Below are 72,089 nucleotides of genomic sequence, written 5' to 3' on the forward strand. Positions count from 1 at the left end.
ATGGCCAAAACCAACTCCTAAGTGGCAGAATTGCAGAAGAAAGCGTGGATCGAATTTTAACCATCCAAACGTAGGACGGACGGTAGGGAGAAAGTTCTGTGGGCTACACCGAAATCAGTCCAAAACTGACCATTCCCGACTGGTTTTTCGCCACGCTTCCAATGAGCGGAGTGGATTTCTCTGTTAACTTCAATAATAGGCCCCACTAATCAATCAGCGCAAACACAGTAAAGAGTTACACACAGATCATCGCTGCGTAAGAAAACTTACGCATGAAGTTTTCTTCAACCGACCCTCACAACTACAAAAGGAAGAGAGAGTGAGGGAGAGAGGCATTCAATTCCAGGAGGAAGATTGAAGATTGGAACGTGTAGACAGTGAGAAGAGAGGAGAAGTTTTTTTTTTCTTTACTTTACTTTCTTTGCTGTGTTTTTTTCTCTTTCTCTTGTTTATTTGTTTATTTTAGCCCATTCATGTGTGGCTAAACCGCTTAGCTAGGGTTAAGAGGTGAAGCCTGTAGCGAGATGGGAGACTACTATTTCAAGCTTTTAACTTAACTGTGACTGAAATTACAATGGGTCTGCAATGGCTTTGAATATTTCCTTTTTCCCTTTTGATGTTATGACGTCAGGAAGCCCTGTTGTTCACCATCGTCTCCTGGGCATGGTAGGATGATGGTACCCTTCCTAACCTTCATAACATATTGATTGGTTGGTGATTAGTTTAATTCTGTTGTTAACTTTGTTTCCTGGGCATGGTTTGGTGATGGAATCCATTCTAATTCATATACCTTTCATCTCTTTAAAATTATATCAGAAGAAGTTCAGTTTAATTTTCATAATGTTTGAAGCAGGCATAAGATCTCCCTGATCTCTACAAGTGGATCCTCTGAATCCCTAGTTTCCTTCCTCTGAATTCCTTAAAGTTTTAAATAATTATTCCACAATTATTCCTTAAATTCTATTTGGTTTAGATCACATCTTAGTCTAGTTCTAGTTCTACTAGGTTTCAGATAACGTACAGGTATCAGTCCCTGTGGATTCGACCTCGGTCTTACCGAGTTTATTACTACATCACAACCCTATACTTGGGGAGTGAACATTCATCACCCCAAGTTAGGCCCAAGGCGTAAACATCATCCCCATGTGAATCTAATTAAGGTAGACGACATAATTGAGATGACCACTTGCTCGAAAAGCTTGAGTGTGTCCATGCATCCCATAGGGCCACCCCACTCGATCCCGGTGTGAAAATACCCCTGCATTAATCACCCCTGATGAAGAGTCTCGAACATAAGACCTCACGTTTTGATAGTAGTTTGATTTAGGACAATTAACCACTTGCTCTAAAAGCTCGAACTAATACAGTATGGAGAATTAATCCCCTTATCATATAGCACAGGCCCCAAATCCATGGGTTAGGTCCTTAGTCGAACACTCCTCATGGGCCCCAAATTCATGGGTTTCACCCCCTTGTGGGGCCCAAATCTATGGGTTCCACCTCATGTGAGCCACTCGCCTTACATGGGCCCCAAATCTATGGGTTCCACGGGATGCCCACCTCGAGTGTGCCCCTCAATCCCACAGACTAGCCCACTCGAGCCCAACATGAAAATGCCCCCGCATTAATCACCCCCAGAGCTTTGATACTAATTGACGCAGGTATGGACGTGATGAGGCTGATCACCGTCTTCCTCAAGAGGATAATTACTCTGAGTTTGCTCAGCTTCTCTGGATTCCTCACAGAGATTCCTTGAATCCACGAGAAAAATAAGAAAATAGAAATAAATTCTAAAAATTTAAAATAAATTGATCGATAATTGTCTAATGTGTGTGTCCCTATTACAAATTCGTAATTACCAAAAATAGCAAAATTCTAACTCTAATAAAAATTCCAATTCTACTAAAACTCTTCTAAAGCCTAATTTATAAAAATAAAAATTCCAAGTAAACTTCTGCTAGAGGAGTCCTATCATAATTAAAAGTTATTTCTAAAAAAAGAAGAAAATCTAAGACTCAAAATAAGGAAATATTAAAAAAATCTGAGTTATTAAAAATGGCAATTTTTTCTTAAATTTTCATTTTAAGCTAAAAGCGTGTGCTTTCTGGTGAAATGAACAGAAGTGATCCACTTTGTAGGTCAGTTCACCTCGGATGGCCCATTTAGGTTGTGAGTGTCGTAACGATACCCGAATTAAAAGTTATGATCAATTTACAGTCCACCTTCTTTCGGTCCAACCATGCTACCTTCTTTTTGTCCAACCATGCTAGGAATGTATCAGTGCCACATCCTACACCACAAGTAGTGTGGTGCCGTCTGGCTAGAGAGATATTTTCATCTCCTGACATGTGGGCCCTACAAGTTTAATGATGGATGTTTGGATTACTTCTTTAATTGTTGCAAGTTTTTGTGGACTAGTTTTTATGTACTTGGTAATTGGATGTTTCTAACTATCTGATCGACTATCCTCAGTTCTGCATTAGGAAAAAAAGGAACAAGATTACCCGTTTATGTTGAAGAGAGGCTGCAATTATATTGTTAGGATTGTTTGATCATCGAGGCTTTTGGGCTATGGCCCATCCCTAAGAGGGCATATGAGATGAAGAAAACTTGTCTATGGTGATAACTCGAATTGTGTCCCATCACTAAACCTATGGAACAAAAACCAAACTAGATTGCCCCCATCAAGTGACCAGTTGCAATCACAATCACCATACATATATCTACGGTGGAGATTGGAGTGAACACAATTTGAGGTGCCCTATTCCTTTTCTATTGAAACATGAGCATTCAAAAGTATCCAGCATTTTCAAAGAAGTGGCTTACCCTATTGATGATAGGAAAGTGACAGCATTGGCAGCTTCTTGGAGCTTTCCGGGTGCTTTCTTTATCCTCTTCCTATGACTACTTTTTCTCTCACTTGATGGAAAATAGCATATAAGCAATATTTTCCCTTTCACATTGTCATCATTTTCAGTTGTTGGGCATTTTCACATAAACAGACCATTTGGTCAATTTATACACGTGTGTTTAAAGTATTAAGATTTATGACATGCACTTATCACAAATCCTAAATGAAATGTTGTAACTTGTAAGGTTAGGACTGTGTTAGTCACCAAAAAATGTATAAGCAATTATTGTGCGATGCCGATAAAATTAAGGAGTTAGAGGTGTGGTGCCATACAGCCAGCAAGATATATTCATCTCCCAGCTGTTGTGGATTTGGAACGGTTGATGGTTGCCTGAATTACTTTTTAAGAGAATTGAGAGAGAGATGTCCGCCGTTTATTTTTACAAGGCTGCCACTATGATAATTACATGAAATCCACTCCAACTATTAGATGCCATGCCAAAATTAGGAATGGAGCCCAAAAATTAATCCCATCCATGATTTAGGTGAGCCTCACCAAAGGAAATAGTTCGGAGATTAAGCATTTGCTCTATTATCTATTTCCAATGTGTGGTCCACCTGAAGCAAATGGGACCAATTTTTGAGACCTGGGCCTAATATGGGGTGATGCACTTGTTAGTTGAAGTGGATTTCATATAAACATCACATTGGGTTGTACCTAAATCACCATTCTTTGCTTGCAGATTTCCTTTAAACATGAAAACCATTTTAGAAAGGTATCAGAAGAAAATTTTTATATCATGTAGGTAGGTTTTTTTTTGTTTTTTTTTTTAACGACAGGAATGTAGATATTCAGAGCATTTTCGTTCAGCCTTCCGTGTGTAAATGACAGCAAGTCAAGTCAACAATGTGCCCTCCCTTGTAGTACTTAAAGAAATTCACCAGCAGCTTCCTTTAGACCCTGTTTGAATCTGTGGAAATTTCTTTTTTATAGAGAAAATGGTGTTTCCGGGAAAATGCCATTTCTGAGAAAGCAAATGAAAAGCTGTTTCCCTTCATTGATTTTTATTTCATTGCCCAAGCTATTGTTTGAAAGGAAAAGAATACGAAAAAGAAAAGAAATTCCATAACGCGTTGTCAGGGGAACACCTTGTCAGCTTTCATTTTCATCTTTCAACTGTGGTGGGCCCTGCAGGGTTATGGCTGTCTGAATCCGGCGTGGATTAGGTGTAATGGGAATACGGTGTTTCCCTGACCTTACGGGGCTGGGCATGATCAATATGTACTGTATCCACGCTGTTCAGCCATCTTTCTATTTCATTTCATGACTTCATCCCCAAACTTAAGTAGATCCAATCTCAGTTGGACCACACTACTTAAAACTGTAGTGAATGACCATTAAAAACTTATTGTGGGCCATTAAATCTTTAGATAATGCTGATCGTACTTGTTTTCCCTTTCTCCAGTTCTGTTAGACCTTATCAACAGGTTGGATGGAAAACAAACACTACATTGGGCCCTAGGTAGTTTTTAATGGTTGGCATTTAATAAACACTGTTTCTTGTGGTGTTGCCAAACTGAAATTTTGACTTGCTTAATTTTTGAGATCATTTACTAAAATGATCTAAAAATCTGATGGACGGCATTGATATATAATACATACATCAAGGTGGGCCCCAAGGTTAGCACAACACCCACTAACGTGTTACCAGGCAACACCTGATCCGCTGGCGTCCAGATCACTTCAAATTGATGGCACTCCGGGTCACTTTAATTTATTGTACGGTGAGCAATCTTTGTTGGGTGGGAGATATATATATATATATATATATATATATATACGCGCGCGCGGGGAAATGCTCACCTGCGAACGGACTACTTGCGAACTATTTTGAAAACTCATCATACGTGGTGAGTGTCGAAAATCTGAACGGTCCACGTGAAGCAGAACCTCATGAAACCCCTGATACCAATTTTTACTTCGAACCAAAACTTTGATTGGCCATGAAAAATGAAAACATCTTTTTCCCTTGATTTACATTTGCCTTTTCTATGGCCCATCAGAATCTTAGATCAGGGTGAAAATTCGTCACCTTAGATTTCATGGGATTTCGCATCTTATGGACCGTTCGGATTAAACGCCCATGATGTGTGTGCAAAGGTGTACGCTGGTCCGGCAAGTTGTGTCCCATCACCAAACCCGTGGCTCAAAAACCTAACAAGATGTCCCATCATTGCAATCAATATCATCGCCATGCGTGTCCATAGTGTAGATGGATAAACACAATTCGATGTGTCTTTGAGGTCAGTCAATACATCATTAAAGTAGGTGACCCACCGTTAAAGCAACAGCACTGCTTGCTCTTGGCATTCTTCAAGTGCTTTCATTATGCTTAGGGCATGTTTGGGCGGTAGGATTAGAAGGGATCAGGTGGGATAGGATTCAAAAAACATAATTATTACCCATGGCTGGGATAAAATTAATGTCATGCTTTGTTGATCATATGGTGGTACATTGAAAGGATATACCTACCATCATTTGAAATTAAAGTATAACACACATGTGTTATATCTAAACCGTTCATTTGTTTTGTAACCTCATTTTATGGCATGGCTTAAAAATGAGGTAGATCCAAAACTTATGTGGATACAAAGAAAGTTTTAACGGTAAGTATTCAATCCCCGTTGCTTTCTATGGTGGGGTCCACTTGAGCTTTATATTTACTTGATTTTTTGGCCCATGCTCTAAAATAATCTCGATAATTGGGTGGACGGTGTGGATATAGCCCACACATCATGGTAGGACTTATACAACTTGCTAACATTGACTGAAGTTGACACAAGACCCAATGCAATTCCATTTAATGTAATTCCAAGCTTTTCCATTCCTCCCAAGCATGGAGTGGAATTGGCACATAACCAGATGAATCCCATCCCACCTAATCCCTTCTAATCCCACCGCCCAAACAGGCCCTTAACTTTTTAGTCTTTTTTTCTCCCGCTGTATAGAAAATATCATATAAACCACCATTTCATAATTTTTACATTCCACATTTTCATCACTTTCCGTCCTTTCCTTTGGTCATTATTACCTGTGTGGAGAGAAAGATAGTAGAGAGAATTCTTTCTCCATTTTCATCTTCTTCCCTCTTCCTCTTCTCCATTATCATTCACAGGTGTGTTGAGGTCCACTTGTGTGAATGGTTTTTTTTTTGCACTCTCTACTCCTAATACATTATTTGACAGGGCTGTCTTGGCTTCTTTCAAGTGAAATAGTTCGGTGAGATATATGTTAATTAAGAGGATCAGATCGGCATCAAACTCTTTGCCATAAAAATCTATTTTTGCGATTGTGATCGTGCCAAGGTAAGATCTTAACCATCTATCTTTAGATTATTGTGAGAAATCTGTTCTTATCTCCATTCCTGAAAATTTGATACTTAAAAATACTAAGTTTTTGCTACCAACACTGATTCACTCCACTAAGTAAATGAGATGTCTTATAAATCATGCCTATCCAACCATCAAGTGGGCCACCATGAATATCTGGAGGCTTATGTTGTGGCCCACTTAGCCTAATATTTTAGGTGTCCAATTTTTTTGGTGGAGCAATATCTGGACGATTTAGATGTCATACATGGACCGTGATGGTCCGATTCTTGTCTAGTGGCCTCTTACATAATAGAGGGCATTAGGGTCACTTGGTACACATTCCTCTTATCCCTATAATGGTGAAAATGATTGTGACCGTTCACTAGTCTTTATTCATTCTTAAATTATTTTAATTAATGTCAATAGTAAATCCAAGCACGGTCTTAGCAAATTGATGTAGGACGGGTCGCAAACACTTTCATGGTAAAGATGAACCGTTGCCCATGTTGGATTTGTGAGATTCCATTAGATCAACGGTCAAAAGTCACTTTTATTTTCATTTTTACTATAAATAGTAACTTTTATTTGGAGCAGAATTGTTGATCTTTTGAGTTGTAAGAGGCATGCCCAACATGAAAATAGCTTAGAAAAGTTAGGGGAATAACATGGTTTGTCCAAATTGGACACTTACTATTTTTGGCTGAAAGCCGTGAAGTCGAGTAGAAATCATGACCATTTATAAATAGCAAGTTTACTATTTGTAAAAAGCCAAGTTTTTAGGGTGTTTGAGTCTGAGTTTAAAACTAAGTCTAAGGTTTGAGCTTATTATTTAATGGATCATAATTTCTTTTTTTTTTTATCAATCAATTTATTTGGAATTTATTAGAAACTATTTCTACTTTTATCCCTCGTGGATTTGAGGAAACTTTATGAGAAGTCTACAGAGCTCTGTGGTTTCAAAGTAGATATCCCTTGAGGAAGATGATGATCGACCTCATCACGTCCCTCCCTGCGTCACAAGTAGAAGTATTGATATGGCTACACTTGATTCTTTTAAAAGAGCTTTGTTATGCCACATACGAGCATATACTGTCATGGCACGAAATCTAATCTGCCCATTAGAAGAGAGAAATGGAGATGCAAATTGAAGTACTGACTATCTTAATGGCAATTGATGGCTAGCCACCTTTTACTCAATTCATTCATGGATAGAGCATGGTCAAATGATCAAGTCCACCCATCAGCTCGCCCAAAAAAAAAACCTCACGGGAGAATCTAACTACCTGACATTCTCTTGTATTCTCCATTTAATGTGGACTTTAAGTTGATTTTTATGAGTACCAGGATGTTACTTAGAAGGATAGGATCATCCAATTGATGTCATATTTATACAGTTGCCTATCAACCATAGGCTTTGTGAGATTGACATATCAGAGAATCCACCCATGAGACACGTTAGCCTTGTCAAACAATAGATAAACATAAAGGTAGGGTCCTAACGCAAGGGAGGACATGATGAGGTTGATCACTGTCTTCCTTAATCGATAAATACCTTGAATCCACGAGAGAAAAGCTTGAATCCACAATAATAATAAAAATAGAATTTTTAAGAAGTTTTAATTGATAAATAATTTAAAAAAAAAAAGAGTTTAACACCTCTCAATAACCCTAAACAAACCCTAAAAATCGTAATCAATGAGTCCTAATCGAATAAGAAAATAATTTTAGAAAAATATGCAAATTTTTGTCGCCCATCAACCTGTCGAGTCAACATATTGAAACAACCAAAAAGTGTCTATAGATTTAAACAAAAAATTATGTGGTTTTTGACCTATCAATCAAATTTATCGACCTATCAAACTGGATTTCGACCTGTTGACAACATCTATCAACTTATCTAAATTGGCAAATATCAGCTAGCAAGCAATTTGAAACAATATTTCAACCTTTCTAAATTGGTAGAAATCAGCTAACAAGCAATATGAAATTTCACTTGAAATTTCAACATGTCGACCACAAAGGTTGACCGGTCTAATTATGTTCAATTTTTGTTGATATCGGCTTGGGCTTCTTCCCATCCATTTGAGTTAGGAGCGTCTTTGATCCTCATCCTACATTAGGTCCATAAAAGAAGTGAGCCAATAGCACTTTTAAAATCTAGGGATTTTTCTATTGGTCATTGTCTTTTGTGCTACAAAATAGAACCTCCTATTTTTAAACTATATTTTATAGAACAATCTACTGTTTTCACTGTTAATCTACATCATTAACATTTAGGGCCTGTTTGTTAGCGCTGAATTTTTGCACTTAAGGCGGAATTGGGAAAATGTTCGGTTTTTAGTGGTGTTTGTTAATGCGTTGTTCTAGGTAGTTTTTTACTGAATTCTTTCAGTGATAGGAGTCTTGCTTAATGGTGAATGCAGTGAATTTTTTATTAAATTTTTTGTTTCCAAAATTACCCATTTTCAATTTACTATGACAATTTTTTATTTTTTAAATTGTTTGCGCAATACAAAATTAACTTTTAACTTGTGAAACTTCTTTATGACCCACCATGATGTATGTGTTTCATTCTTTCCATTCATCCATTTTTAAAGATCATTTTAGGGCTTGATACCAAAAATGAGAGGAATATAAATCTCAGGTGGACCATACCACAGGAAAACAATAGTGATTAGATATCCACCATTAAAATTCTCCTAGGGCCCAATGTACTGTTTATTTGGCATCGAATCTGTTGATTAGGTCATATAGACTTAGATGAGTGGAAAAAACAAAGATCAGCTTGATACAAAACTTTTATGGCCTCCAAAAAGTTTTTAATGGTTGACGTTCATTCAGCACTGTTTTCCTGTAACGCTATCCACTTGAGATTGGAATATAACTCATTTTTGGTCTCATAACATAAAATGATCTAGAAATATAGATGAACGGCATGGATGAAACACATAAATCATTGTGGGGCCCACATAGCACCGACCATCAGCCCTTGGCTGGTGGTAGGGAGTAGACACTCTATTTCCGCGGGACGCGGATATCCTGCGAGAACCTTCCGAATGAAGTTCCGGAAGCGGATTGGCTGGTGGAGCTCAGATCAGCTATGTAGCTGCTATATTGAAGTCATCAAGTTTTGTAGGTCTGATCACGAGGTATGCGTTGTATCTAAACCGTTCATACATTTGATGAGTTCGTCTTAATGCTTGAGACTAAAAATAAGAAAGATCTAACTATCAAGTGGACCACACTAAAAGAAGCAGTGAGGGATTGAATTTCTACCATTGAAATCTTTTTTGGGTCATTGAAGTTTTGGTTCAATACGAAATTTTTTTTACTCTTCATTCAGGTCTTCGTGGCCCTGTGAACAGATTAGATGGAAAATAAACGTTATGGTGGGCCCTACGAATTGTTTAATAGTGAAAATCATTATCTCCCCCTGCTATTTTTGGTGTGGTCCAAATGATCTTTGGATATGATTTGTTTTTTGGTGTGGTCCAAATGATATCTAAAAATAGGTGAACGGTGTAGATATAATAAATACATCACTGTGGGGTCCATGTAACTTTGATCTCCTTTGAACCGTTCGTACAACTCGGAGCTCGAGGAGCGTCAGTGCTCATCTACAAGCGACACGTACCTACAGCAGCTATATAGCCCGGTGTGAAATCGGATTGCGTACTGAGTAATTAAGTAGGCAGTTATCGTACTTAGTAAACTTAGCTGGGCCCACCGTGAATGTGTGTGTTTAATCCACGCCGTCCATCCAATTTTTCAGCTCATTTAAGGGGTTGAATTCAAAATTTAAGAAGATCCGAAACTCAAGTGTATCATACCACAGGAAACAGTGGTAATAATGATTTTCTCCTCCGTTGAAACCTTTCTGGCCCCACAGTGATGTTTACCTGCCATCCAACATGTTCATAAGATCTTACATACATGGATGAAAGGAAAACACAAATATAAGCATAAAAAACCTTCTGTGGCCAACAATAATTTTTCAATGGTAGACGCTCAATTCACACAGTTTCCTTTAGTGTGGTCAATTCAAGCTTTGGATATGATTCATCTTTTGGCTACAGAACTAAAATTATCAGGTGAAATGGATGGACGGAGGGAATTCAATACATAAATCATGGTGGACCTCACAGAGCTTACTCAGTATGCTAAGCGTACTGAGTTACTCGGTACGGCAATCCGCTTCCGGCTGGTGTGTGGTACTGGGACATCAGCCAATCCGCTTCCGGAAGTTCCTGTATTGGGAACTTACGAGGGGCCGACTGTGATGTTTGTGAGAAATACTTCCCGTCCTTTCGTTTTTTGAGTTCATTTTAGGACACATATCTAGGAAGCGGATTGCGTACTGAGTAAACTCAGTGGAATTCACCATGATCTATGTATTTTATCCACTCCGTCCATCTATTTTATTAGATAACTTTATAACATGGGTCCAAAATTGAAGGATATCCAAATCTCAAATGCACCACACCACATGAAACTGTGTGAATTGAACTTATACCGTTGCATAATTCTTGAGTGTCACAGAATTTTTGTATTTATCTTATATTTGTTTTTTTCCCTTCATCCATGTCTTTGTGATATTATTAACAGCTTGGATGACAAATAGACATCACTGTAGGGCCTAGGAAGGTTGCAACGGTGGAAATCATTATTCCCACTGTTCCTGTGGTATGATCCACTTGAGAGTTGGATATGCTTTAAGTTTGGGCTCAATGCCTTAAATGAGCTGAAAAAACGTACGGACGGTGTGGATAAACCACTAATTTTCAAGGTGGGCCCAACAGAGTTCAGTCAGTACGATGAGAGCATACGGAGTAACTCAGTACGCAATCCGATTCCACGTGGCTAAAAATGAACCGTTTCCAAAGCTCAAATGAGCCGTACTAAAGGAAAATGTGGTTGGGGAAATTACTACCGTTGAAACTTTCCTGGGTTCAAGAGTGATGTTTAGACGCCATCCATACCGTTAATAACGCCATTCCTAGTGGGATGAACTAAAAACAAAAACATTAGCATGAATCAAAACTTCTGTGGCCCCACGAATATTTCAACTGTGGATGTTTAATTGTCACATTTACGGCTCACTTGAGATTTGGATACGATTAATTTTTGGCAACAAGTCTTAAAATGAACTCACAAAATGAATGAATGATGAAGATTTTTCACAAATATCACAGTGAGCCCCACCTGGTTCCCAGCGTAGGAACTTCATGCGAAAGGCTTTTGAAGGAAATCTACCAACGGGTTGCGTAGCGAGACTCATTGCTGAAGTTACCTCACCAAGTTATGTGGGGCCCATCATGATGGATGTTTTGTATCCACGCTGTTCATCCATTTTTAAATATAATTTTTAGACAAAGATTCAAAAAATGAGTCAAATCCAAAGCTCTAGTGGACCTCACCACAGAAAACAGTGGGGAGAGTGATGCCCACCATTAAAAACATAAATAGGCCACGAAAGTTTTTGATCAAGCTGCGATTTGTTTTTTTCCCTTCTTTCATGTCTGTGTTAACTTGTGAACAGGTTGGATTTCAAATAAAAATCACAATGACCCTTAGGAAGGTTTCAACGGTAGGCATCAATCTCGCCACTGTTTTTTGTGGTGGGTCAACTACATATTTGGATCTGCCTCATTCTTTAACTCATGCTCTAAAATTAAATCTCCAAATAAATGGATAGTGTAGATAAAGCACATACATCATAGTGGGCTCATGGAACTTGATGACGTCACTTTACTAGCGAATCTCCCTAAACCTGACACCCAGATCCATAACTCAACTGGTAGACTGAGTGGAGATACCTCGTTTCAACACTTGAGGTCTTGGTATCGATCCCCAGCGGGGGTGGCTAACATGGAGTGTGTGTACTGACACGTGTGTGTACTAACAACCTAACCCCTCAAAAAAAAAAAAAAAAGAATCTCCCTAAACCTGTCAATAGCTAATCCGGGTCGGATGCGGATTGGTTGGTGTACCTCACACCAGATATATAGCCGCTGTATTGATGTCAGCAAGTTCTGTAGGTCCCATCATGAGGTATGTGTTATATCCAAACCATTAATCCATTAGGCGAGCTCCTATTAAACTTTGAGGCGAAAAATAAGCTGCGAAAAACAACGTTTGGTTGAATGTCTACCATTGAAACCCTTTTCTGGGTCATAGAAGTTTTGGACCAATATGATTTTTTTTTTTCCCTCTTCATACATGTATTTGTGACCTTATGAACATATTGAATGAAAAATAAACTTAAATAGCCCACGGAAGTTTTGGATCAACATGTTTTCACTTCATCCAATTGGGAATGACCTTATAAATGTACATCATATAAATACAAGGTGGGCCTTATTTGAAGGTTTTGTTGTTAGTAGTGTTCAATCCTATACAACACATCGTGGCAATCTTCTCGCTAAGAGGAATCGAGGACCTTATAATGATATTTTAGTTTTTTATTAAGTATTTTGGTTTATTTGAATTAAATATAATGATTTTATTGTCATTTAATAAAAAATAATTTCTTTATAATGTAAAACATTTCCAATCGAGAGATAGGGGTAAATGTAGACTTCAACCATAATTATCAAACAAGTATTTTTACTTAGATTTCATATTCAGGCTTCATATTCCAGATTCGCTCTTTAGACTTCAGATTTAACAAACGGGGCCTCTTTAGTGACTCTATACCTGACACTTGTGAGCTAGGTGAGGCCCACTATTTGTAAGAAATCCACACTATCCATCAATTTCACGATTAGTGTGTGATCCCAAAAATGATGGAAATCCAAAACTCAAGTTGGCCACATGGCAGGCAATAGTTAGAAGGAAAATCTCTACCATTGAAACCTTCCAATGGTCTATTGTGATGTTTATATGCCATCCAAAATGGTCATAAGGTCATTCCCATGGGGATGAACGGAAAACACAGAAATACTATCCTGATCCAAAACTTCTACGGCCCCATAGTGGGGCCCGCAAATGATTGAACAGTCGGTGTTTGCGCTGCTTCCTGCGGTGTGGCATACTTCAGTTTTGGATCTACCTTATTTTCTGGCCCACCCCCTAAAATGACCTGGCAGAATGGGGTGGAATTGTCAGAAACATCATGGTGGGCCAGAGTATTTCAAGGGGTGCCATTCAATCGAAACTCATTATTAATGTCTGCATCCATGCATGAATGTTAATTGGATTACTCGATAGCACTGTGCCACGAATCTATGGGGCCATATGATGTATGTGTTTTATCCATACAGTCCATCTGTTTTACCAGCTCATTTTAGGGCTTGAGCCTAAAAATAAGGCTGATCCAAAGCTCAAGTCCACCACACTAATGAAAACAATGGGGATAATCATGCCTACCGTTGAAACCTACCTAGGGTTATTATGATGTTTTTGAGAAATCCACCCCCATTCATTTGTTTTTGCCAGTTCATAATAAAGGGTGGCCCAAAAATAAGGCAAAACCAAAACTCAGTAGGCCACACAAGATGAAATAAGGAACCTTTCGGGATCCATTGTGATATTTATATGACCATCTAAATTGCCCGAAGCATTGATGAAGGTAGGGCTCACCATGATGCATTTTTAGAAATTCAACCCAGCTATCCATTTTTTAACAACTCATGTGATGTAGAGTGGGTCGCAAACACTTTCATAGCCAAGATGGACTAGAACTAAAGAAGGCTCGATCGGAGGTGGAAGTGATCAGGACCGTCTTAACCTTCCTAAGCTGGAGTTCACTTTTTAAAGGATTGTAATTCCCATCAATCAATTTATTTTGAATAATTAGAAACTATTTCTATTTTCTTCTATCATGGATTCGAGGAATCTTTGTGAGAAGTCCAAAGAAACTCCATGGATTCAGAGTAGTTATCCTTGAGGAAGATGGTGATCGACCTCATCACATCGAGCTCTAGCGACGAGGATAACGATGACGGCTTTACTCGACGATCGATCCATGGAAGCGATCGATTAGATCGTGTCGAGAGAGACTATTGGGGAAGTGCCGAACTTCCTAGTTTTAATGACTTATTACGTATACAAGATTTCCTCGACTGGTTAGCCGAAGTAGAATGATATTTTGATTACATGGACGTGTCGGAACATAAAAAGGTAAAATTATTAGCATTCAAATTAAAATCCAGTGCTTCTTCATGGTGAGAGTAATTACAACTCTCACGTGCTCAACAGAATAAGGCGTCCATCCAATCATGGCCACAGATGAGACGCTTTCTTCAATCACGATTCCTCCTCAGTTATTACAAGCAGGTATTATTCCAATAATACCAAAATTGTGGACAAGGGAATCAAACCATCACAGATGCACCTGGTTAAGACCATAGATGAAGTGGTTCAGTTGGTAAGTAGGGTAGAAATGCAACTTGTAAGAATCCCTAGCGGCCTTATCCTTCGAATTGGTCCCACATGATGGGCCTCACGTAGGATTTAGTATTGGCTAAAGGAAAGAAACTAGTAGGAGGACGTCTTAAACCTCCTATAACCATAAACTGAGACATGGGAGTGGTTCATTTAGGCCTTAATGTGCGGCATCCACAACAACAGGTCCAAGTATGATTCTAAATCCTTATAGCCAGCTAAGGCCGAACAATTGTTACTGGTGTGGCCAACCGAGCCACTTATCAAACACTTGCCCTCAACGCCCTGCGGCCCACTTGGCCATTAACGAAGTGGCACTAAAGGTGATGCAGCGAAAGAAGGCCTTGGATTTAGTGAAGATGAACAAGTCGTTAAGGAAGGAGCTAGTGACGAAGAATGGTTGGTAGAGGATCATAGAGAATCCTTGATCATGAGGTGATTATTGTACACTCTAAGGATGGAGGTACACCCATAGTGGCACAATATATTTAGTACGCAGTGTATCATCAATGACAAGATTTGTGCTATAATCATCGAAAGTGACAGTAGAACATTATCTCGAAGGTAATGGTGGACAAGTTGCCACTCCATACAATAAAGCATCCTTCCTCATGCTCGATTGACTGAATAAAGAAGGTGAACAAGACCAAGGTAATCGAACAATGTACTGTCTCATTTTCAATTGGTCGGAATTATAAGGATTAAGTACTTTGTAACATGGTCAACATGGAAGCATGTCATATGTTATTCAGTCGACCATGACAATTGGACCGTGATGCGACCTACTGAGGACGAGACAACATTTACGTCTTCGTCAAGGATAGTCGAAAGATGATCCTTGCCCGCATGACACGAGAGAACCACCCTAAAGTTTCTAAAGTGGAGGGGAGCTCCCTTTTAACCATTCAAGATTTCATGTAGGAATACAAGGAAACCGACGAGGTATACGCCATGGTGGTAAAAGGAGAGGGATTGGAGCCCTTAGACATTCCTCCAAGTTTAAGACCGTTACTAAATGAATTCAAAGAAATTTGGCTCGAAGATTTACCTGATGGATTGCTCCCAATACGAGACATCCAACATCACATGGACCCTCATCCCTAGGGTTAGCTTGCCCAACCACCCTCACTTTCGGATGAGTTCGAAAGAGTCTGAGATACTTTAAGGGAAGGAGGAGGAATTGATCCTTAAGGGTCTTCTGAGAGGGAGTATGAGCCCATGTTTCATGCCAGCTTTGTTAACGCTTAAGAAAGATGAGAGTTGGCGCATGTGTGTCGATAGTCAGACGATTAACAAGATTACCATCAAATATCGGTTCTCAATATCACGGTTGGATTACATGCTCGATATGTTAGAAAGTGTCAATGTGTTTTCTAAACTAGATCTGATGAGTAGGTACCATCAGATTCATATTCGGCCCGGTGATGACTGGAAAACGACATTCAATACCAAGGAAGGGTTGTATGAGTGGTTGGTCATGCCCTTCAGTTTATCAAACATACCGAGCACTTTTATACGTTTGATAAATCAAGTGCTAAAGTCATTTATTGGTTGGTTTATGGTAGTATATTTTAATGATATCCTGATATATAGCCAGGGTGAGATGGAGGACATAGAACATCTCAGATAGGTGGTATAGGTCCTAACAATCAATAAGTTGTACCTCAACTTAAAGAAGTACATTTTTTTAATGGACAGTCTATTATTCTTAGGATTTGCTGTGACGTCCACGTGCATCCATATGGATGATAAAAAGGCGCAAGCCATTAGGAAATGACTGATCCTGATGAACATTCATGAAGTGAGGAGTTTCCACGGGTTGGCGACTTTCTATCGTCTATTCATGTGAAACTTCAGTACTATAGTTACACCCATTACAAATTGCATGAAAAAAACCTATTTCAGTGGACTAATAAGGCTAACAAGATCTTTGCTGAAATCAAGCATCGATTGTCCACAACACTAGTCTTGGTTCTTCCTAGTTTCGACAAGTTATTGAGGTTGAGCGTGATGCCACATAGGTCAAATTTGGAGAAGTCTTATCACAATAAGGCAAACTAGTGGCCTTCTATAGCGAGAAGCTCAGCAAAGCCTAAACAAAGTGGTCAGCATATGAGCTTGAGCTGTACGCAATGGTTGAAGCACTGTGACATCAGCGGCATTCTTTGATTCAGAGGGAGTTTGTTCTCTATACTGACCATCAAACCTTAAAGTTTATTAATAGTCAGACTAATATGAATTGTGTGCATGTTAGATGTGTCGCATTTTTGTAGAAATTCATGTTCATTTTAAAGCACAAGTCAGGGCAGTAGAACAAGGTGGTTGTTGCACTTAGCCACTATATATCACTACTTGTTACAATGACCAGTGAGGTGGTCGACTTTGACCATCTCAATGAGTTGTATGAGGATGGATGAGGACTTTAATGATACTTAGATGGGGTGCTAAGAGGGTCATCCTAGTGATCTACATATTCAAGACAGTTTCCTCTTTAAAGGAAATCAATTGTGCAACCCCCAAAGTTCTCTGAGGGAGTGGATTTTTCAAGAGCTACATAGAGGTGACCTTGGTGGACACCTTAGGCAAGACAAGACACGGGCGCTTGTTGAGGAGTTATATTAATGGTCATAATTGGTCCGTAATATGGGTAAAGCAGTACAGTGTTGTCGTGTTTGTCAGACTTTCAATGGGCAATCTCATAATACGGGCCTTTATACCTTGTTACATGTGCTTGACGGCCATTGGGAGAACTTATTTATGGACTTCATGCTTAGTATTCTACGAACACAGTGTGACATGGATTTGGTGTTCATGGTAGTAGATCGTTTTTCAAAGATGACACACTTTATCCCATGTAAGAAGACCCTCAATGCAACACGCATGGAGAATCTATTTTTCAGAGAGGTCGTGCGGTTACACGGCTAAGACTATTACTTCTAACTGTGACACAAAATTCATTAGCCACTTCTAACGGACTTTGTGGAATTGGTTCAGTACACAACTTCAGTTCACTGGTGCCTACCACCCACATACCGATGAGCAGACTGAATTTATGAATCGCACGTTAGGAAACCTTCTTTGATGTATTTCTGGTGACAAACCAAAGCAGTGGGATTTGGATTTGTCTCAAGCGGAGTTTGCAATTAACAACATGGTGAACTGCTTGACAGGGAAGTCCCTATTTCAGATTGTTTATGGTTGAGTGCCCCGCCACACACTTGACTTGGTTCCCTTGCCCAAGCTCCCAGACATGAGCATTGTAGAAGAATATATAGCAAACTGAATCGTGGGCATTCATACGGATATACAAGCCAAGATACATGCCTCAAACGAAAAATACAAGGAGAAAGCTGATAAGCAATAGCAACAAAAGGTATTCGAGGCGGGCGACCATGTTATGGTCCATCTATATAAGGAGAGATTTTCTACCAGGACCTACAACAAGTTGGAGAATAAAATGATTGGAGAGGTACAAATCCTCCGAAAGATCAACGACAACGCTTACATTGTTGATCTTTCAGATGACATGGAGATCTTGTGTACTTTCAATATCGCGGACTTGACCGAGTATCATGAACCAAAGATGGACAAGAACTCAAGGACAAGTTCTTTTGAACTGGAGCGGACTGATGTAGAGAAGGTCACAAACACTTTCATGGTCAAGATGGATCAAAGAAGGCCCGACCGGAGACGGAAGTGATCAGGCCTGTTAGAACCTCAAAACAGTCGTATCTCACAAACCGCAATGATTTTTTCGACATATCATATATGATTTTGGGGTAGGAGAAGCTACTTTAGCCAACCAACCCCACCACACCAAGTTGGTCATGCCCAAATTGGTTGATTCCATCATATCAAAGGCCGAAAGTCCATTTTATTTTTGCTGTTACTATAAATAATAAGTTTTAATTCGATCATAACTTTTGATCCTTTGAGTTTTGGATTTGTGCCCAACATGAAAAGGGCTTAGAAAAATTAAGAGAATAATGTGGTTAGGCCAAATTGGACACTTCTTATTTTTGACCGAAAACCATGAAGTCTAGTAGGAATCATGACCGTCTATAAATAGTAAGTTTACTATTTATAGTAAGTCACGTTTTTAGGGAGTTTGAGTTAGAGTTTGATTCTAAAACTTCATCCTAGGTTTAGGTTCATTAGTTAAAGGATTGTAGTTCCGTTTTTTTTAATCATCAATTAATTTATTTCGAACTATTAGAAATTATTTCTATTTTCTTCCCTCGTGGATTTTCGAGGAATCTTTGTGAGGAGTCTACGGAAACTCCATAGATTCGAAGTAGTTATCCTTGAGGTAGACGGTAATCGATCTCATCGCATCCTTCCCTACATCATCATGTTAGTGGGTGGGCCCAAAAATGAAGCAGATCCAAATCTTTGGTTGGCCACATTGAAGAAAACAATGCAGTTTGAATGGCCACAATTGAAATCTTCTTAGGGCCCACCGTGTTGTTTATATGCCATCCATACCGACCATAAGGTCATTCCCACCCCTAGAAATCATATGGAGAAATGATTGGCAGGATGGATATTTCAAAAGATTATTGGGCCCTGTAATTGGGCCCGCTACCTAAAATGAGCAGACAAAAAGGGCTGAGAAGGTGTATTTCTCAAAACATCAAAGTGAATGCAGATTGGGTACAACGCCCACTAGGACCTAGTTAGAGATGGACCGTCCTCTTGGTAGCTCTATGGGGCCCACCTTGAAGTATGGGTTATCTATGTCGTCCATCCATTTTGCCAAGTCATTTTAGGGCAAGATCCCAAAAAGGATGCAAAACAAATGCTCAAGTGGACCACACTACAAGAAGTTATTGTGACAATGACACCTACCATGATGTTTATTTGCCATCCAACATATTCATAAGGTCACACAGATCTAGATGAAGGGAAAACATAAATATTAGTCTGATACAAAACTTTTTTAGTCCCCAACAAGTTTTCAACAATAGGTGTTGAATCCCCATTGCTTCTTGTAGTGTGGTTCACTTTAGCCTTCATGCTGCCTCCTTTTTGTGCTCATACTCTAAAATGATTGGTCAAAATGGATGGAAAGCGTAGATAAAACACATATATTGCAGTGGGCCTTATAAATCCCCTATCACGATCGTCTGTCTCTAACTAGGTCCTGGTGGGGGTAGTATCCAATCTGAGTCCCATCAGGGTGAGGCATTTATGTTTCAAAGGTGCACAGGCGTAGTTTCAACAGTGGGAGTCCAATACCATTGTTTCAAGTCATGTGGTTGTTGAGTGTTGGATATGCCTCATATTTGGGCCCACCCCCTAATGAGATGGTGAAATTGTTAGAGGGGCTAGATTTCTTAAAAACATTATGCTGGCCACATGAATTTTTGGAGCTCCAAGTAGTTGTTAAATACCATTGTTTTGAGTCAAGCAGTCCACTTGAGTGTCGGATTGCCACATATTTTAGCCCACCCTCTAAAATAAGGTAACAAAAATGGTGAATAGGTGGGATTTCTCAAAAACATCATGGTGGACTACATGAATTTTTGAAACTCCATTATAACATTGGGTGTTCAATACTAATGTTTCAAGCCATGTAGCCCATTTTAATTTTGGATCTTCATCATGTTGGGCCCACCAACTAAAATAAGTTGGAAAAACTAGTGCACGCGGATGGATTTCTATCACAGTGGGAAATATGAGTTTAATGAGCTGAAGAAAATGGGGGCCGGGGTGGATTTCTCAAAAATATCATGGCGGGCCATGAACGTTTCAATGGTGGGCTAGTGTTGTTTCATCTGTGGAACGCATGGATCTGATTTTCTATTTGGACAGGCAGCGTTCTGTTAGTCAAAAGTCAAAGATGGAAAAGGCAGATGTTTTTTCAGAAAGAGTCTAAAATTGGGCCATTTTGGGCTTATGGCCCAAAAGGGAGGTGGCTGAATGCAAAAATCTCTAAAAATCTATGTCAAGGTTGACCAATCTCTTCTCATAACCAGTCTCTTCTTCTGAGAAGGATCTCTTTGAATCAAACATGAATTCCTTCGTCACTTGCAAGGTCATTAGCTGCTCGGCATGAATAGATTTTTAGATACGGGCCCACCTGAATTGGTCCTGATTGTGCCGGATGATTCCCTGCCCAAAGAGATCATTTGTTCCTTTTATACATGTGTATTTTAAACCTTTGAATTTAAGCAAAGAATCTAGCGGAAATGTTGTATTCTCCCTGTTCTGGTACCTGACATCATGTGGTAATCCTCAGTCCATCTAGTGGTACCTCGAATTGTATCCCATCACTAAAACCCATAGCAAAAACAAAAAAAAGACCAAATGGGTCCCATCAAGTGACCAGTTACAATCATGGTCACCATACATATCTATGGTGGAGATTGCAGTGAACACAATTTGAGGTATTCTAGCCCGAGAGCTTACTTTCCTATTGAAATATGAGCAATTAATCTCAAGGAAATTGGCTAATCACATTGATGTTATTAACGCCACAGCATTGGCATCTTGGTGCTTTCCATTGACTTTCTTTATGTTTCCATTTTTATTCATTTTTTCTCCTACTTGATGGAAAATAGCATATAGGTCCACAGTTTGATTATTTTCCAATCCATATTTATCACCGTTTTCAGTTCTTTGATATTTTCGCAGTACCAAGAAAAGATGGCAGAAGTATTTCTCTCCGCTCTTGTTGAGACAATGGTGGGGAACTTGAATTCTCTACTTCTGCAACAGTTTCAAACAGCAGGGGGTGTCAAGAAAGAATTGAGGAAGCTGGAGAGCACATTGTTGACGATCAAAGCAGTACTTCGAGACGCAGACAAGCAGCAAGTGCAGAGCGAGGCGCTGAGGGATTGGCTACTGAAGCTAAAGGGCGTGGCCTATGATGCAGATGACTTGATAGATGAGTTCTTAACAGAAGCTTTTCGGCAGAAAGTGAGGACACGGCCTGCAATGATGAATAGGGTGCGCAACTTCTTTTCTTTTCCGAACTCACTCATATTTCACCTGCAGATGGGGGGTAGGATAAAGGAGATTGGGGAGAGATTATATGCAATTGCAGAGGAGAGGAAGTTCCATTTGAGAGATGGAGCTGTAGATCCGCAGTTCAATACTGAAGAGAGACTGCAAACAGACTCTTTGATTGAGTCGGAAGTTTTTGGCAGAGATGAAGATAAGATGAAAATCGTAGAGTCGTTGATTGATGTTAGCACTCAAGAAGATGTCTCGATCATCCCCATAGTCGGTATGGGGGGCCTTGGGAAGACCACACTTGCTCAATTCACTTACAATGATGAGAGGGTAACCAAGCATTTCGAGCTAAGAATATGGGTTTGTGTGTCAGACAATTTCGATGTGATGAGGGTAATAAAATTAATCATTGAATCAGCAAATGGTAGCAAATGTGATCTCGAAGGCATGGATTCACTGCAGCATATCCTCCAAGAAAAGCTAAGTGGGAAGAAGTTTTTACTCGTGTTGGATGATGTGTGGGAAGAAACTCCTGAGAAGTGGAATTCACTGAAAAAATCTCTCAGAGGTGCCAGGGGTAGTAAAATCATAGTTACTACCCGTAGTGAAAAAGTCGCTTCAATCATGGGTACTCTTCCTACACACCATTTGCAAACATTATCAGATGATGATTGTTGGTCTCTGTTCAGGCAACGGGCGTTTGGGCATGAAAGACGAGAACGTCCAAACCTTGTAATACTCGGAAAGGAAATTGTGAAGAAGTGCAAGGGTGTTCCTTTGGCAGCGAAGTCACTTGGAAGCTTGATGTACCATAAAACAGAGGAAAGCCAATGGTTGTTTGTCAAAGAAAGTGAGATTTGGAATCTACCTGAAGAAGAGAATCACATTTTACCTGCCATAAGGTTGAGTTATTATCATCTGCCATCACGTTTGAAGCAATGCTTTGCATATTGCTCATTATTTCCAAAAGATTATAGAATCGAAAAGGAGAAACTAATCCAACTTTGGATGGCCGAAGGTTTCATTCAATCATCAGTCGGAAGTAACCACATGGAAAACATCGGTGGAGAGTATTTCAATAATCTATTATGGCGGTCCTTCTTTCAGGATGTTGAGAAAGATGACGATGGGAATATAGTCTGGTGCAAGATGCATGACCTAATGCATGATCTTGCACGCTTTGTTGCAGGGACTGAATGCTCGATTGTGCAGGTCAAAAATGCAGAGAGCATCCATAACATATCTCGCCGTTTGTCCTTGGAGTGTGGGTATGGCAGGAAGGTCCAAACATTCCCAAAGGCATTGAAGAAAGTAAACCGTTTGCGAACACTACTTCTGCTTGAAGTAAGAAGTTTCAGCATCCCCCATAATCATTTTGTACATTTTATGTGCTTACGCGTGTTAGATTTAAGCAAAGCCAATGTTACTAAGGAGTTGTTGGTTTCAATCGGCAAGTTGAAACACTTAAGATACCTCGACTTGTCTGATACTAAAATAGCAGCCCTTCCTGAATCCATCTGCACCCTTCCCAATCTGCAAACCTTGAGACTCTTGCAGTGTAAATATCTTGCAGAGTTACCCAGGGACATGAGCAATATGACCAGCTTAAGACATCTTGAAATAGATGGGTATAATGATAAATTGACCCATATGCCAGCCAATATTGGAGAATTAAAGTTCCTTCAGACCTTGCCAATATTCATCATTAGTCAGGATAGAGGATGTGGTATAAAAGAGCTGCAAGACCTAAACCTTCGAGGAAGCTTGATTATTCGAAACCTCCAGAATGTGATGTGTAAAGCAGATGCCCAGGAAGCAAACTTGAAGGAGAAGCCAAACCTTCATAAGTTGTACTTTTCATGGGGTCAGGATATTAATCTTAAGTTGGCAGGAAATGTTGAGGAAACCCTTGAAGGTCTCCGACCACATCCGAATCTCAAAAGGTTGGAGGTCAAAGGGTACGTGGGTGTCAGATTTCCACATTGGATGACTTCTTCATTGCTTTCAAATCTGGTTGAAATCTCACTGATCAATTGCAGAAGATGCGAACAGCTCCCCCAGCTTGGCCAATTACCATTGCTTAAGGTTCTTGTGATACAGGGAATGCATGCTGTGAAATCTATTGGCAACCATTTCTATGGTGACAATGTTGCAGAGGGATTCCCGTCGCTGGAAAAACTCAGGTTGGTAGATATGCCTAATTTAGAGGAGTGGTCAGGATTCAACGGAAGAGAAGCACTCCCCTGCCTTAACCGATTATCTGTCTTCAGATGCCCAAAGTTAACAACACTTCCATGCCTTCAGTCTCTGAAAGAATTGAGATTGTATGATAGTAATGAGATGTTGTTAGGTTCAGTGGCAAACCTAACCTCGCTTTCCTACTTGTGGATTGAAGATTTCAAGGAGCTAAGGTCGTTGCCGGGTGGGTTGTTCCCAAATCATACCGGTCTCTTGACCCTAGAAATTTGGAGATGCCCAAAGCTTGAGTCTCTGTCGGGGGAGCTTGGAAACCTTGCTGCTCTAGAGTCTCTGTTTGTTGATAACTGTGATGAGCTGGTATCATTGCCGGAGGAGTTACAAAATCTCACCTCTCTCCAGATTCTATATATTCGAGAATGCAAAGGTCTAACATCCTTGAGACTACAAGGCTTAAGCTCTCTTAAAGATCTTGCCATTCATTGTTGTAAAAGCCTAACGAGTTTGATGGGGGGCCTGCAACACCTCACTGCCTTACAATCCTTGTGCATTAATAAATGTCCAGAGCTGGCTTCTTTACCAGAGGAAATACAACACCTAATGTCCCTTCGAGTTCTTGAAATCTGGGATTGTGATAAGTTGACATGTTTGGTGGAAGGGCTAAAACATGTCACAACACTGCAAGAGCTAAGTATCTGGGGTTTGAAAAGTCTAACGGCTCTGCCGGAGTGGATAGGAAACCTCTCCTCGCTTCAATATTTGCACATTGAAGATTGTGATAAATTGGGGTGTTTGCCATCCGGGTTGCAACTCCTAACAAACCTCCAAACTCTACAAATCAAAGGCTGTCCCCAATTAGAGAAGCGATGCGAGAAGGAGAAAGGCGAGGATTGGCACAAGATAAAACACATCCCAAATATCTGGATGGAATATACCGATTCCGAATCCCTGAGAGGAGGCAAAAGGTGTGGTCGTCTGTTGGGGTTGAAGAGGAGATAGCATCAACGCTTTCCTTCCTTCATTCCTCTTCCCTCCCTTTGTAAGTATCGAACTTCTCACTCAAACCAATCTATCTTTGATTTTCTATTTTCCTTAACTATTAAGTAGCAGAAAGTACTCGGTCTGTTTGACTCGGTGTACAAGTTTTAAACTGTGGTAAAAGCGTATTGATACGCACAAGCTGCTGTTTGAAATCTTCGCGGAAGAGCGAATTTCATCTCGCTCCACATCATAGAAATGAAAACTATGTGGGCCCGACCATGATGCAAGTGTTGCATCTACGCCGTCCATTCATGATCTCATATCATTTTAGGATATTATCCCAAAAATGAGGCAGATCCAAGGCTGAGGTGGACCACACCAAAGGAAGCAGTGGGAGTAACCACACAACACAAAACAGTGGGTTCTATGGTGGTGTGATTACTCCCACTGCTTCCTTTGGTGTGGTCCACTTGAGCTTTAGATCTGCTCCATTTTTAGGTTTTTGGACTAAAATGATATGAAAAAATGAATGGACGGCATGGATATAACACATGCATTTCACTAGTGTATTTGACACCCATAAATCTTTTTTAAACTAACACCTGGGAATTTGGAAAACAAACAACCCAAAGTTATTATTTGGAGACTTATTATCATTTCAATTAATTGTAATTCAGGAGTGCGATGGAGATACATAGGGCATCAAGCATTGACAATTCAAGGCTAACGTCACTCCGATTGCTTTCATGGTTGAGGTTATTTCATGGATAATCAGTTTCAATCCAAGGTAATTGACTTTAAGATTTTTCGTTTAAATAGAGTAAAATTAAGTCACTATTGCTGGGATCTAATAGAAAAAGAAAAACTATGAAAAATAATGCATATTATATTATTTGATCCAACTATCATATAGGCCGACCATGGTTTTACAGCTAGAAGTTGTATTTTAGGGTTTTTTTTTTTTTTTGACTTGTTGGAATTCAAAACATAGATTTAAAAAGAAAATTGTGGAAAGAAAACATCACATCAACATAAAATTCTTTCTTTTTCACGATTATATTTTGGATTCCACCATGCAAACAAACAGATAGATAATCTTTTTATGGACATTGGTTGTTCTGAGTAATTAGATCAGCCAAAATTCCATGCTTAACAATTATACATTGGAGGATGTTATTATCCATTAACAGACCTACCGTCATTATACATATCCTATAATGAAGTAAATTCCAAGGAACTATGGGTCCCATTTATGCAAACTGAAAACCAAACGGTGTCATACAATTCCCTGTCTATGCATTGTCAACCACCTCCTTTTTTGGTAGATGCATTGTATGGTTCCTAATTTCTTTCTATGGTTAACTGATTTTTTTTTATAGCAAACAGAACATTTAAACACCATCATTTCGTTGAGGAGTGCAAGTGGGAGTAGCGCAAATGACATGGTTAAGGGGCCTAGCATCACACGTGTGAATGTGGCACTCTTGTGGGAGACTGAACAAGGCCACTGGTGATTAAACAAAAAATCAGGCCGGTCTGCTTATCAGGTGGGTGACATGTCTACTTGAATGTGAAGCAATGGTTATTTTCTTTGAAAACTTTTGATTTTTCAATTACCAGTTTGATGCAACCGATATGTGGACCACACTGAGTCTTGGAAGTTCATATTCGCAGTGGAACGTCATGTTTACATAATTTGACGTTTGCTAAGGAGGCACTCTCCCCTTCTGTCTCACTATGTGATGATTTAGACTGTTCATCTAGAAGTTCACACAAAAGATGTCCACACATAGAAAATCTTAATTGTATAAAACCGACTTGAACCAATGGTACATATGTTATGAGACCTGGACGATGTCATATCAGTGAGATTTCTCTCATGTGGGCCATATGTTATAGGACCTTCTAGATGTATGGTTTGCTTCATCATATCATGGAGTGAACAGGCAAGCTAATTCGGTGATCCTTGCTAATATATCTCATTTAGTACTACACTGTCAATAGATTAATACTCAACTGCTCTATTCTTTTTACTTTATTTTGAACTCGTTTACTTTTTTTTTTTTTTGTTGATATATTTCTTAGACATATTCCACTGCTTGTCGCATTCTCTTGTAAGAAACTTTGGTTTTGATTATCACTGCCTATCAAACAGTGTTGGGAGGATGATTGAGGATTGATAACCTACTAGCAGCGGTATCGCAACTTCTTGTACCATAACAGTTTTCCTGCCAACATGCCACTTGTGTAGGAAATCATTACTATGAAAAAAATATTTGCCCTCCTTATAAAAAATTAGGCTAATCAGATCAATAGGTGGGTTAAACCTGTATGCTGAGTAAGACTGTCATCTGTCCATTGATTCCAATGGTATGGCCCACCTGATGAGCAGACTGGCCTGATTTTTGTGCCAGGTGATCTTCATGGTGATGCCTACCATTTTCCTAGTATTGCTGCCTGTTATACACAAGCAGTATGTACTACACTGGCAGGATACAACACAATAAGTTGTCCCACCTTACCTGTAGGTGATCGGTTCTCGGGATGATTTCTTAAATTGTTATATGGTGGTTTCTTAATACTGACAGAAGTTCAGGATTAGAGGCATGCTTAGAGACAGCATCAAATTTGTCTTTTCAAGCTAATGGGAAAGGGATCCTCAAACAGAGCAGAGTTCTTGGCTATTAGAACTGATGAGGAGCTTTCCGTGAATTGATAGCAGACGGAGACTCTATAATGCTATCTCTTAGGCCTCTCGGAGGTGCATTCCCGCTCTGAAGCCAAGTCCTATCTTGAATGAATTAAGGTTGTGCTCTAGCTTCTTCGAAATCCCATGTGTAGAGTATTCCTTGTAGTTCTTTTAATTGTATTGTTGAATTTCTTGCAAAGGAAAATATTGGGGTTTGCTAATTTAACACTGGGCCCTGCCATCTACATGTAGGCACATATTCCACTCTTAGATCTTCTGCTCTAAAATCAGGCCACCAACAAACAAGATGAATGGATGAGTAGAAAAAGTTGTTTGAATGGCCAATTTACTTTATACATTGTGACCCACGTGAGTGAAACTGCCAATTTTCAAGGTACAAATCATCTAAGGTTGTCTTGGAAAATTTCCAAAGTTCTCTTTATAATTATTTTTCAGTTCCATTTTGGATGAATCGTTGAAAAGAAAAGAGCCCATCATACTCCTCTGAGGGTCCTTACTCATGTCTCGGTGGTAGACTCACAAGTCTCAACATCAGGTCATGGGTTTGAGTACCCATTGTGGTGAAATTCCACCGTGGGGTGTGAGTGCGTGTGTAAAAAAAAATATACTTGTCCTCTGGAATTGTCAATCGGTCTTATGTATTGTGAACTGATTAAATTGAATTCATTGTCTGCCTTTTTCATTCTTTTAGGAAATAGTGATTATTTACGAGAACTATTATTTGGGATTTCATACTTCTGGATTTGTGATTTGTGATTTTTGTTTTTGTAGACCCAATCTGGTAGAATTTATTGCCTCTGTTGTTGTTATTTTTGCATTTGATAAAGGCTACCTCAATCTTATTACATTTTCAATGAAGAGAATTTATTCTTTATTTCTTATTCCTATCAATTGATGTTCGACATGTGATTTCGAAAAGAACAAAACCTGTTCACAAACTTCTTTTATCAAATCAAGAATTGGATTTTGTTTCTTGCTACCTGATTTTGTAGGAAGCATTCCCTCTGTTCTCGTTCTTCTACATTTTCAGTAATCTAGAACGCTCAATTTAAAGAGCATCTCTTCAATTATCCTACTTCCATAAAGTGCGAATTAGGTTATATGTGTTCATTTGAGATGTCTGAGTAATAGAGAGTAATTCTGTTACTAGAGAGAGTCTTGAGATAGGGAAGAACAAGATTAAGATAGAGAGATTGGAGATTGCAGGTTTTAAGCAGAACACGTTCCTAAATGATGAATGAAATCTTGAACAAAGTCAACTGTCAATTCTATGTGACAAAATATCTTTTTCACATGTTTACTCATTAGAAAGGTTTTCATCTTCGTTGGACGCAGGTAATTTCTTCTTCCTACATCTTTTTTACGAATGCTTAGAACGGAAATTGCAATCTTGACTAGTTATAGGGAAATTTTTTCTATGTTACAGTTTTAGACTTTTTGTATGTACTAATCATATATCCAGACATCATTAGTTTTCAGGATTTCCGTTCATTTTGATTATTTTCACAATCTATATATGTATATGTAATAAGACACTATACATTCTAGAAAGTTCAGTGTTCAACACCGCCAACACTCAATTTTCTTCTTACATCTAGCGGTATTTATGTACTTTTTGTTTGGGTCATAGTTTAACTATTGGAATACATTTTCCTATTTCTTATGCATATAGTGTTTGGAACCAAGAGGGATTATATGTAAATAAAAACATACTTTGATTGACACCCATTATTAAATACCATGGCAGAGAAGTTTCTTAACTTTTTGGAAAAAACTGTGATGATGGAAAATTACACTCTCCTCCACAAAAAAGATAAGATACACGCTGACCTGGCAATGATGGTTGGCGTCTATCAGTATGGATTTTTAACTCTTAGTTCCATATTGACCCCATATGAGGTACCATCTAATAAAATAACTTTCAATGTCATTATACATCTGTAAAGACGTGGGCATGGTGGCTTTTCCACAACCTTGTGTCTAATTCTGTATTTCCTTGTTAGAGAAAATACTGCTGCCCATGTCCAAAGCAGGTATACATATCTGTGTCGATGTTACATTGTTGCAACATTCTTATTTGGTTACAGCCTACCCTCTTTAAGTCCTGGATTGTTTAAAATGAGTAAGATCTATTCTAATGGAATGCTTTATTCTTTTAGGCTTGTTTTCTTTTGGTGATTTGAGTAGTCGTTGAAAGATATTGGAAGATTAGTCCCTGAACAAGATAAAAAAGGTGATATGGTTATCTTGTCTACAATTAGTAACATAATTACTCATTATGTATTTGCCCGATGAAATGCATTTATGAATACTGAATTCTTTTCAATTACTTGCAACAGGAGTGACCGAATTATGAAAGTTTGATCAAGATATATGTTGTTGTGTTTTGATATATTCCTGCTGCTTCTTATATTCTCTTATGATTCCTTGCTTAATGTTGTGTTTGTACATATCTCTTGACTGGCATTGGCTCCAGAAATCATTCAGAAGGTAGTATCACAAGATTGATGTGAAATCTTTTTTCTGATGAAAAGTTGAAACACATACTGATGATCCAAGCCCTACATCACACTGGCCTCATGATGAATGTGTCTTCACCTACGATTGTATGTCTATTCATCAGGTGAGCCACACTTGTATTGAGAAAATGGATACTTAAAAGTCACCTTATAAGTGGACTGACCATATTTTAAACTAGAAAACTTTCTCCAAGGGTTGGACCTGATGAATGGATTGGATCTCATACATGTATGCCATACTGACACATGTGAGGGGCCTTCTGTTTGTACTCTGCAGAAGTACAGATACAGGAAGCATTCATCTTAACTCCAAATGAAAATTTTCGATACATTGTCTAATATTTTCAAATTTGTATATACTTTATTTATATACTATCTCCACTACAGCCAAAGAATTGGGTTATGTTCTTAGGAATGTATCAACTTGTAACTGTAACATTCTCTAGAAGTTCAGTTAACAGTAATAGCATCACTGCCTTATGTGCAGGAATTGCAAAATTGGTTACAGCTGTTGCAAGAAATGCTCACTGATGTGAAGTATCGATTGAGGTGCTGTTGTTATCTATGGCTGGAGTTTGTAGGAGTTAAAAGCTGTTGCACTCTGTGTTTGTATTGCATGCATACATGCACACACATGTAGCCTAAATATTTGTGTGAACATGAAGTGTTATATTTATTCACAGAAAAATGGAAACTCACAGAGTATTATGTTTTTTCTTTTATTTATTTTGTCAGTTGTTGGACCGTACGAGGAAATGTCAATAATGCACTCCAAATCAGAGTAACGGAAGAATCTCTGATGAAATCTCTTGATTCACATCGAGAACACTTGGTAATTCTATCTTCTTTATTTTCAAGATCTATATGTCATAGCTGGCATTATAAGCAGAAGCTTTTTCCATATTATCTCCATCAGCTAAGGCATCCAAGGAACTGAGAGAGATTACTTGGCTGAGATAAGTTATAATGGACCTAGTCCAATACGATTGTATTAAAAATTAAAAATAGATGAAATACTATTGAACACGTGGTTTGATAGTTGTACTCTTTAACTTCTAGGCATTTTTACGTCATAAAAATCAACTAAATTTGAAGAGGACGGATCACCCACAATCAGTTGTATGCTGCAACCCAGATTTTTATGCAAAAATTTTAGTTTCCAGATTTGCCTATAAAAAAAATATCATATTTTCAAAAGCAAAGTTCTTAGCAAAGGCGGGCGGATGCCTTTTGGAGAGCTGATCATGGACCCTTCTTTGCCAATCAACCATTTAAAGCCAACCCCAACTTACTGGGAGAAAGGCTAAGCTGATGATGGTGATAATATACTCGTGAGCCTTTGCATGTCCATCTTTTAGATTCTCTATACAAAATGGAGAACAATCTCTGTCTACGAAGCTATGTATCATTCCTTCCCATTGAGGCAATAGGATATATGGTTTCGGATTTTATAGTACCTCAAACAGTAATATTAGTGGAAATGTTTCTGAAAATGTTTGGCGATGTCTATGGGAGCATCATTGTTTGCAGTTACCTAATCATGGCAACATACAGAAGCTTATGTGAAGATATCGACCAATATCGACTTTCTGATGGCTCAATGGTACATTCATGGTTTTCTTAATGCATGTGGATAATAACTAGTTTTGGAGAAAAAAAAAAAATAATCCAAGTTACTGTTATGTTGCAGAGATGCCGCATACTTGGCAGAATTTTCAGATACAGGTTCAACCTCGAACTCCAATTCACCATTGACAAACGGGATGCAATTTTTCTCCTTCCAACAAATACCGTTCTATGAACGGATCTGACCGAACTTCCATTCAATACAACAGCTTGGATTAGAGAAGCTAGACCTGGTGCCTCTCATCCATGTTCAAGTCTCTGAGGGAAAATGGGGATACAAGTCAAAGTAAAGATTGTCTTCTCTGCAATTGAGGGTCGATGATTCAGTTCATTCATGGATGAGGCCCACTTGACTGCATGGTCAAATGATCAAGACCAGCACCCATCTGCTTGCCCCTACCATTGTGGATGGTTGTACAGAAGACTCACTTGAGCTGCCTAATTAAGCTGCATAGTCAGATTATGAAGACAACGCGTCTGCTCACATCTATCGCTTGTGGGTGATTGTACACAAAACATGTGAATTGGAGAATCCTACCTGTCTGATTTTCTCTACTGAGTGTAGACTATTGGCTGAATGTTTTCATCACCTGTTTGCTTGAAGGCTGTTACTGAGAAAGATATGATTGTCCTATTGATTTGATATTTATGCAGTTGACTGTCAACCATAGGACTTATAAGATTGACATACCAGATAATACACATACACCCATGAGTTGTACAGGCCCAGTCAAGTAGTGGACCTTTAGACATAAGGGCAAGCTCCAAATTGAAAATGAGTCAGTAGGTCTCTTGTTTGTCAAGGGTGGGCAATTTGTCTTCAAAGGGGATCCTTCAAATTGAGCATAGATGTTCCTCATTGCTTGTGAGTTAATCAGCTAGCGAGGCTTCATAAATAGCTTTTGGGAAGGAATGGTCACTTTACTAGCTGTTTGTAGCTCTATCTATGTGTCCAGTTAGAAACCATTGCATATAAAACGGATCTGCAGTCTAACTGTTATGCATGTTACAACTAATCAAACAGGTTTTATGTGTGATATTTATGTTAAGGAACCGATCACCCATTGTATTTATTGTTTGGCTGTGGATATCTCTGTTTAACCATTTGCTCATACTATGAAATTTGCTGAGTTCAGTTCAGTGTTGATTCAATTCAGTGCACTGATTCTCTAAGGTTGTGTCTGGAAATTTGGAAATGCAAGTGATTTGAATTGCAAACACAATCAATAAACGACAGAATTGTAACTAAATTGCTGAGTTTAGTTCACTATCAATTCGGTTTAGAACACTGATTCTACTGAGACTGCATTTAGATACACAACTGATAAACAGTCATCCAATCAATAAACGACAATTTTCTAGGTAATTGGCTTAGTTTAGTTTGCTAACAATTCAATTCAGCACACTGATTCCCTAAGGATATATTTGAAACTTCCTATATGCAACTAAGTGGAATTGCAAACGCTCACCCAAGCATCTGAATTGTAACTACAGTGCTCACCCAAGCATCTGAATTGTAACTACAGTTTTGTTGTTTCCACTTCACCGAGTAATTAATTCAATTGAATTAGTCGGCGCTGCCAGATGTAGCCTACTTTTGTAGACCACTACATTTACAAGTTGAGATTACTTTTTTACAGCAGCAAATTCATGAGTTCACTTTATCAAATCATAGAAAATGGCCAATTGTATTGTGTTTTCTTCTTCTGTTTTTTTTTTTTTTACACGCACTCACACCACACGGTGGAATTTCACCACAATGGGTGCTTGAACCCATGACCTGGTGTTGAAATGAGTAAGGTCCCCAACCAATTGTATTGTGTTGAATTGCAATTCAATATGATTCAACCAATCCCAAGTGTCAGACGATTTTCATTTTTCACTCATGGTTATATTATCTTTATTATTCTCAATATCATAATGGTCATGCCAGGGCCTGTGCCAAGGAACGAGCCGAGCCCAATTAATAATACATCCGAAAGGGGTTGATGGGCCTCTAGGGCCAAACCTGGCTTGGTTAGTAGATGGTCAAACTTTCAGGTCCAAGGCCATCCCCAGGCATGATAACCAAGACCAAGCCTATATATGGTTGGACCAGGCCCAAAGCCCAGACGGGCCGGTGTGACCCATTTATGGCACTATTGGGTCTCAATTAGAGAAATCAGCTGAGGTTTGGGTGACCTCCCACCCCTAGCCAAGGTTGTTGAAGCTAGCCTGGAGCAGGGGCTGGACCCATTGTTACATCCAAATGCTGCGGGTTCTCCAGCATATGGTCTTTTCATCCACCTGTGAGGTTTTGCCAGAGTGTTCGTTGCCGCCTTGAGCATATCTTACAGCTCTTACCTAAATGTATATTCATACATGCATGTTTTAGTTGAAGTTGTTGCATGGTATAAACACAGCTTTGTACATGTACAGTGTTTGTCTAGGTGTGTCTAAGTGAGTCCAAGTGCATCCAAGCATATTGCACTTTGACACACTAACAAACTTGGAGATACTTAGACCAATGGCATGCACTTAAATTCACTTAGAGAAACATTGTAAACTAACAAACTTTGTATTGGGTCCACCTCTTTTTAAATTATACACTGGATAGGAGTAACTAGTAAGTCTAAGTTCAATGTTCAAATTAACAAGCCAAAATGGGAGCAGCTAGTGATTGAGTCTATAAGTTCAATGTTCAAGTTAATTAACAAGCAAAAATATCCTCCAAAAGACAGAATCATGAGGGTAGTTGTATTAGAACACTTGGGCACTCGAATTCCCCCTATCCAAATGACCCTTAATGTTTTAATACCACTACCCTTATTTTTGAACATCTCAATTAATTGAAATCAATTTTCGAATCTCATCTTCATGGTACATATTAATCTTTATTTGTGTTCTTTACTTCATTACTTCCAAAGACCATTCTGTGGAGAAGGGGGCGAAGGTTGTTGAACCTGCTGTGGTTTTCTGCAGAAGTTGCTGTTGGGACTCTTTTCTTTTCTTTTTTGCTGAGCTTTCTTCCTTTGTTTCAATGGTGGTTGGGAATCTTTGGGATCGCTATTAGGGAATTCCTCTAATCTAGTATCAGCCTTTTTCTTGTCTCTCTTTTTTTTAAAAAATAAAAATAAAATTTTTATGCACTATATAGTAATGTCATATGATAGGTGTGGGCCATTTATTTTGTGGCGCCTGCCCAAATTTTGCACAGCTATTTTACCATATCAACAAAATTATAGGCAGTATGCTCTCACCTTCCTCTTATATATATATATATATGGGAAAAGGTACTATACGCTCGACCTTACGGAAGTATTACGTAAGGTCGAGCACTGTCAGCTTGCTTCCCGTTGGATGGCGTGATTTTGAAACCAACGGCCATCCGTTCACCGCATGTCGTAGGAATAGAACCGGTCATACCGGTTTTATTGAGGGCGAGCATGTACACGGCCCTTCAAATAGAAAGTTTTACTTAGCTGAAGCCATACCTATGCAGCCCTCTCTCTCTCTCTCTCTCTCTCCTTGGATTCCCAATGCTGCTACTTCCCGTGTAGCATCTCTCTCCCTCAATCCCTACCACCGGCAACGTCCGCCTCCACCTATCTCTCTCCCTCTCTCCCTCAATCCCTACTACCAGCCACGCCCGCCTCCACCTCTCTCTCCCTCATTCCCTACCACCACGCTGTGCAGACCTCAGATTGAGCGTTACAGGTAAGGCCTCTGTTTTTTTTAATATTTTCTTTGCTTTTTTTTGCCTTTGCTTTTGGTATTTTCTTTAATTTTTTCCTAACCAGCAACATTCATATGTGGGGTGCACCGCATCTTCTTCATTCATTGGAAGATGTTTCTAACCATATTTAATTTTATGTCCTGCATCAAATCCACTCATCAGAAGGGCCAGACTTGTGTGAGGAAAATGGTCAGTTGAAAAATCACCAATTGTCCCATCAGAAGGGCCTGGCTGCTGGCACTGGGCAATGTTCACATTGAGTCCCACCTGGTAATGGCCCGGATCTCCTACACGTTTGCAACACAAGCTGTTGCTGCAGTTGCTTCTTCAGTCTAAATTCTCATGAGTGGAATCATATGATCCTACACCGACGCCCTGCACAATTTATTGGGCTTTTGAATCTCAACAATTTGCGCTCATGGTTCTCTAATCCAGACCATTGGTGTTTTTCGTCCTACTGTTTATTGACATGCCACCAAAATGTCGCAGATTGGAATGTCGAAGTCACCGAACTTGGGCCTTTACTCAATTGAATGGAGTCAGTTGCTGTATCTCTCTTTTCAACCATCTATTTGCTGGCAGCAAATGGAAACTCCTCTTTGGACAAGAGCTATCAAAACATAAAACTAGACCAGGACCATTTCACAAATTTCCACATGAATTGGACAGATCGTTTAGGTAGGTTAGATGAAGTCAATATTCCTTGGAATGTTGTTCACATGGGATGAACAAGATCTATTCTCTTTGAAATCACTCGGAGTAGGTTCTGGTTTGCTCAACAGGGCCTAGGTATCGATTCCACCAATGTTGTTTGTTGGACAGCATTGCCATAGAGATTCTAATGTATGATCATCGTCTTGCAAGCATGCATTTCATTCATATGCAGTCAGCCGAAAGAATGATTACTTTTTAACTTCAGTTGGTCCATCAAGGCCTCCTTATCACAGCAATCTGCCACCAACAATCAAAAGGTCCCCACGGCCTATCTGGGTTATAAGAAGGCCCAGTGCTAAAACCATCCAGTAAGATCTGGTTGGCCTGATTTGATGCCTATCAGATTTTGGGTTGCACTGAAACTCATGCAGTTTGATCAGATTGTGGACCTACATGCGAGCACTAATCATGCCTACAATGTTCACATGACTAACTAGGCAGTGATAATCACTAAAATTCATATGTGTTTCATCCTTTATTTATAGCAGTTATATCTCTATGTCTCATGAAAGGTCACACACTTGTATTGTACATGATGTGTACTGATGACACTAGAGCACTACTTGATTACTACTTTTAAGCAATTTTGGCTATGGACCCACTTCTCAGTAGAAAAAGATTTGATGATGATAATGTGAAGAAGAGATGAGAATATTGAGAGAGAAGGAGGAGGAGAGTTTGGGAGAGATGATGTGTGTTAGGCTTGCATGCCCTAACACATAATATTTTATTATGAAAAAGCATATAGTACACTGCAGGGGAATAGGGAAGTGTGCACATGCACTTACACTAAAAGGACACACTATAAATATAATACACTAGCATTCTCTATACTCCCCCTCAAGTTGGAGCATAGATGTTGATCATGCCCAACTTGTCACGAACACGATGAAGAGCATCTCGACTCAAGGATTTTGTAAGAACATCAGCAAGTTGATCCCCAGATCGAACAAAAGGAGTAACAATTTCCTTAGAAGTAACTTTCTCCCGAATAAAGTGACAGTCAACCTCAATATGCTTGGTTCGCTCATGGAAAACTGGGTTACGAGCAATATGGATGGCCGCTTGATTATCATAGTAAAGAGGAATAGGACCCGAAGGAGGATAGCCAAGTTCTTCAAGAAGATTGCGAAGCCACACAAGTTCACATGTCGCATGAGCCATAGCACGATATTCAGCTTCAGCTGAGGACCGGGCAACAACTGGCTGCTTTTTGCTCTTCCAGGTTATAAGATTGCCACCTAGGAAGGTACAGAAGCCGGATGTAGAGCGGCGATCAAAAGTACTACCTGCACAATCAGCATCGGAATAGCCAGAAAGATGAAGATGACCATGCAACTGAAAGTAGAGGCCAAGACCCGGGACTGATTTTAAATACCGAAGTATGCGGTAGACAGCCGTGAGATGAGAAGTACAGGGAGCTTGCATGAATTGGCTAACAACCCCCACTGCAAATGAGAGATCTGGGCGAGTAATAGTCAGGTAAATAAGCCGGCCTACAAGTCGTCGATACATCTCGGGATCAGTAAGGAGAGGACCATCATCTGGTCGAAGCTTCTGTGAAGTATCCATGGGAGTGGTAGCAGGCTTGCACCCTAACATGCCGGTCTCCATGAGAAGATCGAGCGCATATTTTCGTTGTGACAAGACCAATTTGGATGATGAGCGAGCAACTTCAATTCCGAGGAAGTAACGAAGAGGACCAAGATCCTTGATTTCAAACTTGGTCTTCAAAAAATCTTTGACCTCCCTCATTCCAGCAGAATCACTACCGGACAAAACAATATCATCCACATAGACAATGAGAACCATGATGCCCGTCGATCGACGACATATAAAGAGAGAATGATCAGCATGACTACGAACAAAGCCAAACTCCAAGAGAGCCTGACTAAAATTTTCGAACCATGCACGTGGAGATTGTTTGAGTCCATAAAGAGCCTTCTTCAACCGACATACAAGTGCAGGGTTGTGAGAAGCAACAAAGCCAGGAGGTTGATGCATGTAAACTTCCTCTGTAAGATCCCCATGGAGAAATGCATTCTTAACATCAAGCTGAAACAAGGGCCATGATAAATTAACGGCCAAGGAGAGCACAACACGAATTGAATTAAGCTTAGCCACTGGAGAAAATGTCTCGAAGTAATCCACACCATGAGTCTGGGTGTAACCTTTAGCAACAAGACGGGCTTTATAGCGATCAATTGAGCCATCTGGAAGAAACTTGATTGTATAAACCCATCGACAGCCAACAGGCTTATGGCCTACAGGAAGTGGCACAAGATCCCAAGTATGATTCTTCTCAAGAGCAGACATTTCTTCCATCATCGCCTTTGTCCAATCAGGACTCTGAAGAGCATGTGAGAGAGATCTAGGAATAGTCTGTGATGAAAGGGAAGCTGCAAACGACTGAAAAGACGGTGAAAGATGATCATATGAAACGAAATTACTAATGGGGTGTTGAGTACAAGATCGTGACCCTTTGCGCAAGGCAATGGGAAGATCTAAACTCGAGATAGGAGAGTCACCTGAACCAACATCCAAAGTGATCGGAAGGATGGATGACTGAGCGTGTGAAGATTTATCTCGATGATGATACACCCGCAGAGGCTTAGGCTCACCCATATCACCAACAGGATGCTGAATAGAGGGCAGAGGAGTTTTCCCATGATCACTAGTGGAAAGAAGATAAGAGTCATACTCCCCCTGACTCGCAAGAGGATCACAGAGGGATCAGCTTGGAGCGGAGAAAAAAAATATATATCCTCAAAGAAGGTTACATCAGCAGAGACATATTTCTTTCGAGTCAATGGGTCAAAGCGTTTATACCCTTTCTGACTCCGAGGATACCCTGGAAAGACACATTTAATTGCCCTTGGGCTAAGTTTATCATTACTTCCATCCAAAATTTGAATAAAGCACATGCAACCAAAAACTTTAGGTGGTAGAGGAAATGGATTATCATGATGATACAATATAGCAAATGAAGATTTATAAGACATGATACATGAGGGTATATGATTAATAAGAAAAGTAGCAGTTAGAAGAGCATCACCCCAAAAATGTTCAGGTAGGTGCATACCAAGAAAAAAGGTACGAACAACTTCATGAAGATGACGATTCTTTCGTTCTACGATACTATTTTGTTGAGGTGTACGAGCGCACAACGTCCTAGAAAAAAAACCTTGTTCCCGCAAGAAGGACAGAAAGGTAGTAGACATGTATTCCCCCCATTATCAGAATGAAGGGTTTTGATGAAACATTGAAATTGAGTACACACTTCATGATAAAACACTTTAAACCCATCAAACACTTCACTTTTAGATTTCAAAAGATAAATCCAAGTGATGCATGAATAATCATCAATAAAGGTAATAAAATATCTAAATCTAAAAGTCGAGGTAACCAGAGCTGGTCCCCAGACATCCGAGTGAACTAAAAGAAAAGGTTGAGATTTCCTCCCAGAAGAGCTAGGAGGAAACGTAGCACGATGATGTTTAGACAATTCACAAATATCACAACATAATGGTTTAGTGATAGATAAGGAGGGAAATAAAAGTCTCAATCTAGCTATGGATGGGTGGCCTAAGCGGCAATGCCACCGAGTCATGGACTCTCGATCTAGAGAAAGGGTACTAGAAGCGGCAACAGGTGTATCATCGAGAAGATAAACGCCTCCTCGCTCATGCCCCCACCAATCACTCTCTTCGTCTGTAGGTCCTGAAACAAACAATAAGAAGGGAAGAAGGTGATGGAACAATTGAGTGATTTAGTAAGAGAGCTAACAGACAATAAGTTTAATGGAAAACGAGGCACATGCAATACGGAGGACAAAGACAAGGAAGAAGAGAGAGGGATGGAACCAATCCCAGAGATGGGAGATTGGGTTCCATCTGCGACTGTGACATACTGAGTGGGAGAAGAAGAAGAAGAATAAGAAGAAAAGAATTGCAACTTACCAGTCATATGGGAGGAAGCTCCAGAGTCAATGACCCAGGAGGTAGGAGAGGATGACGCAAGAAGGGCGGTACCTGACTGGGCCGAAGCTGCGTGAGAAGGCTCAGGAATATCCCGAATGTGAAGCCGCATAAGGGCATCATATGCCGCCCGAGAAATAATAAGAGACTCCCCTGAAGTAGACTGCTCAGCTGTCGGGGTGGAAGACTGTGTCTCAGAAGCAACAGTGGAAGCAACAGAAGCAGCGGCATACGTAGGACGACCATGTAGCTGCCAGCAATAATCAATAGTGTGATTAGTTCCACCGCAATGTGAACAAATGCGGGAACCATCACGTCCTCGTCCATGTCCACCACGACCACGAAGACTACTGCCGCCGCGACTGCGATCTCCCTCGTGGCCTCTACCACGACCACCAAAATCAGAAATGCGCCCTGAGCTCAAGGATGGTACCCGAAGACCGAGGACTGATCGCCAACAAGATGTGCCGAACGCTCGGGTGACACAAATGAATGAGAAGGAAGAGTAGAGACCATAGCACGCTGACACATGGCATAGACTGTCGTCAATGGGGGAAGAGGATCCTGCATAACAACCTGATCGCGAACGTGAAGATAATCAGAACTCAACCCAGCGAGGAACTGCATGATACGAGTATCATCCCGTTGCTTATGAGCATGTTCATGATCCTCTTTACATTTGGAAGGAAGAGGCTGATACATATCCAACTCATCCCACATACCCCGAAGCATCGAATAGTAGTCTTTTAAGGATCTGGAGTTTTGTTGAAATCAACCAATTTCTTGAATAAGCTGGAATACCCGTGAAAAATTCTGAGATTCCGAGAACATATCATGAAGCGTATCCCAAATGCCTTTAGCCGAGGATAAAAACATCACTGAGTGGCTAATCGAGGAATCCATGCTATTCAACAACCATGCAATAACTTGATAATTCTCCTTTGTCCAAGACTTGTAGGTAACATCTGTAGAGCTTGGGGGATCATCCAAAATATACGACAACTTGTCACGGGCTCCTAAAAATACTTTTACAGATTGTGCCCATTGAAGATAGTTGTCACCATTCAACTTAATGGAGGTAATCTGCAAGGGGTTAGATTCAAGAGACCCTATGCCAAGAGATGAGGGCCCTTTGTCAGCCATAATAGAGTCCAAGAGAAATAAACCTATGCCAAGAGACCCCCTATGCCAAGAAAGATTGATTCAAACAACTCTATCTCACTCAATCCTTCAACATAACAAGAGATAAACCTCAAACAAATATCAATCATCCAAAATACCATGAAACGCAGTCAAATAGGGCCTGACCGAGTGAAAAACGGCCCAGCCGCACGCCCATTTGAGGTTAAAAACCTCTCAAACATTGATCTTAAGTAAAAAAATCCACCATGGATAGCTTGGGAGGAAGATTTCGGTCCATCTTGAGTAAAGAAACCGAAGAAAAGCTTACCGATTTGAGGTAGATCGAAGAAAAATGGAATCTGGAACCGATTTTCGAATTTCTCTATTTCGCCCAAAATACCATGAAATGAGGTCCAATAAATTCTGAAAAAATCATGACAAATCTTCTAAAATCAAGATCTATCAAACCCCTAAACTTTTAGCTCAAACAGAGCCCATGCGTCCGTACAACGCTGACGTCAGCCGTACGGCTGCTGACGTCAGCAAGGTGACGTGTCGCCTCTCAACCTGTTGGATGCGGAATGCCTTGAACTTGCTCTGATACCAAGTAGAAAAAGATTTGATGAGGATAATGTGAAGAAGAGATGAGAATATTGAGAGAGAAGGAGGAGGAGAGTTTGGGAGAGATGATGTGTGTTAGGCTTGCATGCCCTAACACATAATATTTTATTATGAAAAAGCATATAGTACACTGCAGGGGAATAGGGAAGTGTGCACATGCACTTACACTAAAAGGACACACTATAAATATAATACACTAGCATTCTCTATACTTCTCTCTGTAGGTGATTTGCCACAATGTCAGCTTATAGGCTTTCTCTAGCCATCTATAATTTAGGTGGTTGCTGTCTTAACAAGCCAGGCAAGGATGTTGGGATGGTGAAATAGCTATTTTAATTGTTGTACAAAGCCTGCAGTTTTTGTTTCCTGCATGGTGTTTCGAGGCCTTCCAACTTCTTCTTCTTCTTCTTCTACTTCTTTTTTTTTTTTTTTGCCCATGTTCTTCCTGTTGGTGGGTCTGTTTGGCCTTTTTTCCTATAGTGGAAGCTAAAGGAAGTTCTGCCTTCTTTATGTGGTGCGCCCATTTGGGCTTGTTGTCACGAATCAGGTAGGGCCCCTACATTAGGCTGGTTTACTCACCAAGTGTGCCCGATAAATGGACTCGCATGGTATTTGAACAATCTTTGTCATCTCCACAAAGCTGACTGGAATTGGTGTGCTGGTTTGTCCACAAAGCGAGTGGACCTGGTGTGCTAGCTCAAACATTATGTTTGTTGCAATGGACTCGGCTGTGTTGTTTTTCTGTTTTTCTGTGTTTTGATGCTGGGTGCATTGTAAGGCGAAAAGGTTGAATGCGTACAAACGAAGGATAACAGTAACCAAAGCAATGAAAAGGAAATGGAATCAGCTGAGTGGCATTGGGTGACACAACAGTATCGGTGCCTATTTGCCGTGGGTGAGCCTACAAACATCCGGTCTACAATTTGGGTGGGTGATGGAATGGGGTCCTGCATGCATCACCATTGCAAATGTAGGATGTGAGCCTGATTCACTCCTGACCATGGATCCGATGGTAAATGGATTATAGCCTGCAAAATTCATTGCCAGAGAGCCAAATGCACATGGAGTAAGCAGGTGAAAGGTGAACTTAGCATATGATCCATCCAACTGGTGGTTCACCCCTCTAATAAGCCAAAAAAGATCAGTGGACAAGGATGAATAGTTCACCTGGGACACTAAAAAAGGATGATTTTTTTTTTAATTATTTTTAGTCATGGGGGGTTGGTAGGTGCTCGAACAATGGAAACCAACTTGTAGGGACGGTGTAGATAAAACCATTCGACTAAAGTATCTAGAGTTATAAAGAAAAAGGAACAAATTTTGAATTTTCAAATATGAAAAAATCCTTCCAATTTGATATGTTTCGACAATTAAATAATTTTTTCTGCATCCTCATTTGTTTCAATTCTTTAAATTATATAGAAGGGAGTTATTTGATACTTTGGTAGAATATGCCAATATTATTCACTAGAATAAGCTATAGGTTGTTATTGTTTTTTTTCTTTTCTTTTCTTTTTTCTTCTTCATTTATAAATAGTAATTTTTGTGCCCTCATATTTATTTTCGTAGCTTTTGGTTAACCGAACTCATTTTCTGGAGAATTTTCTGGAAGTTACTAGTTATTGGTTGACCATATACAATCAGATTGATGATCATGGGCAAGAAGTGAAGTGGAGAATGAAGAAACGGGTCTTTGCTTTCATTGATGTTGAGAAACTTGGATCCATCACATTTGGACAGGTAATCTACTTGATTTTGTGCCATTTGATAAATGTCATTTCTTGTAGAGGTTCCTCAAATGAGTTCTACAAAATCCACTTTTTTGTCTTTTTTATTTTTTGAAACTTTTTAGAATTTGAAAAAAAATTGCTTCATGCAAATGACTACATCCATTTGTAAAGTTTTCAAAGAAGCTTGACAGGAACTGCAGGCAACAATCTTTTATTGTGAAAACGATATCAAATCATTTGTGATCAGCATTACTTGTGTGCTTTCGTCAGCTGTTCCTGTGACAATTGAGGGAGAGAGGGAGAGAGAGGTGGAGGCGGGCGTGGCTGGTAGTAGGGATTGAGGGAGAGAGGGAGAGAGACAGGTGGAGGCGGACGTGGCTGGTGTTAGGGATTGAGGGAGAGAGATGCTGCACGGGATGTAGCTGCTTTGGGGATCCAGGGAGAGAGAGAGAGAGAGAGAGAGAGAGAGAGAGAGAGAGGGCTGCACGGGCATGGCTTCAGCTGAGTAAAACTTTCTATTTAAAGGGCCGTGTACATCCTCGCCCTCAATGAAACCGGTATGACCGGTTCTACTGCGGTAAACGGATGGCCGTTGGTTTCAAAATGGCTCCATCCGACGGTAAGCAAGCTGACAGCGCTCGACCTTACAGAGTGCTTCCGTAAGGTCGAGCGTATAGTACCTTTTCCCTATATATATATCCGTGTGTGTGTGGGGCATAGGAAAAATTCAGTGCCTTCGCTTTTCATTGGTCCACATGATGATTCCTGCTAACAAGATTGTAAGTAGAGCTGTACACGAGCAGACTAAGGCTCGAGTACTCGCTCGACTCAACTCGGAATGCTCGACTCGTAGAGTACGAGTCTAGAAGTACTCGACTCGGTACCTGTGTATATAACTCCGCCCGAAAAAAAAAAAAGCCCTACCCGCCCGTCATTTTCCACAGCGCCCAGGCCCCAAACCCTAACCCCACCGCCCCACGGCCCCACCCGTCCTTTTCAAGCAGCGCCACCCTTCCCTCCCAGCCAGCATTCAAAAAAATCTCTCTCTCTCTCTCTCCTCTCCCTCTCCCAGCGGCCAGCGCCCGTCCGGCCGCCCCCCTTCTTCCCTCTCTCTCTCTCTCACTCGCCAGTCGCCCCTATCCCCTGTCCGGCGGTGCTTGGTTCGAAAAAAACTCTCTCTCTCTCTCTCTCTCCTCTCCCTCTCCCAGCGCCCGGCCGGCGGTCCCTCTTCTTCCCTCTCTCTCTCTCACTGGCCCCTATCCCCTGTTCGGCGGTGCCGCTAGTCCCTGCGGCCTATCCGGTGCCCCTGTCCGGTGACGGAGCTCGTCCCTGCCACTCGTCCGGTGTGCCGCAGCTCGTCCCTGCCAGGCTGCCACTCGTCCTGCCCTGCACGCAGCTGCCGGTCGTCCCTCTTCTGCTCGCCCGGTAAGGTGTGGCCGTATGGGGTTTATTTTTTTAATTTTTAATTGCTAATATATGTTAGAAATTGTTAATATAGTTTGAAATTAACCTGATATTTGTGTTTTCTCTTGATATCATGGTGAATTGCTAAGTTCAGTTTCCATTTGCATACATGTTGTATCATTGAGTGAATGTAAATATTTTGTAAATATTTATATTAAGTGAATGTGATCCGAGTTGAACTGATTTGAATCGAGTCAAGTTTGAGTCAAGTTCTAAGCCTACTCAAGTTCGAGTTAAGTTCTAAGCTGAGTCGAGTTGACCAAATTAACCAAGCTAACTCAGTTCATGTACAACTCTAGCATACAAATATAAAAGTGGGGCATTTTAAATTGACTGAAAATGGATCACAGATCTAAGGGTTAGGATTTTTCACGATAGAAGATGCTTGTGCATCCACCATTCATGTTTTAGCCATTAGATCAATTGTCTGAATCATGAACGTGCGACTCACTCCAAAAGCTCAGACAACGATGCACGTAGAGTTCGTGCATACATGTTGTATCATTGACTGTATTGGTCTCATTGTTGATTTTCCTTTTCTCTAACTATAATTTACATTACATGTACTTGGTTTTCTATGGTACGAAATATATTGCAACAACCCCAGTTCATCGCGGTAGGCGGTAGCCCACTCTTGATTATCGCCGTTCATCATTGTACACAGGGCAGGGCTGTGGATTTGAAAAGGTAAATTACACAGTCCTATCACTTGATGTACGTGAGAGTGCAAACCCAGGACAGTCCGGATCCATACTGATAGGAATGCAGATTAAATGGTATTGAATTTCATTAGGTAGAATTAAAATTGTATATGAGTCAAACCAAGTTGGCCATCAAAATTCCTAGCCTGCCCTCGGTCTCAAATTGGCCATGTGGGCCCAGGTCAAAATATTCAATTTGATCCTGTATGGTCAAAATATAGTTTTGGGATTAACCTGATATGTTAATATAGAAATTGTTTAACATATGTTAGAAATTGTTAATATAGAAATTTTTTTAATCAAAGGTGAACATCTCACTCCCAATTATTTACTTTAGTGTGTGGCCCACCTCAATTACAACTTACAAGTCATCATTTTGTTTGTTTGTTTATTTCTAAGCCTATCGTGGGTCTTCAATTAATATCATGGTGGGCCTATCAAAGTCAGAGTAGCTTTTGTTTATAAAGATCTTTAAATGTGATCCACTTAATAAGTGGATAGGGCTAACAATTAATGAAACTGTTAGTGTTGAATGCTACCACTTTAAGATGCCTTTGGTTTTTTATTTGACATTTTGTTATTAGTTAGCTAGATGATAAATGTCAATTTCAGCATGCTCCATTGTTTGCATAGATATGAATTATTTGTATTGTTTTAGTTGTAGACTTGTAGTATAAGATAATCGGTTGCCCATTTGAGGATTTCTATGTTGCCAGACATAGATTCAGTGTGTTCTTGGATGCATAGAAATTCTCAAATTGTCCCTTTTTGGACAATTCAGGGTTAGATAGATTGTAATGTCTTCATTTATTCCAATTTAAATGCATATGCCTGTTCTGATTTCGTCTCTTCTTTTTCTCTCTGGATATATTTCATGTATTTATTTCCGTCGTCAAATGTCCACACTTTGTGTTGATGATTGACATGGGAATCAAATACAAGATTAATATATTCTTGAGAGATAAGGGGAGATGCTGCCGAAATTTCGGCGTAGCATTTAAATTGAAAAATGAAGCATTACAATCTATCTAACTTTGAATGGGTGACTGATTTAGACAGTTAAGTAATTATGCCCGTCTAGCGGTCTAACCATCTAGGACCCTAGGTATAGCCGTATAACATATCGAGAACTTTATTTTATAGATGGCTAGTCAAGACGAAAGCCCAAATACCCCTGGAATGGGTGCATCGGCCACATCTACTCTAATAGTAGAGGGTGACACAGACACGTCAACCGCATGCAAAGGGAAGAAGAAGAGATCAGCAGTGTGGGATGATTTCGAAGATGTGACAGTTAACGGTGTACAGAAGATAAAGTGTAATCACTGCAAAGGGTTATTCAGCAAGATTCCAGGAGGATCTACGACACATCTGATTAGACATTTGAAGACGTGTCCTAAGAAAGCAAGACTTCCTCCTCCCGGCCAACAGATACTGTCATTTACGAAGTCAGAAGGGGACGACTCCCAAGGCATAGTGTCCACTCATAAGTTTGACAAGGAGAAGTTGAATGAGTGGTTTGCTAGATTAGTGATTTTAGAAGAAAAACCTTTCAGAATGATTGAAAGTAAAGGATTTAGGGCTTTCTGTCAATTCCTTAATCCTCGGGTCGAGAATGTCTCCCGCGTCACAGTGCAGAGAGAAAGCATGAAGATGTACGCAAAGGAGAAGATGAAACTGAAAGAAGTTTTGGCTTCAGTGACTAGAATAGCTTTGACTTCTGATTTATGGACGGCGTCCAATCAAAGAAAAGGATACATTTCATTAACCGCTCACTATGTTGATAAAGATTGGAAACTATGCAAGAGAATTTTGAACTTCAAACACCTTCCTCCTCCACATACTGGTTTACTTATTTCAGATTGCATCTACAGTTGTCTAGAAGGCTGGGGCATTGAGAAGCAAATTTCAGCAATAACTTTAGACAATGCTTCAGCAAATGACAGTGTCATTTCATGCTTACGTAACCAGTTCAAGGCTACAGGAAATTTATTTTTTGAAGGAAAAATATTCCAGGTCAGATGTTGTGCCCATATTGTAAATTTGATTGTACAAGAAGGGCTGAAAGCAATTGACAATACTATAGAGAACATAAGAGAAAGTGTGAAATATATAAGGGGGTCACCATCGAGACTGAGTGTATGGAATGACATCATCCAACGTTTGAATGTGCCATCTAAAAAAACGTTGAAGTTGGATATCTGTACACATTGGAACTCGACCTATGAAATGTTAGATGCGGTAATGGAATTACAGCTTGCATTTCCTGAATACGCGACACGTGACAGAATGTATTCTTAGTTGCCGAGCACAGATGATTGGGCCAAAGCACAACAAGTTCACACATTTCTCAAAGTTTTCTACGATTGCACGAAGATTTTTTCTGGGAATCAGTATCCAACTGCGAATCTGTTTCTTCCGTCTCTTTGGAAAATTAAGGATGCTCTACAGAAAAATGCCAGTGCGGGTCCAGATTTCATACGCCAAATGACAGTTGGTATGAAGACGAAGTTCGATAAATACTGGGACGAATGTCATCTGTTGATGTCCTTGGCAGTTGTTCTTGATCCTCGTTGTAATATGGGGTTGGTTAGCTTTATTTTCATGAAGCTTTATCCTACTGAAAGAGCAGCAGCAGAGACGTCTAAGGTTCGTCAAGCCCTCGAAGATTTGTACAAATTGTATGTTAATACTTTACCTGCAGCGGGTGTTGAAGAAATTAGAGATGCGGATATTTTTGTACCTGGTAATCCGGATGTGCTAAATGAATACATATCATACTTGGCACAAGCACGAATGAGAGTTGATACTAAAGAATCAGAGTTAGAAATGTACATCAAGGAGCCAATCGTAGTGCGATCCGAATTTGATGTGTTGGAATGGTGGAAGATGAGGGTTAGTGAATCAAAATACCCTACATTATCTGTGATGGCACGGGACATATTATCTATACCAATTTCAACAGTGGCATCAGAATCCGCATTCAGCACAGGGAGCAGGGTTGTGAGCAAGTATCGAAGCTCACTTTCGCCAAATACAGTTGAGGCGTTGATTTGTACGCAAGATTGGTTGCGCCCAATATGGGGAGGAGATATGAATGATGATGATGATGAAGACGAGGAGATTGAGATTCGTGACGAGTCTCTACCTACAGATCAGTAATTATTTTCGGTTTTGCAATTTTTTTTGGTTGAATGTTGAATGATCTGTAATATTATTTCACTGTAATTGCAAACACGAAAGTGTTGGTCCTTTTGGAATGTGGTTTGGAAAACTTTTAATCTTTGATATTTATTTACATATGCTTGTTCATTTGCTTTTATTTTTTACTTTTGATACATTTATATTGCTTTCTTTTGTTCCTATATCAAGTTCAATTTATTTATCAATATTCTGATTTTTAAATTAAAAATTGAATGTAGATATGTCGTCATCTGAGCCATCGACAAACATTTGGGACTATGCTTCTCTAGTTGAATCACCACCAAGGTCTGGAAAAATAAAGATTAAGTGTGGTTTGTGTGGCGCAAAGTTTGTAAACAAGACTAATCGCTTTCGCTTACACTTGTCATGTCGAGGTGGTGATGCAAAACCATGCCCCAATGCCCCTAAGGATGTCCAAATTCTTTTTCAAGCTCTGTTAGATTCGAATAGAAAACCTTTTACTCCATCCAAACTTTCTGCTTCTGGATCTAGTACACGAATGACATTCACAGAAGATACAGAGGAGGAAGCTAGATTAAAAGGCTTGGAGGAAGAACAATTTCAACTCGCCTTAAAACGCAGTATGGAAGATGTTTCTAGACTTCAGCGATATTCGAGTTAAAGACAACATAATGTTGAAGCAGGGTCGAGTTACTCGAGTACGACAAATAAGAAGAAAAAAAAGAGTAACAAATTCAAATTCCCGACTCGTCTCGGTGAATTTTATAGGGCATTGGGTACTACATACAATTCTTCACATAAAGCAAGTTTGAAAAATCTAGTTCAAAGTGTAAAAGAGCACGAAGGAAAAATCTCTTCGCCTTCTGACTCAGAGGAAGTGAACCAATTTGTATATGAAAAAATAGATAGTAGTTCCGATGGATCAGATGACAATACAGGAAGACACTCCTCTTATGGAGGTTATTAGTTATAAATTGTCATTTTGAAGTGAACAATGTAATGTAAATATGTTAATGTAATTATCAAAGTTTTTTAATCATAAATTATGTGCATTTTATATCTTTTATTGTTTAGTTTAACTTCGAATTCCAATTGACTCGAACTCGCCTCAAAAACTCGCACTCTACTCGACTCGATTTCTACTCGTACTCGAACTCGCCTCGAAAACTCGGACTCGACTCGACTCTTTAATACTCGTACTCCTCGTCGGCCGAGTAGAGCCGAGTACGAGCAGCACTCGGGCGTAAAGAGCCGAGTACGAGTAGGGCGATACTCGACTCGACTCGACTCGTGTACAGCTCTAATTGTAAGACATGACTTTCAACGCGTGGAACTTCTTTGAGTCCTACAATAATTTATGTTTTAGATCCACACCGTCCATCAATTTTTAAAGATCATTCTAGAACTTGAGCCTAAAAATGAGGCATATCCAAATCTCAAATGGACCACACCACAAAAAGCAGCAAGAATTGAACAACTACCATTGAAACCTTTGTAGAGTTCAATGTGAGGTTTATTTGCCATCTAACCTCCTCATAAGATCTCATAGAACTGGATGAAGTTAAAACACAAATATCAGCTTGATCAAAGCCTTCCGTGGTCCTAAAAAGTTTTAATCAATAGATGTCTAATTCCCACCGTTTCTGTAGTGTAGCCCATTGGAGCCTTATATCTACCTTGCCTTTTTTGTCTCATGCCATACAATGGTATGGAAAAATGGATGGACGGTGTAGATCTAATACATACATCATGATGGGCCACGGAATTTCCACATGTCAACGCCTGGGTTTTCTTCTCTCAATCTGGAATGTGCTGCAACACGGTAGCGGATTAGGTGAGACCCTGCCTCACCTAAAAAGGTACGGCCCTTACCGTGGTGCCCACTTTTGATATGTGTATTCTTTATCTACCTGTCTATTCGTTTGTTTCAAGTTATTTCAGGGCATTATCTGAAAAATGAAGCAGATCTAATTATCAGATGTGGACCGTATCATAGGAAACAGTAGTGATCGTCCATTAATGAGCTACAAAAGTTCTGGATCAAGCTGATATTTTTTTTTTTTCTTTCTCAAATCCATGCTTATGTGAACTTATCAACTGATTGAATGGCAAATAAAAACTACATAAACATTTAGGTGAGCCTCAAAAAGTTTTTAATGGTAGTGTATTCAATCACCATTGTTTTCGAGTATAGTCCACTTAATAATTTGATCTTCTTAATTTTTGGTATCATGTGGTATCATGTGTTAAAATGATCTGGAAAAAAATGAATGGATTAAATGGATACATAATACACACATCAAGGTGGGGCCCATGAGGTGATACCATTCAAGTGTGTTACAAGATGATTGTATTTCTTAGATACACCGTCTATCCATTTCTTCCTAATGGTTTCGAACCCAAGACCTCTTACAGTGTACCACTGAGGCAAGGACTCCAACCCAAAATATAAACTAAGAAGCAATTTAGATCGAAAGCTAAAGTGGACCATACCACTACAGCCAGTAGGCATTAATGCTACCGTTGAAAACTTCTTGGAGCCATAGATGGAATATAAGTCTCACGTTTCAATGGTACCCCACTGCTTTCTATGGTATGATCTACTTGAAAATTGGATGTACTTAATATTTTGGCTCATGTTATGGAATTCTCTGCAAAAATTGATGGAAGTATAGATATAACATAAAAGTCGTGGTGGGACTTAGACAATTTTCACATCTTGAAAGTTATGTTATGTAATTAGCAATGGAGAGAAAAATCCGGCGTATCTATTCCTCATAGTCAAATGGATGGATGGTGTGGATTAAACCTATACATCACTGTGACCACTCGGAGCTCTCCTAGGAGGAGATGGGCGGGGTAGGACGCAATCTGCGTTCCGGACACAGATTTCTGCAGAAGCCTCTATCATGAAGTTCCTGTGCTGGAAACTTAGGTGGGACTAACTGTGATGTTTGTTAAAAATCTATCCATCCGTTTTTTAGATCATTTTAGGACATGAGACCAGAAATGAAACGGATCCAATACTCAAGTAGGCCAAAAATATGAGGATCGAACGTCCACAGTTGAAACGTTAGTGGGGCCACAAAAGTTTTGAATAAGTATAATATTTGTTTTTTCAATTCATTTAAGTAGGAATGATGTTATGAAAGGTACGGATGGCATGTAAGCATAACTGCAGACCACAGGGAGGTTTCAACTGTAGGAATTTCCATACCCTCCTTTTCCTTTAGTGTGGCCTACTTGAGTCTTGATATTATCATTTTTTGGTCTCAAGTTATAAAATGAGCTCAAAAAATTGGATGTACCCACCTAAGTTTCCCGCTTTAGCCAGAAATTCGCGTCCACTTGCTTGCTCATCGTGCCACTAGGCAATGGCTAGTGGTCATTGCTCTGTGAGCCCCAACATGATGTATGTCTCATCCATTTTTCAGATAATTTTATGAAATGAATATAAAACTGAGGTAGATCAAAAACTCAAGCAGGCCACACGGTGTTGATTGATCTCTCCCCATTAAAATCTTCCTGGGGCTTCAAAAGTTTTGGATCAAGCTGATATTTCTTTTTTTGGCCATCCAAGTCTGTATGAACGTAATCTACAAGTTGGTTGTCAAATAAACATTAGAATGGGTTATAGGAGGTTTTTAATGGTATACATCCAATCAGTACATTTTTCCCATGGTGTGGTCCACTTGAGATTTTGATCTTCCTCATTTATGGCATAACGAATTAAAATCATGTTTAAAAATGGATGAACGGTGTGAATAAAACAGATGGATCATTGTGGGTCCCACGGAGCATCAACCACTAGCCACCTCGATAGTGGTGGCGTCACTAACCAAACCACGTCCGTCCATTAGCTCGACTCGGATTTCCTGCTAAAACCTTTTGAGGAAGTTTCTGCGCTGGAAGGTTATGTGGGGCTAACTGTGATGTTTATGAAAAATCCATCCCGTCCATCCGTTTTTGAGATCATTTTAGTACATGGGGCTAAAAATGAACTGGATCCAATACTCAAGTGGGCCGAAAACGTGAGGATTGAATGTCCACAGTAGAAATATTCATGGGCCACAGAATTTTTGAATCAGGATAATATTTGTTTCTTCAGTTCATTTCAGTAGGAAGGATGTTATGAACGGTATGGATGGCATGTAAATATTACTACCGACCTCGGGGAGGTTTCAACGGTAGTAATTTCCTTATTCCTTTTCCTTCAGTGCAGCTACTTTGTCTTGTATCATTCTCATTTTTTGGTGTCGAGTCATAAAATGAGTTCAAAAAACGGATGGACGGGTAGATTTCTCACAGACATCAAAGTAGGCCCATCGTAACTAAGATAATTGGTGAGACAGGCTCTATTTTTTTTTTTGGAAAAGGTTATCTGCATGGTGGGACCATCTTAATATATGGTTTGGATGTCACACATGTATCACTTTTGACACATGAGTGGCATGTGAATGGGCTCCCTTGCACAGTAAACCAGGCAAAGCATATACATCTATACACACGTTCATTTGTCTCCAATAATTAATCATTACTCAAAAATCAAACAGATGAAACAATCATAACCATACATTGTTTAAATTATTTTGGACCGCTAACCATCTATTTAAAAAAGGGTTGCTAGGATCGAATTGCCACAATTTTTAATTTTGTTATGTAATCCACTGTATACATGGCATACAATGACAACGGCCTGGATGATCCAAATCACTGATTATAAGAGGACTGTATGTTTTATAACCACCCACCAATTGGATGGTTAGGATCTGTCGATCTGTTTTGACTTTCAGGTCAGGGTCCATTTGGGCCCAGATTGGGTAGTAATTCCACTAGGATTAGACACGGCTGTCAGGGTTTTTGGGGCTATTATGATATAAATGTTTTATCCAGGCCGTCCATCAATTTTGATTGATCATTTTATAGAATGACTCCAAAAAGAGATTAAAGGCTAAAGTGGAACACGCCACAGGAAGTGGAAGCAGTGGAGATTAAATTCCTACTTTTGAAAACTTCCTAAGGCTCACCTGTAAGACTATACGCCGAATTGAACAGACATTGCTGTGCACAGAGTATGAGAATCAGATGAACTGAAGTGGCGTACCCTGTTGAGTTGTCATTGCTACAGGTGGACGCTGAACTCTTCCTCTTGGGATTACTGATGGATTGGGGACCCAGCTCCGATTTCTACAGGTCAGAGTAGGGGAGTTTGGAACTCATCAAAACTCCTCTAAGACATTGTGCGCACATCACAGTAGCAGTGCACCACCCCTTACACGAATTTTTGGATACATCACAACTTAGTGGAGCCCGCTGTTGCACCCGATCACATTATCCAACCTTTAGGCAAATCTAGACTGTTGATCAATAAGGCCCACCTTATAAGATTCTTACACCACTCATATGTTTATTTCCCATCCAACTTGTTTATAAGGTCCTATGGAAAACATCACCCAAGAAGTTTTCAAGGGTAGGCTTTCAATCCATAGGGTACTATGGACCTGGATGGAGGGAAAATATAAATATCAACTACATTCAAAACTTCTGCAGCACCCAACAAGTTTTCAAGGGTAGGCTTTCAATCCCCAATGTCTAATGTGGTCTGGTCCTCTTGAGACTTTGATCTGCCTCCTTTTTGGGCTCATTCTCTAAGATGATTTATCAACAATAGATGGTGTGGGTAAAATATATACATCACAGTGGCCCCACATAGGTCCTGACAAGACCATCCCTCTCTAGCTAAGTCCCTCACGCATGTGACTGCCACGTGCAGCTATCTAGCACATGTAATTATGGCCCTTACTGTGGGCGGAGTGTTTCTAAAATCAGATTGATCAAGAAAAGTGTCGTTTGTGACTATATAAGTGTGGGACGCACATTGAAAAGGGGAAAATTATCATCTGATGCAGAGAAAGCCTTTATTTTTTCACTGTGGGTTCCACCAATGCAATCATGCACACGTATGGTTATTTCTAGCCAGCATAGGATGGAATTGCTGAACTTAATTCATGCTGGGGCTTAATCTTTCCATGCTTCAATTTGTTAGACAGGCTCACATACCTTGTATAGCTAGTATACCTTGTATAGTTAGTTTCCATATGTAGAGGATTCTGATTTCATTATTTTCCTTGTATAGATAACTGTAATCTCTATATATTCAACCCCTTTGGGTTGTCTTAAATACAGAAAAGCTTCAGCTCCTCTCGGTTTACATGGTATCAGAGCCACACTGATCCGAAACCGCCTCTGCGTCTTCCGGTCACCACCCCTGCTACGTCCGGCTCCCATCCCTGCTATGTCTGGCCATTCTCCTTGCCCGTCCGACCGCCCCTGCGTCGTCCGGCCACCCCTGTTGTGTCGTCCGGCCATCCCTGCTGCGTTCGGCCACTGTACCTGGTCGTCCGACCGCCCATGCGTCGTCCGGCCGCCCCTACTGCGTCATCCGACGACCCCTCTACTCGTCTGGCCCCTCTGTCCTCTGAATCGTCCGGTCCCTTTGCTCGATCCCTCTGCATCTGTGCATCTGCGTCGTCCGGTGTCTCTGCTCGACCCATCTGTGCATCTGCGTCGTCCCGATCCAGATCCAGATCCAGATCCGAACCTGTTGTTGTTGGTCCCGATCCTCTGTTCGTCCCGATCCAGATCCAGATCGGATCCGCTCCAGTGCCCCTCTGAGCATCTCGCTCCAGATCCAGAACCAGATTCAGATCCAGATCCAGATCCCAATTCAGATCTAGATCCAGAACCTGTTGCTGGTGCTATTGCTGTATGGTACATCTAAAACTTTCTTCTGTTACAACTCCTTGGGTGCTTATATCAGCTCAATGGACAATAACTCATCAAGACAAGAGGCCTCACGTTGTAGTTTTGATGGTACCAACTATTCTCTATGGGCCATCCATTTTCGGAAGTTCCTTAAGGGTCGTGGTTTATGGGGACTAATTGATGGATCTGTTACTTACCCCACTTCTACCGATGCCGAAAAATTAGCTAATTGGGAAATGAACAATGGACGGATTATTACTTGGATTCTTGATTCAGTCGATCGTTCCATTGCTATTGGCCTCACACCTCATCTCACTGCTAAGGCAATGTAGGAGCATCTCCAGACAATTTATCAACAGAGTAATGCGGCCCGGTTATATCGTCTAGAATAGGATCTCGTTAACCTTACTCAGGGTGATAACAGTATTCAATTATTTTACTCCAAAATTGTCACTATTTGGACGGAGATGGTTATGATGGATCCAACATTTCCTCATGACTTTAAAATATTCCAATCTATGCGCAAGAGTGCGTAAGTAAGATAATTTCTTATGAAGCTGCGTTCGGAATTTGAGCATTGTCGGGCTGCTCTCTTGAACCGTAGCCCTCCTCTTTCCTTGAATTCGGTTATTAATGATTTATTGGTTGAGGAACAACGACTGAAAGTTCTCTCTCTTCCTTCCCCAACTTCGGGATCATCTGATATGGTGCTTGTTGTGTCCATTACTACACGTGGTTCGACTCCTTTGACTTGTCGCGACTGCAACAAGGTGGATCATGTTGTTGCTCAAGGCAAAGAATGGTGCGCTTATTGTCGACGGACTGGTCATGGTATTCAAGACTACCATACATGTGCCTATGCATATTCTTTTGGCTGTGGACGTCGTGGTCGTGGCTGTGGCCGTGCTCGTGCTCTTTCTGCTACTACTAGCACTATTTCTTCCGAGCCGTCTATTAGTGATTCTGCATCTACTGTTTCTGTTGAAGGTCTTTCATCAACTTTAACTCCTGCGATGCTCCAGCAAATCATTCAGGCTCTTTTTGCAGTCGGGATGTCAGGTATATCCCCATCTTCTATATGGTTCTTCGATTCGGGTGCTTCCAATCATATGACTGGTGCTGTATCCCATCTTCGTGATATTCATCCATACACCGGAAATCAAGTTATTTCTTCTACGGATGACACTAGATTACATATTCAGTCCGTTGGATCATTGACTTTCTCTCCTTCTGCTCATCGCCAGTTCACCCTTCATGATGTGTTTCATGTTCCTAACCTCTCTTCCAATTTAATTTCAGTTGGTCAACTCACAGCCAATAACTGCTTAGTCATATTTCTTCTCAACCGTTGTTTTGTGCAGGATCTGGCAATGGGGAAGGTACTTGGGATGGGTAGGCGGCATGGTCGTCTGTACGTGCTGGACTTTGATCGATCTGTCACTCTGGCTCGTTGTTTCTTTTCTCCATCTTCATCAGATATTTGTTAGGCAAATAAATTATGGAAACTGTGGCATTTTCGCCTAGGTCATTTACATTCCGATCAGTTAATTCAGTTATTTTCTTCTGGCATGTTAGGGAATGTTTCTCTTAATAAAAATGATTTGGATTATTCTTACTCATCTTGTTGTCTTTCAAAAAGTAAGTGTATTCCTTTTCCTCTAAGTATTACAAAATCATCTTCGATGTTTGAACTAGTGCATACAGATGTCTGGGGTCCTTCACCTATTATGTCTTTCTCTGGGTTACGTTAGTATGTTATATTCATTGAAGATTTCACACGTTACACCTGGATTTACTTTCTGCACTCGAAGTCACAGGTTTTTGAAAAATTCAAGATATTCACTCTATGGTGAAGACTCAATTTCGAGTTCCAGTACAAACTTTTCTCTCTGACTCAGGGAGGGAATATCTCTCAACCGATTTTCGTACATTTCTTCAAAGTCATGAGATTATTCATCAGACCACTTGTTCTGATACTCCACAACAGAACGAGATGGCTGAATGAAAAAATCGCCATATTGTTGAAACCGCCAACACCCTGACAACAGCTATGAGTGTTCCTCGTTCTTTCTGGCCGGAAGCAATGTTACATTCAGTCTACTTGATTAACAGGATGCCAACCAATGTTCTGAACAGTAAATCTCCATACTTTGTTCTCAACGGCTTACCTCCTACATATTCCACATTTCGTGTTTTTGGTTATGTTTGTTATGTTCACTTGGCTTCACGTGAGCGTAATAAACTATCTCCAAAATCGATCAAATGTATGTACTTGGGATTTGGAGAAACTCAGAAGGGTTTTCGATGTTATGATCCGGTCGCACGTCGTGTTTGGGTTTCACGACATGTTGTTTTTCTTGAACATATTGCCTTTCATTCAGCTCTTCCTCCTCCGCACACCCCAAAATCTCCTGGTCTAACCACCTTTCCTGATATTCCTTTTGCCTCGAGTACTCTCCCTCGTCCGTTGCAAGTTTACTCGCGTCGACCATGTACAGATCCGCCACCTATTACTCAATCTGAACCTATTGTACCTATTGTAGATCCTGAACCTACCTCGATACGTCATTCCGATCGTGTACATCGAGCGCCTGATCGCTTGATATGCTCTATGTCTACCATGAATGCTACTCTGGATACCGTTTCTATTCCTACTCCATGCTCTCAGGCAGCCACTCATGATTGTTAGAAGAAGGCTATGGCAGAAGAACTTGTGGCATTGGATGATAAGCATACATAAGACATTGTCACTCGACCCACTAATCAGAAGCTAATTGGTAGCAAATGAATTTATTCTGTCAAGCTCAAGTCTGATGGATCATTGGATAGAAACAAGGCTCGACTTGTCACTTAGGGATACAAACAGGAATACGGAATTCATTACTATGAGACATTCGCTCCCGTGGCCAAGATGAAAACTGTTCGTACTCTTCTGGCAATATCGTCCGTCCGCTCTTGGCCACTTTCTCAGATGGATGTGAAAAATGCTTTTCTTTATGGAGACCTCTAAGAAACAGTATATTTGAAACCTCCTCCTGGTTCCTTAATCCCTGACAATAAGGTATGTCGCCTGAAGAAAGCCCTGTATGGCCTCAAACAGGCCCCTTGGGCATGGTTCCAACGCTTTCACAATGTTGTTACGGGTGCCGGCTTTACTCAAAGTGGTCATGACCCATCCTTATTTTTGCGCACCACTGCTCGCGGAATTGTCATTGTCCTTGTATATGTTGATGACCTACTTCTGACTGGTAATGATGTTACTGGCATCTCAGCTTTAAAGGAAGTTCTACAATCCTCCTTCAAGATGAAGGACCTCGGCCATCTCGCATACTTTCTTGGGCTTGAAATTTCACGTTCTAAACGTGGGATCGTGGTCAGCCAGCGTAAATATACCAAGGATCTTCTTGCCTTGGCATCATTGATGGATCAGAAGACAGTTCAGACTCCCTTAGAACTTAACGTTCAATATGGCCGTGATGATGGTGATCTGCTTACACAACCCGACTTATACCGACGTCTAGTTGGGAGTCTGGTTTACTTAACTATGACTCGCCCTAATATTGCCTATGCTGTCAAAGTCGTCAGTCAGTTTGTTTCTGCTCCTCGGACTCTTCATATGACTGCGGTGTTGTGCATCCTACAGTACTTACGTGGAACTCTAAATCGATCATTATTCTTCTCCTCCATGGCGACTCTAGATCTTCGTGCTTATTCGAATGCTGATTGGGCCGGTTGCACTCTCACATGATGATTTATCACTGGCTACTGTGTTTTTCTCGGCACTTCTCTCATCTCTTGGAAGTGTAAGAAGCAGGCCACTGTTTCCAAATTAAGCACGGAAGCCGAGTATCGAGCGATGTCTGCTACGTGTAGTGAGCTTGTCTGGTTACGTGGACTTCTTTCCGACTTGGGTGTTCCTCTGCAGAATCCTACTCCGCTCAATGTTGTTAATATAAGTGTCATTCAGATTGCTTCTAACCCGGTTTTTCATGAACGAACGAAGGATATTGAAGTTGACTGTCACTTTATCCGCGAGAAATTTCAGTTTAGGCTCATTTCTCTTCCACATCTTGCATCCCATGATCAGATTGCAGACATTCTGACCAAGTCCCTCACTTCTGCACTTCACTCATTCTAATTGACAAACTATTACTTGTCGATGACCAGCATTAGTTTGAGGGGGGATGTTAGACAGGCTCACATACCTTGTATAGCTAGTATACCTTGTATAGTTAGTTTCCATATGTAGAGGATTCTGATTTCATTATTTTCCTTGTATAGATGACCGTAATCTCTATATATTCAACCCCTTTGGGTTGTCTCAAATACAGAAAAGCTTCAACTCCTCTCGGTTTACACAATTTGTAGATGCATGGGGGACCCATGGTCCAGTGATTTAGAACATTAGTTAACTGATCCTCAATGTGGATGAAAGGATTCAAATCTCCATATGACACATTCAATAACTCTGTGTAAACCTTTGGACCTATACCAACCCCATGAATCTAAACATTGTCGGACTGCGTCCAATGACCCATTTGCACCTTTATACCAGACCATGATCTAAATATCGATGCCTAGGCCACTAGACATGAACCCAACTGCTTACAGTCCTATGGGTGGCAACAGCACCCAGGCTAGGGCTAGGCCAGCCCAATAAAAAATAGAGTAACTTGATGAAATGTTTGAAATGATTTAAATATGATAAATTTCTTGTAGTGCCCCTCTGGCCTGGATGAATCAAGGTCATATAATGATTTGCATTGTAAAAGCATGGCTTGATAATAAAAATAATATGTTTTAAAACTATATATGTATGTTGGATGGAATCACATACAAGCATCCTGGAGTTGTCTCCCATTAGATGATTAGATCAGGCCAATGGACTCGCGAAGGCCATTCATCACTAGCTTTGGCTTGTCCTGGGCCAATCATGGGGTCTAGATTTCTAAGTCCAGACCTGCCCTTGGACCTAGTTTAGGGCCCCAAGCTTGGCTCTATGGGGTTCGGGCTGCCTGACCCATTGCCAACTCCTTTGCCGTGTTTGAATTTAAATAAGTCAGGCTGTGTGGGAATCCCTTGCCAACAATGGTAAAATAGGTTGCACTACCCGGCCTGGCCCAGGTGGTCCAACCTTTTAGGACCAAGACATGGTGGGCCATTAAACTTGGCTGCGAACCAAGCTCAAGCTGGAAAACTAGGCCCATGTAAGCCGATGCACTACCCAGGCTCATCAAGGGCAGGCTGGGCCTTACCTAGCCTTGTTGGGTCAAGGACAGGCAAAGCATTTTGCCCCAATTCGGGTCAAGGCCAAGCCAAAGGCATTGGGAACTAGGGCTGGGCTAAAGCCGATCCAAACCCACCTGGTCCTAGCTTGACCCATTGCCGCCCCTACTTGCCAAAGGTATATCTATATCAAAACACAGACACAGCCCATTTGGCTATTGGATTCAATCCCAGCCCATGGGTATAGTGCTGCCAGAATGAACTATGTAGGCCTAGTTGGGCCCAGCCCACTTTCTCGCTATTTCTAGGACCCTTTAAAAGCTTTTCTCTTTCATCTTGAGCAAACAGTCATGGATTCTTCAACTATACAAACTTGTCTCAAGCTAGAGACGGAGGAGAAGGCAATGGCAGAAGCGTAATTTTCATATTTGTGGGACCAGTGTTGGAAGTATCGGTATCGTCACAAGTTTCGCTAGCCGGGAATACGGAAACAATATGGATATTGCTGATAACCGGAAATGCGGGGAAACAGGAGAAAAACGATGGAATTTTCAGTGAAACCTCAGGAGATTAAAATGTACATATTTGCATATTTAAAAATTAAAATAAAAAAAACTTTTGAAAAAAGAATGCATACATAACAAGTTTCCATTTAATGAGGCCTTAAAAGCGCGTGTTGTTATGAGAAATCAATCCAACCATCCAACCTTCCACCCAAACATTCATCCATATTGCAAAATATGGACAACATATGATATTTCACCAAGAAATCATCAACAATGGGAAAGGAAATGAAAGATTGTGATCTCAATAATGTGCATGTTGCGATATCGATAACATCGAGATATTATCAATATTATCAATGACAAATTGAACACTACATACAACCATGTGCCCATGAAATTTTTTTAGATGATATCAATATGTTGGTGATATTATTGAAATAACATCGATACAATTATGAAATAAGCATTACCTAGAATTTACATGGTCAAAAGTATTGGCGATACCTTGTTGATATTGATGCATTGGCAATACAAGATACACCTAGAATTTACGTAGTTGAAAATATTGGCGATTACATTAGCGATATTGATACATTGGCGATACTTAGCAATACATTGCTAATGCTTGGAATTTTTGATACTACCAGTGTTATCAGTATCGCTGAGCTGGAGATAAAGATAATACCAGAGATATTTTGATAATATCGGAGATAATTCAAACACTGGCTGGATGGCATACACACACCATATTGACTCTAAAATGCTTGAATTGCCTACTTTAAAGGAAAAACAAAACAAAACCAAACAAAAAGGGGCCGACTAAAATGCAGTCTTGCATACTTCCCTTTAGTCATGGCATTGTCTGGTAAAATTGGAAATTTTGAGGAACTCTGCAATAAAAATTTATAACCTATTCATCCTAGACTTATCATCATTTCAATTAATTGTACTTGAGGAGTGCAATGGAGATACACATGGGTATCAAGCACCGTAGACAATTCAAGAGCTTGTAATAAACTAAGGCCAATGCTACCTCGAATGCTTGCATGGTTGAAGTTATATTATGGATAATTGGTTCAAATATAAGGTAATTGACTTTCAGATTATTCATTTAAAATATTGTTAGAGTGAAAATAAGTCACTAATGCCTGGTACAGTAATAAAAAAATTAAAAAAAATTAAAAACAATGGAAAATTATGTGGGTTATATTATTTTAATTGACCATCATATAGGCCAATTATGGTTTTATAATTAGAAGTTGTATTTTAGAGCATGTTTAGATTGGTAGAATCTAAAAAGTAGATTTTAAATGGAAAATGTAATGTCTTAGGAAAAAAATGGATAAGGAAACTCCTGAAAACTAATTATAAAAGGTGGTTCTTTTAGTTTCTGTGATTTTCAAAGAAATATGGAATGTCAATGGTCAAAAAGTGATATGCCTTTCAAAAAGTGTGGAAATGCAGATATCATTTTACTTTATTCCTCCAACCCATTTGAAACATCATATCAGTAGAAAATTGTTTCTTATTCATGGTTATTTTTGGGATTCCACCAATGCAAACAGACAGGTAGATCATTCTTATGGACATTGGCTTGTTCAGGGAATTAGATCAGCCAAAATTCCATGCTCAACAATCATACATTGATGGATGTTATTATCCAATAATATACTTACCATGATTACACACCCTATAGTGAAGTAAATTCCAAGGAACTATCGGTGCCAATTATGCAAACTGAAAACCAAATGCATTATAAAAATTCTCAGTCCGTGCATTGTCAACCACCTGCTTTTTGGTAGATGCATTATATGGTTCCTGAATTGATTTATATGGTTAACTGATTTTTTTGGCAAACAGAATATTTAAACACAATTTAAACACCATCATTTCATTGAGGAATGCGACTGGACTCAATGCAAATGAGATGGAGAAGGGGCCTAGCTCAGCACACATCCCAATGTTGTATGCCTCTAGGAGACTAAGACCGTTGATATTGAACCAAAAATCAGGCCGGTCTACTTATCAGGTGGGTGACAAGTGTAAGTTTAATGTGAACCCATGGTTATTTTCTTTGCCAACTTTCCATTTTTCTATTACTAGCATGGCACAACCAATGTGTGGACTACACCGAGTTTTGGAAGTTTATATTAGTAGTGGAACACCATGTTTACATAATTTGAGGGTCTAACAGGGTCCTCCCCTGCTGCCCCACTATGTGATGATTTAGATTGTTCATCCAAAAGTTTGCGCTAAAGGTGGTCCACACAGAGAAAATCCTACTCATTTGAAAGCGACTTGAAACAATGGTCTATATGTTATTGGACCCTGAAGATGTCATATCATGGTGTTTATATTCTCTGTCATCCGTCCACTAAAATGGTATCTCAAGTCATGGTTCGTATTTGATATTTTGAGGAATCTCATCAATATCTCAAATTGGCGGGTGATTTGGGTTAGGTATTGCAGTAGGTGTTTCAGTAACAATACATTCATTTTGATAGTGTACATTGTAATATTGCTTTTTTCCTAAATGGTACTGATGTTCTCATAACTAGATTTACTTGGGTTGTACTTATTTCTCGTTCTATTGATTCGTGTTATTATGTGTGGCTGAACTTTGACTCTTGTTTATCAAATGCATTTGGATTGTACCAATGAAATATAACCCAAGAGATGAAAATTCAATTAGGGCAGTAAGGGAAAGGCTAATGTTATTCTTGAATAAAATTGGTTTGTATTCCTTACTTGGAATCTGCTATTTTCTATTGTGGGATTTGAGTGGCTTTGAGGAATATCATGTTGATTAATTATTTTTGCTCCCAGGAAGGGACTATGAGACAAGAAACTACCGTTTTAAGTGAACCACATGCTATGGCTGAAAAGCTTGCAACATAGGTTTCTTCTTAGGTCTTTCTTTGCAGTTCAATGTTCGACATTCATTCTTTTTGCTCTATTAGATGCCGGTAGTACTGTTTTTCTTAAAGAGAAGTTTCTGCAAGCATCAACCTAAGCTATTTCTCGTGTTTGCAGGCTCACTGGATTGACAACCTAGTGATTTCTACACGAGACTACCTCTTTGCTCCTTCATTTGTGGATATTCGCAAAGCCATGGACTTCATTCATAGTAAGTGACTTGTTCTAATCACAGGTATACATGTATGGGTCCTTTGGCCCCATTGAGATGTCAACTTTTCATGGTACCAGTTCTGGTCATTTTAGTGTAAGGATTAGTCATATATTTCAGCAGATGATCAAAGGCAAAAGGTTGCTGCTCTAACTGTTTGCTTGTTTGATATCTACATGTGGGATGTTTGTTCTTAGACGGTCACACATGAAGCATGTGGAAACACGTCATACATGTGTATGGATAAATATAATTCTTATCTACACTAAAACTAAAATTGTCATTTAAATGAGTCCCTTAATTTATTTATTTAATGAACATGGACCGTCTCTTTGACCCATGCCCTATTAGCCATGGATTCTGAAGTTTAAAATCTTTTCACAGCAAAGATTTCTCAGGCAATCACCTTCGTCTATACATTTTCAGACCCACTATTTGGATAATTGAATATGACCAGAGATCCAATGGCCTATGTATTCGAGCAAACCTTATTCAACAAACAAACTCTGGTTAATATGATTTGAGGATAGTCTAATCAATCAGATTTTTCAAATGGTGCTTTCATTAATGGGCGATTCGGATTTGAGGCACATGCCACGTGTAAGTTAAGAAAGGCCACCTAACGAGTATGATTTGGGAGCGGATTAGGTGAGACTCGGGACTCACCCAAGGCGGTGTGGTCCTTACCTTGGAAATTCTCCGTACCCAAGTATGATTTCATTAAGGAGAGGCTTGTTTCTTGCATGCCCCTTAACAAATATTGGGTCTCAGATTGTAACGTCTCGGAAAAATCCGTACAAAGACCCGAGTACCACCTCAGGCAGAAATCACTAAAGACCAAATCCTTTAGAAATTAAATGAGAATTAACCAGTGCTAAACTAGATTACTTGTGAAATTAGCACCAATCATTTTAAATACGATCTGTAAGATCCAAAATGAGAAGAACCGTTAACGCTACGTTACCTAACAACTTAGGATCCATCTCTAAACCCAGTTGCTCATGGGAGCACACTGAAACTCCGTATCGGACCAGAACCTCGCGTCGAAAGTCCGATTACCGCGAAACTATACAATTACGACCGCCTTGCTAGACTTGACAACCATCTCGGAAATCAAGTCTAGATAGTACTCCGAAATGCACAACTTGAGCCCGAAGCGAAGTGTGTGAGAAACACGAATATCTTTAGGAAATGAACTAAAACTTAAGTGAATTGAGTCGTTTCACTTGCAGGCCAAATCTAAGGATTTAGACCATTAGAATCAGACCCAATTACACTCTCGGATCAGGGGAAATTTCCAACACATGTCAGTGTACTTGTGGCCCTGATCGAGTACCGGTGACTGTTGAACTGAAACTGGTCTGCCACGGTCGATCTATAAATTCGATTGGACTGAAAACTTAACCTGACGTAGATCCAATGTCAGGGAGCTTAAGTCCAACCGCATGCAGAAAAGAGGCCTCCAGATGTGCTCCGTTGGATTGAAACAGTCACTATTTGGTTATAACCTAAGTATACCATGGCCCTTGGGCCATTCCCATCAGTTCTGGGCCTATATAAGGGCCTTAAACCCTCTCTCTCTCATTCCGTACGAATTTGAAACCCTAGGTGAGAGAAGAGAAAAGAAAGAGAAGGAAAGAGAGAGAAAGTGTGAGGGAAAGTTAGGGTTTGCTGCAGAGATTCTTCCCTGCCGCTCTACGTATCGTATCACCGCTACCGTGTCGTTATACCGGCGATCCTGATTCCATTTTCGGGTAAGAAAACCTAACCCTAATCTGTTTTAGGGTTTCAAATAGTGTAAGTGGAGGAATAGCTAACCTATTTCATGCTATAGGTGGCCGTTGTGCCGTAGACGAAGACTTGACATACAAACTGAGTTTGATACTTGTTTATCGACGAAAGGTGCGGACTATAAACGTTTAGGTTATGGTTTTCAAGGCTTTTAATGTCAGTAATGATTTATGACTGACTTGATTGCTATCTCATATGCTTAGATACGATGTTTCCCGTATACTACAGATATATGTAAACTATGTTGATTTTAATGCATTCCAAGTGTTTGTTGAAATGTTTGAATGAGTATGAAATTATGATTTATGCTTGCCATGTTCATTCACTGAGAATACATGATTGTTGTACGTATGGTGAACCCTTTGTAAAGGGGTTTACTATAATACCTATTATAACTACTTTATTACATGTGCATGATACGTGTAGTCTAAGTGTTTGATAAAATGCCTGAATGTGAAAATGCTTGATGTAATGTACTTAACGAGGGTGTTGAGATGGGATTCTCAATTCCCTTATATATAGTTACAGTTCCCTTTGTGTAACCTATCTTACTACTATGTGATTTACTGATGAAATGCATATGTACGATAACATGTACTCTAAGTGTTCGTTAAAATGCTTGTAGGAGATTTATATTTGAATTGGATGCTACGTGCTATTTTGACTAGTACATATGAATGCCTATTGTACTTGATGTGCGTTTGAGGCTATGACGTAGTCTAGGCGATCGGTAATGATGTCCGAGTTAGTGGACAAGGTCGTTTCGCCACACCAGATAGGTTTGAGGAATCCGAGTTGTACGTTGCTAGTCGACAGTGGTTAGGCTACGCGGAGTGCTTACGCACTCCATGTTGATCAACTCGACGTACGCTCTTACCAGTCGAGCTTGTCAAGCAACCCGATTGGCCCGATGTATGTTCACCATATATGGACGCTACTGCTTGAATCTAAGGTACCAAACTCACTAGTGGAAAGCCCATTAAACTTTGGTACCTCGATCCGCTAAGACTCATGAGCCAGGCATGGTGGTATGGGACACCGTGGTCGAGCTGTCGGCTTACACTAGAGCGACGAGCCTCCCCGTAGTGACCAGTGAGCAACCTAAAATCATGAGCCGAATACAACGGTATGGGACACTGTATTCGAGTCGTCGGCCTATGACTAGGTGATGAGTCATTCGTAGTGACCTCGAGCATACTCAGAGACTGCGCTGAGGCGACGAGCCTTCCCGTAGCAATTAGAGTATAAGCTAGGCCTGCATTGAGGTGACGAGCCCTTTGTAGCGACTTGGAACCGCAACTCATATGAGACCAGCTAGGACTGACGACCTTAGAATGGATCATTGTTTGGGAAGTGATATAAGGGAGGTACCTTAGGTTCCCAATCCTGCTGTATGAAAAGGTCTAATAAGAACTCGGTAATCATGCTCATGCACCGCATTGCATGTGCCTTTGGCGTTGGTGTTGAGCACAGAGGAAGGGGTGCATGCCGCGACCGTAAGAGGAAGATCACAGAGGGAGTGCAGGCGAGGGCATGCATCATTAATACATATCATTTTTGCATTAACCAAAGTACTTAGGGATGCTTGATTGTATTGGTTTATCATTACTGCTTGATTGAATTGATAACATATTAACCTTTGCCTTATAGCTCCACTGAGTTGATCACTCACTCCCACGTTCTGGGACGGTGTTTTAAACACCAACCAGACTCTGTCTTAGCTGCAGGTGATGGCGATGCTTATGAGGCAGAGCCGGACTATTACGATGACGAGGAGGAGTTCTCCTATATGCAACTCTCTGGCGGGTCCATGTAGACCTAGAGTTGCGCTGATGGGGCTACATGATTTTGGATAGAGAACATTACACATTCTAATTTTGTATATTTTGAATTAAACTTGTAATTATTTAACCTAGTGACATTCATACTCTAAGGGCTTGCTATTACTTTTGTACAGTTTATATACACATCACAGTCTTCTGCTAGTGTACTTTAATTGCCTCTGGAGTATGATATGTTATTTTGGTATAATCTCATTCATGTTTAAGGCACTAATACGGATAACATTTAATATCATTATCTATTTTGCATCAGTGATGCGTTGGAACTCGGGAGTTGAGTCTATGCTCGACCCCCGATTTTCAGGGCGTTACATAGATCCTAAGCAATGGTGTTGTTTTCTGATGCACAATACTCTATACATGTGGGGCAGTGGGTGGGGATCCAAGTTTTTCATTTAATGCACCTTATATGGAATAGGGATGGGCAGAACATTTTCTTCATTGAAGATCACAACCCTTTGATGAATGCCCTAATCAAAGTGCTAGAAGTGCTAAAAGTCCAATTCATGTATAGAATTTTGAAGGATAGTAGGATACATCTTCTATGGATGGACCTATCATCAGATCACTGATCTGAATAACCAAACAATGGTTTCAAATATATTAGTTTGTTTCTGAACAGGACCCAGTTCCTTCATGTCCCTTGGGCAAGCCAAGTGTCGGAATCCCTTGAGTAATGAGAATATTCTCAAAAATCTAATTTCTGCGTTTGCATACTGGGAGAAAAAAATAATCTAAGAATCTATTATTTTTAGAATTGGATCTGTGTCACATTGACTCATAATGGCGTTTTATTCTATTTTCAAATGCATTGAGCTTTTGTTTCTTTCTTTCTTTCACTTTGTTGGTCATGTGGGTTATTGGTGTTGTGTTTAGTGTTCAATAGGGTCTTGCATCATGTTTTGTGATATTTGGAATTTTTTGATGGCAGGGTTTGGGACCCTACTCTGCAAGCATAAAGAAAGTGGAGAAGGAAACCAAAGAAATGGCCAAGAAGGTCAATGACTTTGTGGTATGTTCTTTGGTTTTATTTTTGGCACTTAAATTTTTTTTTATTAATGGCATTAGAAAAATTAGGGAACATGGAAGATCATTGCATAGTTAGTTTGTGATTGAGCCATTTCATTGTGTCAGTTGATATCATGAAGTTTCATTACAAGAAGTTTTTTGGTGCATTTCTCCTTGTCTCCATCATTAAGGGCTTTTCTTAGCATCTGCACCTCTATCTGCATTATCAAACTTTTTGAATAGGAAGATTTTGTTTCATTTAAACAACAGGAATAAAAGAGTCAGACACTGGATTAGCTGCACCCAGCTAGGGGAATCTTGTTTCTGATAAACAAATGATGCAAGAGGAGCAACCTCTTCAGGTAATCTTTAAGAGTGCTGCCTGTTGTTGTGATTATGAATACATGGCATGTTGTTTGACATTACATGTGTGTTTATTCATGTTTTGAGCAGGTTGCAAGATGCACAAAAATAACAAACCAGAATTCTGAGGATGCAAAGTATGTGTTAAATGTTAAGCAAATTACCAAGGTATATTTTCTATGTGATGTTTTGTTATTTCAGGTTGGTATAACTTAAGAAACTTGGCACATTTTGATGGACCTAATTCTTTTTGTACCTGCAGTTTTGTTGTTGGTTTGGGCAATAAAGTTTCACCAACAGATATTGAAGAAGGCATATGTATCAGGTAAGTTCAATTTTCCACTCTATAGTTTCCTTTCTTTATTTCTTTGACTTTCTTTCCTTTTTCTTTTTTCTTTTTTTTTTTTTCTTTATTTTTTGGGAAATAGCTTTCCAATGTTTTGTTTATCTTGTATTTAATTAGGATGTTTCATTCATGATAAGACATGCAATTGTAATTGACATGACTATTACTCTTTTACCCTGGCTTTGGGACCGGCCATAGTAGAGGCACACATTGACATCGCTGGCAGCACAAGCCACCAATTATTTTGAAAGATAGCAAGAAACTTTCATTAAAAAGCGCTGAGGTGGCGCCAAAAAAACATACACAAGCCAAACAAGGCAAGAAGCACAGCCACCACTTGTTATCGCAAAAGCAGAATCTTAGTGTGGAAACATAAAACTGCACCAAAAATGAAAACTGAAAATGAAAATTCAAGGTGAATGCTTCTCACAAGATCCGCATTATTTAGAGTAGAATTAGATAGATCAAAAACTGATTACCAAAATCAACTCATCATTACAAAATAAAATAAAAAAACCCTTTAAATATTAGTTTTGAAGGCTAATCTAGAATGCATTCTGCTAATTCTTTCGAATTAGAAACTACATTATGCGAGAAGTGAGTAATGAGTATTTTAATTCTCATATAAGAATGCTTTGTATAAGCATTTTTCCTATTCTAGTATAAGCACCTGGTGACCCAGTGCTGTAAGTGTGATATAGCATTCAAATTCACAAGTTACCAAGGATATTGTGCATGTGTTTTTTTTTTTTTTTTTTTAGATACATACATGCATACCAAGACATATATTCAATGTTATTATGTAAAACATCAATGATCAATAATATTTATTGTGCCGCCACATGATATTCAGTGATTGAACTAGTAGTGTACCAAGTAAAACTGATAACTTGAACTAATGTATTAACATTCATCCTTTGGTCCTAGGCTTCCGGCTACATTTGATGGCATAAAACATTATTCTTGCACCTTTTTCTGTTTGTACCAAATATCTTGATTTTGAATCTCCTTATTGTAGCACTAAGATAGTCAATGTCAAAATATTATTTTCCTTTCAATGTCTCTTATGGGAACTTCATTTTAAAATGTCATGGATGTTGGTGCTCTAAAGATGCTTATTAGCACAAGTATTCCTACAAGGTGCAACTTTTTTACCTATAGGAATTAAGCCACTAGTAGTCTAGTACCACACAGAATCTTGTCAGTCTTCAGAAAAGATCAAATAGTACACTTTGAAGTAATCAAGTATTCTCATGTTCAAAAATGGATTTGATGTGTGAAGTTTAACATGAAGTTTTTTTTTTTTTTTTCAGTAATGTTTAACATGAAGATTATAAGAAGCATAGTTCACAACCAGGGCCTAAGACACCCGAGTCAACTTTACTCACTCATTTGGATAATCTAAATTGAAATATTTTTTTCATCTTCAATGTCTCTTATGTGAATTTCCTTAAAAGATTATGGGTGTTGAGAGTATATCTCTAGCTCAAAAGATGGTGAGTACAGATCTTCCTTTGGGATGTTCTAGACAAGATTTTAACATACAGGAATTAAGATGTTATTCTTGCACAGAATCTTGTCATTCTTAAGAAAAGAGCAAATAATAAACTTTAAGTAATCGAGGAATCTCATGCACAAATGATTGATGTGGACAATTTGACATGAAGATTACTGAAAAAGCATAGTTCTCAAACTGGGCTGGTCAACCTAAATCTCACCGTAGTTTTCCATGTCCATACTACTTGGTCATTGACTGGCTGGGTCAGGTAACCAGCCATTCCTAGTTCAGGGCAAGTTTCACTTCTTTCTTTCTTTTTTTTTTTTTTCTTGTCATAGATACCACTCCACGTGTACTTTACCAACCCCAATTAGTTGGGATAAGGCTTAGACAATGATGATGACTCCAGGTACACTTTATTGTACGTATGTTTCCTTCTTGTTGTGATGTTGTCTTCTTTTTTTCTGTTTTTTGTTTAGGTAGTGGAACTCCCCATGCTCCGTCCAGAGAAATTTGTGAAGCTTGGCAATGATCCTCCGAAGGGGGTGCTCTGCTATGGTCCTCCAGGAACAGGAAAAAGTTTACTAGCTAGAGATGTAGCCAACAAAATTGATGCCTGCTTTATTTGTGTTATTGGAAATGAGCTTGTTCAAAAATATGTTGAGAGGGAGCCCAGATGGTTCGTGAGCTTTCGTAGGTTGCTACTATGACATTTAATGAATTTATTTAACAGAGATTAGAAGGTTTTCTTACAGTTAGTTCTATTCAGATTCTCTGCTAGTTCATTTTGGCTGTCACCATTTACCAATCTT

General features: G+C 39.8%; 2 protein-coding genes across 2 annotated transcripts; one reads left to right on the forward strand and one right to left on the reverse strand.

The window, feature by feature from the left end:
- The first annotated feature begins 6,065 nt into the window (after window positions 1-6,065).
- Window positions 6,066-30,658, forward strand: LOC131227787 (putative disease resistance protein RGA4). Its single transcript, XM_058223612.1, has 5 exons — window positions 6,066-6,217; window positions 21,245-24,800; window positions 26,122-26,289; window positions 29,612-29,985; window positions 30,459-30,658. Exon 2 carries the CDS (start codon window positions 21,257-21,259, stop codon window positions 24,758-24,760), a length of 3,504 nt encoding a protein of 1,167 aa, XP_058079595.1. The 5' UTR covers window positions 6,066-6,217; window positions 21,245-21,256; the 3' UTR covers window positions 24,761-24,800; window positions 26,122-26,289; window positions 29,612-29,985; window positions 30,459-30,658.
- Window positions 30,659-39,374: 8,716 nt separating this feature from the next.
- Window positions 39,375-41,721, reverse strand: LOC131227808 (uncharacterized). Its single transcript, XM_058223634.1, has 2 exons — window positions 40,058-41,721; window positions 39,375-39,746 (listed from the first exon to the last, which is right to left on the reverse strand). Exons 1-2 carry the CDS (start codon window positions 40,328-40,330, stop codon window positions 39,648-39,650), a joined length of 372 nt encoding a protein of 123 aa, XP_058079617.1. The 5' UTR covers window positions 40,331-41,721; the 3' UTR covers window positions 39,375-39,647.
- Between the last annotated feature and the right edge of the window lie 30,368 nt (window positions 41,722-72,089).

The sequence above is a fragment of the Magnolia sinica genome, chromosome 15 (genome assembly GCF_029962835.1).
Source record: "Magnolia sinica isolate HGM2019 chromosome 15, MsV1, whole genome shotgun sequence".
Classification (NCBI taxonomy): Eukaryota; Viridiplantae; Streptophyta; class Magnoliopsida; order Magnoliales; family Magnoliaceae; genus Magnolia; species Magnolia sinica.

Coding starts and splice junctions, on each gene's coding strand:
- LOC131227787 (XM_058223612.1), top strand. CDS start 21,257: ATGGCAGAAGTATTTCTCTCCGCTCTTGTTGAGACAATGGTGGGGAAC.
- LOC131227808 (XM_058223634.1), bottom strand. CDS start 40,330: ATGGACGAGGACGTGATGGTTCCCGCATTTGTTCACATTGCGGTGGAA. Junction 39,747..40,057: donor CGCAGCTTCGGCCCAGTCAG/GTACCGCCCTTC, acceptor TGTTTGTTTCAG/GACCTACAGACGAAGAGAGT.